The sequence below is a fragment of the Fundulus heteroclitus genome, chromosome 10 (assembly GCF_011125445.2).
Source record: "Fundulus heteroclitus isolate FHET01 chromosome 10, MU-UCD_Fhet_4.1, whole genome shotgun sequence".
Lineage (NCBI taxonomy): Eukaryota > Metazoa > Chordata > Actinopteri > Cyprinodontiformes > Fundulidae > Fundulus > Fundulus heteroclitus.
In genome coordinates, this window is record NC_046370.1 from 29,199,072 (window position 1) to 29,271,160 (window position 72,089).

At 40.7% G+C, this 72,089-nt stretch overlaps 2 protein-coding genes and 1 long non-coding RNA gene across 3 annotated transcripts in view; 1 reads left to right on the top strand and 2 right to left on the bottom strand.

The window, feature by feature from the left end:
* Nucleotides 1-9,690: 9,690 nt before the first annotated feature.
* On the bottom strand, nt 9,691-58,334 carry antxr1c (ANTXR cell adhesion molecule 1c). Its single transcript, XM_012869273.3, has 18 exons — nt 57,748-58,334; nt 36,342-36,413; nt 34,404-34,475; nt 32,855-32,936; nt 32,704-32,734; nt 32,541-32,614; nt 32,378-32,446; nt 31,120-31,200; nt 29,732-29,792; nt 28,281-28,379; nt 27,504-27,573; nt 21,875-21,953; nt 18,108-18,203; nt 17,915-17,953; nt 17,723-17,821; nt 17,461-17,628; nt 16,796-16,876; nt 9,691-10,076 (listed from the first exon to the last, which is right to left on the bottom strand). The coding sequence occupies exons 1-18, from the start codon at nt 57,891-57,893 to the stop codon at nt 9,813-9,815; spliced, it is 1,683 nt and encodes a 560-aa protein (XP_012724727.2). The 5' UTR covers nt 57,894-58,334; the 3' UTR covers nt 9,691-9,812.
* A 2,267-nt stretch (nt 58,335-60,601) lies between these two features.
* On the bottom strand, nt 60,602-63,852 carry rbp3 (retinol binding protein 3). Its single transcript, XM_012869277.3, has 4 exons — nt 62,298-63,852; nt 61,853-62,043; nt 61,503-61,645; nt 60,602-61,343 (listed from the first exon to the last, which is right to left on the bottom strand). Exons 1-4 carry the CDS (start codon nt 63,630-63,632, stop codon nt 61,018-61,020), a joined length of 1,995 nt encoding a protein of 664 aa, XP_012724731.3. The 5' UTR covers nt 63,633-63,852; the 3' UTR covers nt 60,602-61,017.
* A 6,243-nt stretch (nt 63,853-70,095) lies between these two features.
* Nucleotides 70,096-72,089, top strand: part of LOC118564403 — a 2,033-nt gene continuing 39 nt past the window's right edge. Inside the window, exons 1-2 of the long non-coding RNA XR_004931841.1 lie at nt 70,096-70,236; nt 71,982-72,089. The exon at nt 71,982-72,089 is cut by the window's right edge and continues 39 nt beyond it. This is a non-coding gene — a long non-coding RNA (uncharacterized LOC118564403). The remainder of the gene's footprint in view (nt 70,237-71,981) is intronic.

Consider the following 72,089-nt stretch of genomic DNA (forward strand, 5'->3'; position numbering starts at 1 on the left):
AGCCGGGTAAAACATTTCCTTTGGCCCATAATACCATTTTAGTGCTTGCTTATGACTTTTGTTCTGACATATACATAATAAGATGTTTAAGATTTGTTTTGTCCAAAGGTTATGATGATTGTTCCAACTAGAAGAAAAGTTAAAAAAAAGATTAAAACCATATACAGTTTTCCTTTCATTGGACAACATGAGGCAATGTGCCCATTACACAAAGCCTAAACCAAACCCTTTAAGTCAAAATATGTTTATGAACATATAGTTATTATTGTTCTGTGTAATTCAACCCCCTCCCTCCCATTCTTTTATTTCTAGGATTAGAATCAGTAAAGATGGTGACAGAAAACCAGCACTTTGCTCACAGGACAGCTGTTTCCAGACCGCTGCTTCCCCCACATGGTCACCAAGGATACGGGAGGCATCAAAATACAGACACAATGACAAATACCAACATCTGTGTATGTTTGTGTGTACGTATGTGTGTGTGTGTGTGTGTGTGTTTGATGGGTCAGTGAGGTTCAGTCTGGGCGGTAATGTGAGACCAAGATGAAACAGTCAGACATCAGCACATTCCTCTGGGCCTCGGTTTTCTTCTGGCTGGGGGAAAGACGAAAAGCCGGCAGAGAGGAAGGTTGAAGTGAAAAGTTATATAGCGACTGATTCGCTGTAAACATGTCAGCCAGCGAATGACACAGCTGTCCCCTGGGCTGTTTGGTCAACACCTCCTCCAGTTCTTATTAGAACTATGTATTCATTGTAGCAGCTGTAGATTCCTATAATGATATGTTTTGTGGAGGTTTTTGCGTGAATATGCCCACATTCTGGTCTGCCTCATGGCGGTGGTCACTGGGAGGAGTTTACTTTCCTCACATATTATCTGAAGATCTTCAGACCAGACCAGAAACAGAGCTATGGCATAAAATAATTGTTGCGGTGTGACTGTAAGACCATTAGGATGTAATTTTTTTATCCCAGGCTATTGTTTGTGAAAGCAAATTAGGATGTGTTAAAAAACAAAACAAATAACAGCTTTAGGTTGGCTGTTAGTTTGAAATGACTGTGGGGAGAGAAAAACCCAGATTCTTTAACTGAACCACAAAAGTTTAACAAGTTCATTTCTCCAGACTTGACACAGATGCTAAAAATTATAGTCATCATGAAAACCCACGTTAACCTTTCATTTTTGATTTAAGACCCTGCATGCTATTAAAACCCAACCCCACGGACCCCTGATGACCACTGTGTCATCTGCCTCGTTATACATCATAATGATGCTAAAACCTTACAGCTGACAGCCTTTCTGTACTCAGCCTCTAAAGGGATATTGAATTGAAATAAAAAATAAATAAATAACAGAAAGTACTTTTTTCCCTTCAATACCCCTTCGGGGGCTCTGTACTTCTGAGGACAAATGCATTGGATTTTATTTAAGGGGTTTCTTAGTTAAAAAAGAGACATGCTAAACTTTATAGATTTTGATTTGTAAATTTGAGAAAATCATCTACCATTTTTCTTCCAGTTAACAACAATCCACAATTTTGTATGCAAGAGGAATGAAAACTTTTGTAATGCCCTTTCATAAACAGAAACAACATTGAGGTTGACGAAAGATAGATCCAGTAAAGGGATGGTGAATTTGAAGGGAGCGAGGACGAATCCCAGCTGCTGTTATTCCTGCTCCTTTTTTCCCTTCTTTTTTGCTTAGTAAGCTCATTCCCTCCTGTCTGCTTGAAGGACAGACTGCTTCATTTTCTCCATTCTTTTCTTCATTATTCTGATTCAGCCAGCGCCTTTTAACATCCCACATCCTCTTATCCTCTGCGTGCAAAAGGGGTGGGGTGGGGGGGGGGGGGGGTGCAGACTACACAGTAATTATGTAGCTGGAAGTGCTCATGGTGGCTATTCTATGTCAAATTCATTACCAAAACGAGATAAGATTAGGAGTACTTCCAGGGCAGATCATGTGTTTTTACATAAAGTATTAGGAGAACCTGTTAGTTATTGGCCTTGGAGTGCCATCTTTGGAGGGAGTAATGTTCTTCTACACTTGAGCATCACAAAATTATCTCAATGCAAGTCATTAGGGAGTTATCTTACATGCTAAATCATCCAGACATATACCTTTACACTTACAAACAACTTCACTCAAAGGCTTTAAAGGAATATTTTTAAAAAGACTCCTGTGGAGTATTTTTAGTAATCAGTGTCTTACCTGTGTTAGCCGGAAATCTGACCGAGCAGGGAACAAGGAAAAGGTTGTAATAGCAAATCCCAAGCTAACTACTATTCAGACCTATCACATAATTTGAGGCCAAACTTAAAAAAACAATCCAACTTTTAAAAGAAAATGCAATAAAACAAACAATTGTAATTAAAAAACCTTCAACAACACAACACCTTTGTATTAGAAAGTTAATAAACATAAGAGCCTTTGTTAAATTATGGAGACACTGTACGTCTGTCTCACTGTTTCCCACCTTGACATGTATGCTAGAATTGTGATAAAGAAGTGTTACATGGTACTTAACAGGGGTGGCCAGCCCATAGTGGGCGACAGTGCACCACTCTCCCCAAGCCACATGAAAAAAAGAGAACGGGTTTATTTTGCTCGTCTGATGGTGCGTTCACGTCAAATGTCAACCAGGCAAATTTTACACTTGACATTTTGCCACCTGTCTCTCGCAAACAATCCGCACTCGACAACGCAGCCATTTCCCCCCAGCTCGCTTCCCCCCAGCCCGCTTCCCCACATCATCAAATAGGAGGAGCGTCTTTTCACTTGCTGAGTCTGTTTAACCCACGGAGAGGCGGAGATGGATTTTACTGAGCCAATGACGGTGCTGTATCTAATGAGGTAAGCCGAACACTGGCGTTGGCTCCTCTGGGTCCACCAGATCCTCCAGAGACGTTGGAGAGTAGCACCACCTGTAGCTGTTTGTAGATCAGGAAGGTTAGCCAAACTAAAAAATCATGTCATCAATTTAATTTTCAGTTTCAAACATACAACAACCCGAGGTGAATAAAATGTCTGCATAGTGTAGTGTTGGATTAAAGCTGCTCTAACATTTTTACCTTAATATATCCACTTATAAGTCCCTGTGCAGTTATTCTAAGTGTTTATGAGGCAATTGAGGGGTCTTCATCTCCATCTAGTGCAGCCCTGCCAGTATGGGGGGGCATTGGGGGGTGGAAGGGGGGGGGGGGGGTTGTGCCGGCCCGCAGAGCCAGCCTGACCTGCACTGAAATCTGGGTTTTGCCAACTTTTAATCAGTCCTATCTTGGATTTGTCAATCATACAGGTCAACCAATCAAATGAACGACGCAAACTTGCAAGCCAATTACAGCTAGGGAATGCCGGGTCACTGGGTCATACGTTTGTAGCCTACAGAGATGCCACTGCTTGAGTTGGCTGAACTCACCGTTGCTGGTGCAGCATGAATATTCTGACTTATTTCCAAACAAATACAAGATGTGATAATGGAGTAAATAAGAGTCAGCACTGGAGTACACATTCATGCTGCGAGGCTTAGCTACGGCAGCTAGGGAGCACAAGGAGCACGAGCAGCAGAACCGAGCAGATACTCAGACAAATGGGAGAAACGTGGGTTTCTTGGAGGAAGAAGGGAACGCTGCTTGGTTCTAATCCTTGTGCCCCCTAGCTGCTGTGGTTGCCTCCCCTAATATGACTTTTTACTTCAGTCAGTGACAGTGTTCAGCCTGACATCAATGCTTGTTTAATCAGCGCATCTGCTTATGCTTGGCTTTTGAGTTAATTGAATGGACACAGCACTTTCAGGTTTGCCAGATCTGACTGATAGTTTCCAGCCCAAACACCACGTAAAACCCGCTCAACTTAAGAAAAACAACAACGACAACAACAAAACAAAGAAACAGTCCAAATCTCAACCTCTAGAACTATTAAACACATAATAAAGAATACGCTATTAGCGCACAACAGCACTGAAGCAAAGACAAAAATGTTGCACATACAGATCCCAACAAAATGTGCAATCAAGCAACTCACACACAAGATCACGTTAACAATCCTGTTATAGCTACTGGAATAGATTTTTTTTAAATCAATTATCAATATAAAATTCATTGCTCTTACAGAGTATAGATCAATCTTAAAATGTCTCTTTCACCCACAGCCATAAAATATTTTTAAGTGAATCAGTAGAACTCAACACCATTTGGGGCGTTTATAACATTGTCCAATACAATTTCCTAGTGACACTTGATTAACCAGAGACTATTTATTGATAATGTCAGGTTTGACAGATTCTACTCATTTAAAAAATAAATTAGCTAGTAAAATGAGTTGAAAGAGATGCCATTTTATTAAAATTTTCAAGTTTTTAGTTTTCTGCAACACAATGGCATGTATTCTGATATGTTGTGTTATCAATTCTTTCTAAAACCCGCCAATTTTGGGAAGCTTGTGAGAAGCTTCCCAAACTTTTTACAACCTGCCCATAAGGTATTTGTTTCCAGCTCAATGTGCTCAACAGAAGCCCAATTGGGTGGAAACCCGCCCAATCTGGCAACACTGACTACACTATTGGTTCTTTTTGTTTGTTTATATAGATATTTGGGATTTTATTAAGATTTTTTTTTCTCAGCACAGTAGAAGTAGTCACAGAGCCACTGTTCAGCCTGAAGCATATAAAATGATATATAAATTTTTTTGAAAAAGCGTGCTCCCCTGAAGAAATGGAATGCAGCCCCAGCTCCCATGTCTTGCAACAACATTGAAATAAAAAACTTAGCTAGCAATAGTTTGACCTGTGTAAATACTAGTGGACTATCCATTCAGATTTACTATTTAATGGAACAGTGATAGCGTTTAAAGTGACAATGAAAATATTATGTGGCTTTAAATGGCTAAAATTCACTTAAAAATAGGCCTTAGTCTGACTTGCAAAATCTGATATTTTTATCTAAATAAATGGCAATTCTGAACATGCTCTAAAATAAGTACATTGGAAAAAACGGTCAGAAATCACACATTTTTCCAGGAGAAGCTTGGGAGCAAGACTTTATTGGTACTGTAAAAAAAAAAAAAAGTCAAGTCAGCCCACATTAGCAAATCAACATCATCTTTTATATGGCTTTGGGTACTGCTGTTTATACTGCTCACGTTGAAAAAAAAAAAACTACAAAAAAACAACAACAAAACACTGTAATAAAAGATTGGCAAAATTTCAACTGAATAAATCCATTTGTTTTTAATAAAGGTATAATTCAGGAAGATGTAAAAAAACATAACAAAAAAAAAACAAACAAACAAGAATCTTTGCCTGTTTTTTTTAATACACAATATAACATTGTTTTGGGAAGCCTTATTGGAAATTCTAGCTCCTGATGAACACTGATGTAGAATGCAACAGGTTTTACTCTTTAATGTAATCTGAACTAGTTTGTCAGTTAAAGCAAGATAAAGACAACGGCACAACTCAAAATATGAGGAATGTGAAAATGATGACAGACATACAGCTTACTCCCTCGTTTGTGAGCTAATTGGCATATTACAGAAATTGTGGGAATTTGCATGTTTCAATATAATACAGATCACAACTGGCAGATAAAATCCCAGAAGGCTTTAACAGGATTACTAGTGTGCCAAACCTCTCCTCCAGAGCCTTTCACAGCTCAGCGGGAGGAACTGAGAAAGTTTACATAACAAAAAAGTCTTTACCACAAGAATTTACATCACATATGTTATTAACCGGATTATTACACATTGAACTCTTCATAGACAACTGAACGTGCAAACACAGGATTGTTTGCAAAATGAATCACCAACAGAGTAACTTCTCTCATGGCTGTTTATCCCCAACATTAGAGCATAATCCTCTGGAAGACCAATATTCTAAATCCCAAAGTGAACGTGCTAATTTCAACAACTTCTGTGAAAGTAGGCAAACAGTTCTATAAGAAACTGATTTAGCCTTAGATTTAATGTATTAACTTACAGGCGATCTAAATAACAATTGTCTGAGTTCCTGTAGCGAGGAGCAATGCTGCGCTGCTACTGCTGGCTGGTTTTAGCCTCTGACCAAAAAAACAAATATTCTGCAAAATGACCCTTTCAGACAGGACGCACTTTTTGCTGCGCTTGCCATTGGGTTTAGTGCATTTGCACAGGGCTGCATTGGCGGTTCTAACCTAGTCATTTATTGGTTTGTTGTCAGCAGCAAAGTGCTAGCCCTAGACCCGCTAGTTAGAGGGAAATGCGCAGCAAGGAAGAATAGGCTGTGGGTGCATGAAAACCCTCAGCTCCAGAGAGCAGCTTGGGGAGTGCAGGTTGGTTAAAAAGCTCAGCTTTCACAGCAATACAATCTCAAACTTGTGTCTTCCAGTTCGGCGAATTAAGACACGCACAATATTGACTTCTCCCCCATTTTGCCACCTGTACCCCGTTTACACTACCCTTTTTTAACCGTGCCGAGACCAGTCCGAGCTCGGTAACTGAGATAACTATCAAGTGTAAATGGATCGCAAACTGAACTGAACCATGCTAGACACAACCAAACCATGCTAACTCTAGACCGGTTCGATAGTGTGGGCTCAGCCCGGTTCTTCAGTGGCACGGTTCTCTGATAACACAGAGCGCATGAGCAGACGCGTCATCTCCTTACAGTCAGCTGACTAATTTTGCGCTTTCAGACATTCATAATAATACTAGCTTCCTTACCGTGCCACCTGCCTCGTGAGACCATCCTGATCTCGCAAGCTTTCAAGGTTTCACTCGCAGATCAGTCTGACTACTCTCCGTTAAAGAAAATTTGGAGCCGTTCACCAAACGAACGTCCAATCAGCGTTGGCTTTGAGGCGGGTTGAGGTGTGACGCAACGAGAAGCGCGACCGTTCAGTCTAAAGACCATGGCGGCTTCAGCCGATGAAACTAGCGTTAGCGTGGCTATCGAGCAAGTTTTATCGGAATTACAGAGTATTTCTTCACTGAAAGAAGAGCAAAACACCGCTCTGGAGACTTTTCTCAGAGGAAAAGATGTTTTTGCTCTTCTCCCGACTGGTTACGGCAAGAGCTTGTGGTTGTGTTTTCGTCGTCGCTGTTAGTACGTCATATGCTTAGTTGATCTGATTGGTTTATTTGGCACGTCTATCACCAACATAGGCCAATCAGCTAACCAGTATTTTCGCCCCTTCCCAAAATTACTTCAACGGAAGGTTTCCAGATGGATATGCGGAGCAAATCCATCTGGCGGAGTCAGGTTACCATGCCACACGGTTTCCAGTGATGATTCTGCTTAGCAGTGTGATGAACCTCAACGTCTGTTGTTGTTTCCTGTGTCTGTAAATCCTTATTAGACGTTCGTTTGTCTTATCCACTTCCCAGAAGCTGTTTCTGTCAAGTAAATTTACCAAAAGTTGCCTTCTTCGCCTGACTCTCCGCAAACAACGAAATATCACAATTATAACAGAGCATTACTTCCATTTTGATTTGCTTGAGTCCCTCCTTCAATCCTAGAGAGCAGTAGTACCGTAGATCGTCACTAGGAGTCGAGGAACCGTGATAGCGTGATGTGTAAACGGTCGTCAGAACAAAGCTCGGCATGGTTAACTGATCCAAGCTCGGACCGAGCTCGGCATGGATCGGTTTAACAAGGGTAGTGTAAATGGGGCTATTGTCTCTGTGAGCTGGCCAAGTGGGGGCTCTTTGCTCTATGCAGCAATAGATCGCCATTGTGAGGTGCAAGCTATTGAAAATATTTGATTTCACAGCACAGTAGTGCATGCGTCACATCCTGTCTGAAAGGCCTTTAGCCTAGTACAGCACTAGCCAACATCAGGTTCTATGGAAATGTTCTAATTATAGTCCCTAGCTCCTGTTCCTGAATGCCAATGTTGCCACCGCCTACTGCTGTGGCATGGGTATGACAATATTTATGACTGAAATATTAGAAACTGTCCTGACATGATAAAAAAAATATCCAATTATATAGAGTAGTGTTGCTGGGGCCATATTTTACATTTTCTTTATCAGTGGTACTATTAAGATATTTTTTTTGTAACCTAATTCAATTAAAATAAAAAGATTTTCACTGTTATGTCAACAATAATGTTCCTGTGAAGTTTCCATATTTCTTGGTAAAGACAAATGTGGCAGTTGCCCACTTCCTGTGCTGATACCCTGAAAAGAATATACTCTTATTTTTCTTGCAGGCAAGAAGCCATATCAGATGTAAATGATATGAAATCTTACTAAACCTGCTTTGAGCGACGTGTTTTACAGTGCAGTTAAGGTGCCATGCAATGCTGACATGCCTAATATGATGTTTAAACAGATAGCTAATGTGTTTTTAAACGTACACAGTGTCACTGACAGCGATTGGACACCTTGTCAATTGTTTCAGTCCTCTCCAGCATTTCTGTCGGGGAGTAAAATAAATTAGATGCTCTTAGAACTGCCCTGCAGTTGCAATGTGACCGGCGATGATAAACCTGAACGCTGAACATACACATAACTCAGAAATGTGTTCGAAAAAAAAAACTGAAGAAACGACCTGAATATGATTTGTGGATTCTTGCAAAACAAAAAAAGCACGCTAGTTGCTCAACAGTCAATGCGTGCAGATACCAAAAAAACAAAAACAAAAAACAAATAGAAAGAACATAAGAAATTACAAATTCCCTCTCACCTTACTCCAAAATTCAAACCTCAAACATTTCTATGAACATAACATTTAAAACACACCTGAATCACATACCAAAAAAAAAAAACATATCCTCTCTTTAACCTTGTTGCCAAAGAAGTAAGAGCTAAACCACAAAGCTTAATAACTCCATATAATTCTGCCAATAAATCACTGCAATGTGCGGCTTTAAGGTGTCTTTGAGTAGCAATTAAAGTGGAAAACCTACACAGCAAAACCTTCAATTTACCAAACAGTGACAATGAAATAAGTCATTTGTCATTTAAAACTTACTCTTCACCTTATATCATTAGCCTAGCTGGTTCCAGGTCAGTGCTCTCTCTTCATGAACACCTGTTCTGAACTTACTTGATTCCCTTTTTTCCATTTTGTACCCATTAACAGATTATTACCTACTGATGTATCTAGACCATGTTATTTTTCCTTTAAAAAGACTTTAAGACTCCTGCTGTTGTAGATTTGTATTCATATTAACCAGAATCGTAAAATTTCCTTTCCTCTTAGTAAACTACGGGTTTCGTACCGTTTCGCTTCATGCTCGTACAAGACATCCTACTGCAGACCCAAAACAGTCGGGGATGAGACGACCAAAAATACAAATGTACGGAATGGAGAAGGAGCTAAAAAATATCCAGCAACCACGTAATTCAGTAGTCGATAAAGATAGAAAATTTAAATATCTTTCAATGCTCTTTGATGGAAACCCTTTTCGACTTTGCTTTGCTGTCCAGCAACAATCGTTCAAGATCGGACAAATGGCAATACGGGATCTGTGCGAGATAGAATGTCAAGTTAAACCACAGGTTAAATCTATGTTCTTTCCGATTGGTTTATGGAGCGTTTCACTTTGCTTTGGCATAATACGGTTACAAAAAGGATTTGACTCATGTTCTTCATCCATGTGGGGTGGGAGAACATGTCCCATGACTAAGTTTGTGAGCTTGCAGCTCAACTTGATACTCTATCCCACACAACAGAAGGAACACGCATGTCTGTTTTTTTTGGGGTTTTTTTTGTATAAGGTGGGAGCATAATTTGGCAGCAGGACCACCTCCTTTAAGATACATATGCTCAGAAGGGTAGTAATATCAATGTGATATCAAAGTGGATCTGGTGGAGGAAGTTTGTCCACGTGATTCAGGGCTGAAGGGTGGGTGGAGGGCGGGCCGGTGGAGGACAGGGTGGCCCTGGAGGTGTGCGGGATGGTGGTGGTCCTGGAGGCCCCTGGCCTGATGGTGGTGATCTGGTGGCCGGGCTGGAGGACGTAGGAGAAGAGGAGTTGGAGCGGGCGACGGGGCGGTAGTCTGGCGGAGGCGGCGAAGGCGCGTGGTTTGGAGTACGGGGTGGGGCCTTGGTTGCTGCTGAGTCATCTTTTACTCTTGTAAAGTTGATGCATCTACCCTGCACATAGAGAAAGAAATGGGCAACTTTAAACACATTCCACATTGATCTCATTACATGCGACTGAAAAAAATTTTTTTTTGGTTTAATCAAGGTTACTAAAATGAATGGAAGTCAATACAATGTCCTAATATAATAGAGATACAAAGTAGTGTGTGTGTGTGTGTGTGTGTGTGTGTGTGAGTGAGAGAGAGATTATTCTGTTTTTTATTAAATCTTTAGGATTTTTTTTCAATGTATCCCACCAGTGCCGGGGCCTTTTTGCGGTGAACTGCCATCTTTAAGGTTAAGGGATGGTTTAGTGTTACAGTGTTTATTAAGTTTAGGTTAAATAAAGGACGGTCTGTTCAAATCCTCAGTAGGGATAGAAAAACAAATATGGACCCTACGAGTGAAGTTGTGCATTTTCAAAAGCGTAAAACATAAATTTAAGCTATCAGATTTAAAAGAAAACGACTCTTGAGGTAGACATTAGAAAAAGCTCCAACTTGTGCAGGTTCACAAAGGTTTCTTTTAGCAATAAACCTCTGCTATCCATCCAGATCTGTGGGGTTTGTAGTCGGAGGACAGAGATGAAATGTTAATTTGTTAATAAGCGGTGTGAAGGACTTAAACTACAGGGGCATGCTCTTCTATAGTGGAAAATGATAGAGGGGTCACTTGTAAAGATGCAGAACATAAAGACGTCTAGGAAGATTTGGATTTCTTTTTTTGTAGTAGATGCCACAACACATGCTCTGCTTCTCTGCACTGACATGCCCTGACATCAGAAATGCAGGACTCTCTATTTTTCTGTTTCGTTTTCAAGAATGCAATTTTCCTAAATTTGTATGCTTGGAAATTTGCCTGTCTCCACAAACTTTGGCTGTTCTCTGTCTTTGCTGTTAACTTCTACCCTTTAGCCAGCTAACTGCCTGCCCACAGAGAGGACATGAGGGACTTAAACAGCAACTCAACCTTATTCTCTATGGTTTGGTGGCACACACCCTCACAATGGCTAACTTTATTCTTGTACCTATACGGGAGGATCCTCACTTTTCCTCTCGTGTACCTCCTCCGGTACACAAGAGGAGGTTTGGAATACATAGTCCTTTTATTGTCAGCTCATACAGAAGAATAGAGAAATGTTTTTTTTTTTTTTTCTTTTTTCATGAAACAAAGCAGAAGCTTGATGATCGAAGCACTTTGCCCTTGGCACTTTCTCAGGTGAAAAACCGCTGAGAGCACTCAACAAGATGGCATGCAGGATCATATTCAGTCATTTCTTTGGCAATCAACAAGTGAAAAATGAAACAAAAGATGTTTGTTTTTGTAGTTGTTTTGATCAGGGCTTTGAACCGATTTTTTCCCCCCAATCGGTTCGTTCCGAACAGAAACGGAATTATAACGTTTCCGTTTATGAGTTCCACCAATAAATTGACGTTCCCGAACCGGTTAGAACAAAAAAATACTGTTCCCGGAACGATTAATTTCGTTCCTGTCAGCTGTTTAATGCTATAGAATTATGTCACATCTTTCTCTTCCAGCTTAAACCAGCTATTGATATTGTGTTTGGAATGAGCGTTTTACTTAACGATGGATGGTAATTTACCTCTTATTTAAGATGTGTAGCTCTAGTGGAGACACCGCTCTCTCTCCATTCAGTCAGCGAATGTGTGATGTGATGTCACACAGGAAGTGAACCTCAGCCGTCATGGTAACGTGCGCAGGAAAATAATTACTTTTTTTTTTTTAGTTAATTAGGCAACGAAAACTTTGAGGAACGAAATAAACCGGTATTACCCGATACCATTATTTTTAAATAAGTGTTCCAGTTCCAGAACATAAAAAATAATAACGTTTCCGGTTTCGTTTCTGTTCCCTGTAAAATACAAAAAGTTCCTGGTTTTTGTTTTCGTTCCTTGAACCGGTTCAAAGCCCTGGTTTTGATTGATTGATTGTATCGTATGATTGATTAAGTCTGTTGTCTCACTACTGTTCCGACTCTTTTGCCTTGGAAGTAAATCACTGTAATACTCAAAACTTCCTGCTGGCCCAGAAGATGTTATTTTCTCTTGACTGAACAGAACAGAAGTGGAAATTTAGGGAGAAATCCAGGCTTAATACAAATAAAACCGTCTCCTTTGAAAGTCATGGATGCAGCAGAAATGTACTGAAGAGGTAAATTGATTTCAGATGTGTTTTGATGAAATCATAACCAGATCGTTTCTTTTGACTCAAAGAAAGTTGATCCATTCCTATTAACTAATTCTGTGACTTTTTTTGTTCATCTTGGTGTAGATGTCTCAATCAATACTTATTATGCAAGTTTTACCCATGTATAATAAACCGGAACCATATACTAACCAATATTGGAATCAACAACAAGTCATCTCAAAACAGGGTAAGCAGCTAGTTAGAAAACATCGTCGGCAGGAATGAGATGTAGATTTATTGCTATCTGCAGCTGGATCCGTCAAGTCAGGCATATTTTTTAGAAACCAGTGATAAACCTTTGCACGTTTAATGGGATGTTTTGTCGGAAAAATACAAAAGTTCCCTTCATTTAGCCAACCTTGTCTTTAAGCAGCATATTTAGATGGGTCTGTAGAAAGTCAGGTTGGGACAGGCTGTCTGTCATTGTCAAGAAAAGGCATCTGGAACATCACTGGTGAGCAAGTCAAGTGCTACACAGTCACAATCGAAAGTTATACGTTTTAGAGTGTTCTTTTACTACAAATTCATAGGATTGATGTTAAAAAAGAGTTTGACTTGAAGTCAATGTTGACAAATGTCTCATGTTAAAGGATTTGGATTGGTATGAAAGATGAAAAACAAAACCTGCGATGGATTGTAAAAGTAAAAGTACATTTTTGCACCAAACCAGCTTAGTCCTTTCTGTTCGACGTGGGTGTGTACCAACCAAGCGTTGTTTCAAACTTATACACATGCATTACTTTTATCTGCAGAGATGAAAGAACTCTAACGTTCTGGCATTTAGCTTTTAAAGAGATGCACATGAAGTGCATTGAAACGGCATGGACTACTGCTTTTATATACTGAAGCTTTTCAGTCAGCGGGCGCCAGATTGTTTGAGAGCCATTGTGTGAGCAGATGTCCAGCGTTCTTTGTCCGCCTTGCCAGTTTATGATCAAGTTCTTGTCTTCTGGATTCTCCTGCCTTGCTCTTGTCTGACACCTCATTGGCTTTTTATTTCTGGACAAATAGCAAATCTACGCCCCACGACTCACGCCTCTTGCTTTGGATTTGTCTGTTTGGTTCTGCCTTCATGTGTATGGCCCTCTCAAGACTCAGCTATTTTCCCAAGTGCTGAGATTAAAGCTGCATACTGTATCTACGACATAGCCTAGTGTGATATCATCACTCTCTTGCCTTGTCATTTTCTGGATCCCAACGGAGCTCAAAGGACCCCAGATCAGATCCATTAACTCCACCTGGACCCTCAGAAGGTTAGGGGCGTTATTTCTGAGCTTTTCATTTTTCATTGAACCCTCAGCAGCCCCTAACATTCGTCTCTCCCTCACAGTAGATCCTGATAGTGCTGCTGGAAGTTTCCAGTTTCCCACCAGAAGATTTATTCTAATAAACCTTTTGAAACACTCCCTGTGTCCGGCTGAATTTCCGAGTCCCCTGTCTTTAGCGTTACAGAAAACACAGACTTTAAATGCAATCTGTAAGTAACAGAAGTGCATTCCCTACATTTTTGCCAGCATATTTACGCCAGTTTTACACAGTTGTCCAGGACTTCTCCAAAGCTTTCGCCATTTCCCTCTTACTACAGGTGCTGATGCTACTCTGAATAAATGCACAAAGCATACAATGTGCAGAAAAGGGGTGGACAAAAGGATGTTTACAAAAGCAGAAAACAGAAAACATGGCAACACTTATTTGTGATTTTAACCCTGATTTTAACCCCTGATTTTAACCCTTCAAAAACGTAGAAAACCAGCACGTCACTACCGGGTGTGTAATGAACCTGGATTTGTGCGTACTGTCACACACCTAAAAACTGCTGAAAAGCAGTGACTCTAATATCCTAAATAAGACCGCCGTACATATCCCCCCTCCCCAAATCTAAATGTACCGAAAACGTTTCAGTCAGTGCCTTCAATACCGTGATGCTTGCTGAACAAATCTTCATAATGTAGAGCTATATTCTACATCTTCTCCCAGCACCGCTGCATTTAAAGCAGTCTATGGAGACCAGCAGAGCAGAAAAAGGATGAAAAATTTCAATCACTGGAACAACAGTAAAGTGGATGTTTTTAAAATCCCCCAGAGAACTTTGTTCTCCGAGTGTAAAGTCTTTCCTTTCGCCACATTCAGCCCCGGCTGTTATGTGGTGCCATATTTGATAGATGCTCTGGGCATTAAAACAGAGCCATGTGCTTCATCTGGTAAAGACGAGGGCTGAGCAAAAAAAAAGAAAAGAAAGAAGAAAGAAGCCCCCCCTGTCCAACTACAAGGATTTGAGCTGTGGTTCTGCTTTTTGTCTAATTTATGGCGTTTAATGCAAAGCAGGTGTGAGGGAGGAATGGGTTCAACAGCATGCCCTGAGCCAGCCGAGGTGTTAGCCAGCTCAGAAACACTGGGAGTGAATGAAGCCGAGGAAGGGAGGGCATAATGACTAACCATTACATACGACTGAAACATTTTAGAGCGCTGGATATATCTCAGGGGGACTGTTTAAACTGCCAGTGTGAGACAATGTTGTTGTTTTTTCACTCCAGTGAGCGTAACTGCATAGCTTAGAGACTTGAGAATAAATCTCCAGGAATCCATATGCACACCACGTTCAAACTTTTCCAAGAAAGTGTTTGCTAATCCTTCTGATATAGCTTAGGATTTCGCCACTCCATTGGTAAATCGTTCAAAACAGAGTAAAAAGTTTGACCTAACTCATATATACATTAAATCCAGGTGTCTAAAATAGTGATTTTTATCTCATCCCTGTCTTGATAGATGATAGATGCTGAAGAATGAGCACCTATAATGCTACCATCTCCAGAGTGTCTGTCAACCACTGTTTTCCCCCTTGTTCTACGAACTTATTGCCTTCAGTCCCTGATGTCACTACATCGAAGGTATGATAAACATTAACAGATGTTTTTTTCCTTCTTTTTCCAAATTACTGGTATTTAATAAAATCCCCTTTTGTAAAAACAAAACAAAAACAAAGTCCAACCTAGTCAGATATTTGAGCACGTCGCAGTAAAAGCAGGTCTGCAACTCTACCTTCTATATGGGTGTAATCAGAAGAACGCTGCTTTCCATCATGACTTGCTACCTAAAGATTGTCCAAAATGATATTTTAGTCTTGCATCTTCAGAAGGCATTGAAAAGTAAATTGAACGTTTCGTGAGAAGGCAGGCTGACAGCATAGCATAAAACCCGACATCTTACCAGCATTGAGCTAGTTTTGGCCGACAGACGGCCTGGCTGATTTCAAAGGGTTTTGATGAAAGATGTGAAATAAAGATTTGGACTGTAATCTGCAACTGGAGACTCCAAGGGATTCATCTAATTCATGAAAGCTGCCACAAATGTTACACGTGCTATTAGGTGGAGTAAGGGGAGAAGGAAAACCATTCAGCCAAGGGCCTAAATGGGGTCAAGGCATACCAAGGCTTTAAAAGCCATGAACTCTTTTGCCGTACCATACCTGTGGCTTAAAGAACTTTTCAGAAGATGTTATAGAAAGAGCCAGAGCTCACCCAGTAAAATTTTTTTCTTTTTGCAAAATAACTAAAGTAATCACCCACAAAGTAACAGGTAAATAGGATGGAGGATTAGGCAAGGCAAGGCAAGTTAATTTATAAAGCACTTTTTGCTAACAAGACGATTCAAAGTACTGTACATGTACAACAAAAAAAAAAAAAACATTACAGAGGAAATAAAACATTACAGAGACAGAGGGAAAGCATTACGCAGGCCAGCACATTGATTTGGAATAGTAGCAGCAGGTCAGGTACAGTATATGTTTGACTACAAACTTCCACATTGACATTTAAAGGCAACTCTAAACAACTCTGGGTTTTAGCACTTACAGTCTTCTGGGAGTTTGTTCCAGATAATTGGAGCATAGGAACTAAATGCTGCTTCTCCATGTTTGGTTCTGGTTCTAGGTATGCAGAGTAGGCTGGAGCCAGAAGACCTGAGTGGTCTGGATGGTTGATACATTGATAACAAGTCTGTGATGTATTTAGGTGCTAAGCCATTCAGTGATTTATAGACTAACAGAAATATTTTAAAGTCTATTCTCTGAGATACAGGGAGCCAGTGTAAGGACTTTAGAACTGGAGTTATGTGCTCTACTTTCTTAGTTTCTTACCGACTTGTAATTGTCTTTAGATGCTTCTAATGAAGTCGTGCACTAACATTTGATCGCTCATCTATTCGTGTAAAGAATATTAATTCAGTTTTGTTTTTATTAAACTGTAAAAATGTTTTTGCACATCCATGCACTGATTTCTTCTCAGCAATTACTCAACGCTTGAACGGGTTCAAACGTTGCACCGCATGATAGGTACGTTTTAGGCAGAAACTTTCCTTTTTTAAAACTTCCTTTTGAGAAATGTCATCTTAACCTCCCTCGTAAACTTGTTAAAAAATTGTCAATTTTACAAATCAATGTATGTATGTATGGCACCTGTATGTTACTGTCCATACAATGTGGCAGGGAGGGCGGGGGTGGAGCTCTTTATGTGTGAGAAACTTACATGATCACCAGGCTGGGGTCTCATCAGGGAAACCTGGTCATACCCACGGCGAAACAGAGCCCAGATGGCATCCAGCTTACCCTGAGCAAGAGAGAGTGGAGGCTTTAATGGCACATCATTGGTGCAAATATTACCCTGTAGGGAATGGGATGGCGGCGTCGCATGGGTAAGCTAGCCATAGCAGTCAGAGGAATATTCTTGATCCACGCATGGCATTTCCACATATCAAGAATAACGTGCCTTTCACTAGGCAGTGTACATAGAGTATTTACACTGTAATCAGTATGCATGTGGCAGGAGCGGGCTCTGGGGTACAGTGCTGCCTGTGTCTGAACGGCCAGGGAGGAGCTGCTGGCTCATTTATAAAGTCTGCAGAGACATGAAAACTTAAACCACCCCTGCTACTTTTAATGTCTTACCTTCAGTTCAGAGATTTTTAGCTTGTCTGTAAGGAAGGTTTCTGTTAATGTAATAATGTGAACTCTACAGGGTAAAAACGTAAAATCTCAGGCTGGTTTTGGGTTTTGTGTCTTTGTATCAGAGCAACAGGCATGGATTCCTGAGCTAAAAGCTAACATCTGAACGGGGAGTGACCAAATCTGTAGGTGTTCTTGTGGCCACAGGGTGCTCTCAGCGCTGACGTGGGAATCTGTGGCAGTGTTTACCCGGATAGGCGTGTACCACTTCCGGTTTTGAGGCGGCTTCTTGTTCTGAGACTTCTTGGGTTTGGGCTCGTAAGGTTCGTACTCCTGCTCCGGCATTTTCACCACCGCGTTCTTCGGCTTCTCCAGCTTGGCCCCCTCCTCTGTGGAGCCCTTCCCGCCCCATCGTACCTGCAGGCAGCGGGCAACGCAGGAACGGTCAGTGAACTGTGGGCTTTTTCATCGCAACCATCTGGTTAAACTGTTGCGAACGCGATCTCGTCACCTCCATCCTCTTGATTCCACCGATTCCTCTTCCTCCGTAATATGAAGCATCCACGGTGGGCCACTTCTTCTTTGGCAGGCCGTCGTCATCATCGGACTCCTAAGACACAAAAATGAAACTTCTTTCACTTTGCGACATTCCCAGTCAATATCATGGATTTATGTGTGTGTGTGTGTGACTGTTTGGACTCACAGGTTCAGGAGGAGGAGGAGGAGGAGGCTCCTTGATCACCTGTGGACAGGTGGGAGACAAGAAAGGGATTTTGACAACAAAACACATCCATGCTGCATCTGTCTGAGTAACTGGGTTTGTTTAAGGACTCATTGGGTGCTTCTTCAATCTGAGATAAATCAGACAGCCTCTGATATTAGAAAGAGTTTCTTACCACGGTGCAGCACAGAGGCCAGAACCACCACATGAAGAGGAGGGCCAGCAGCAGGAACAACACCAGCAATGTTATCAAGAGGATGGTGCCGTCGAACTGGACAACAGACACACAAAGCAGCCAGTTACAAACAGCTGATCCCGTCATAACAACCGAGTTAGCACCAGAACACGGCTTAGTAGGCAAGTAAAAGAGAAGGAAGGAAGTTAGTAAGTTAGTGATGAAGGGTGGAAGGGAGGAAGAGCGTTAGGAATGAAAGAAGGAAGGAAGGGGATTAATTGTGACAGAAGAATATCTTAAATTAAGGGAAAGGGAATTTGTTAGCATTTGTAAGGAAGAATAAAAAGATAAAAATATGGTGGACAGGAAGGATAGAAGGAAAGTATTATAGGAAAAAAAACATTTAGGGAGGAAGAACGGGATGTTGGAAGGAATCAGTGAGAGAGAAAAGCTTGGCAACAAATGATATAAGGAAGGAATAAATTAAGGAAGGTTGTAATACTAAAAGGGAATGAAAGAATTAGTAAAGAAAGGAAAGAATAAACAAACGACAAAAAGAATAATGGTGAAAAAGGAGGAAAGCAAATTAGGAAAGACGGCAAGAAACAAGCAGCAGTGGTACCAGGATCATTTATAGTTCCAAAGCTCTGACAGGAATGGAGGAACAGAGGAGGCCTACAGACGGAGATGCCTCCAGTCTCGTCACCACAGTGTCCCTGTTCTTTGTCTCATTGACTGCGGTCGATCGAAATCGCTTAAGTCCCTTAACACGACCATCTGTTAACATTTCTCTGTTTGCCTCTCGAGCCGGCCCTCGTGAGCCGAACATGGTTTTCATTACACACCACAGATGAGGATCACATGTGGTTAGACATTCCCCTATCTATCATTGGGGGGGGGGGTTGTAGAAGATTTATCTCAACTCAGCAGTGGGCACAACTGCAGACAGCTCATCACAGGAACCACATTTCTCTGAACATCCCCCCATATTAGCAAGCAGAGAGTACCTAGGATGACTTAATTACCAGTTTATAACACTTTATAGGGTCTTTTTTACAAGGTGACATCTGCATCTGTCCGTATTTGGTCCCACGGTACGGTAATACGTGGACTGGGCTGGTTACAGAAATTAAAAGGATTAAATTACACATCTAGTTGATGAATTTGGGAAGCTGTATATAGGATGTTACCCCTTTTCTCACCAGCTGAGTAGCAAACATTTCAACAGCAGTAAAAGCCAGACTGTCTCTGAGCTGTACCATTAGGAGCTCCACCACTGGGATGAACTGATTTATCAGTGGGGGCTGTTATGGGACATTTCCCTTTGACGTTTAAAAGAAAATGCGTCTCATGGTCTCGAACCCGCTTCTCTAAGCTTTTGTCTCGCCTTTGCTGGGGGGTCCAGAGGGTCTTTTTTGGATGGATCGTCGCTACTAACAACACTGAGGAGGGGAAGATGGAAAGAAATGGGTCGCTGCACAGAGCAAAACACCAGACTTCTAGGAAAGGAAAGGAGGTGGAAACCACATACACTGCTTTGCAGAAATGTTCATGCTGAACAATATTCACATTTCTGCACGTTGCGACCACAAACTGCAGTGTAGTTTATTATGATTGTGTGTGATGGACCAACACAAAGTAGCACAAGACAGATGATTTTTAAAATCTTCTTAGAAATGAAAAGACCCCTTCTTACTGAAACCCCCGAATAGAATCCAGCGCAGCTGGTTGCTTTCAGAAGTCACTTTTTTACCTACAGTAAACATGTAGGCTGCGTAAACTGCGGCTGGGTCTTATTTAATCTCAGTATAAATATAGCTGTTCTGCAAAGGCCTCACTGGTTTGTTGGGGAACATTCATGTAAGAGGGGCCAGAAGAAAGCCATTGTTGGACAGAATATGGGCCACACGCCATAGAGACATCTAAAAACCCTCTGGTCAAAAGTCACCAAAGCTTGACCTTTTGTACGTCAGGCAGATGTTTTTTTTTTTAATAATTATCTTTATTGTCATTGCGACACACTTTTCAATGAAGTTTGTTGCCTGCATTTAAGTCATCCCCTTGGGGAGCAGTTGACTGCCACTGTGCGGTGCTCAGGGTGCATTCTGGGACTCAGGGATCCAGAGAGGCAGTCGGACCCAGAACCTCCGGGGCACAAGCAAAATGCTCTAACCACCATCGTAATGCTGTACATCGCTCTTAACGCACCCTTCCCATTTCCAAGGTTCTTGGAAAATAAGGTATTCACCAACGTGGTACTTGATATAAACCATTGAGAACCATGGCTATGGACTAAGAACATGTTAATGTGTTAGAATGGTCCACTCCAGATCCAAACTTAAGGACTCTTTAGCCAAAGCGGAAGTGCGTCAGCAGTCGCCATGATAAGTGCTGTCTGAATAGTGCAGTCAATAAGGAAGGAGGTAGGAAAAGGAGCCTGTAAGCTTCCCCTCGCTGCTAGTTTAGCCTAGAAACCTTGCAACGTCCCTTACCAGTGCCAAGGGGCTAGGAATCCCACAATCTTTGGCGTGACATGATATATAAGCTCAACTCAGGGAAATGAATGAAAGTGTCCAGAGAGATGAGAGCGCACACTTTGTAATTCATTTTCAGAAGGCTGTAGGCCCTGATTTGACTCACATCTGTAACATTATGGCTTCTGTTCTGGTTTTATTTTTGAGTTTTATTTTCCTCTCCTGCTTTAGGTTCTCTGGTTGCTTTGAGTTTTGTCTTGTCTGGGTTTTTATTTACTGTTAGTTTATCCGGTTTTGTCATCTGTCTTAGTCTTAGCTTTATTTTCTGTTTTAGGTTTTTACTTTAGAGTGATTTTGTTTCTCAGTAAGTTTGGTGTAGTTTCTGTCCACTTGTCCTGTCAACTTTTTAGTTTTGGTTTCTGATTTATTTCTTGTTTTAAACCTCTGCACTGATGTCTGGTCTAATTACTTATTCTGCACACCTGCCTAACTCCACCCCTGCTGCAATCATCTCTCACCGGTTTCACCTGCTTCATCCTCCATATAAACTGTTGAGACCAGACATCAGTGCCAGGTCGTCTGTTTGAGTATGGGTGAGTCTCCTCCTGCAAGTTTCTGGTTATTGGTTTACGTTTGGATTTTTGACCCCTTGTCCCCAGAGATCTGAGCCACCCTGTTCCTGTCCTGCCTGCCTGCCCCATTAGTCTGTTAATTTTTGTGCCGTTTTTTGTATTGACGGTCCTTTTTTTTTTTTTTCCCTGTTTTGCTTTTTGTTAATAAAAGAAGATCTAACTGAACCTCTGCTGGTCTGGCTGAATTCTGGGTCCGCTTTCTCAGTTCATTACAACATCATCCATGTGGGTTTCCGTCATGCAATGACGTTGAAGTTAAAGGCTGTCCAAAATTGGCGCAGCAGGCCAAAGCGCCTTTCCTACCCATGATGGAGTTCTTACTGTTGATCCTGTGAGAGGTTACAGAACAGGAGCTAGGAGCTATTAAGGGTATTTGGAAGGAGCCACAAACCCTTTCAGGAATCATTCCAGCCTAAAAGTGGTTCACAAAGTACTGATTAAGAAGGGTAAAATATGACTTCATGCCACACTTTTCAGATTTTATTTCCACTTTTCAACCATTCACTATCTTATGTTGGCCTGTCAGATAAAATCCCCACTCTCAAGTTTGCTGTTTTAAGGTGGCAAAATCTTACACAAAATTATAGAGGAAATGCAAAAAATGGTTCTTAGGAATCCAACTGCATCAAAAGAAATGAAAGCTATTAAAGATGTTACTTACACACTCTGTGGTGGTGATGTGGACATTGCTGCCGATGAAGGACAGGCCATCATTCATGCTTACTTGGAGGAAAATCACCCTGAAACAGGATCAAATAAATACATAATGAACGAGCAAAGGCATCACTATGTGAATATCATAATATCATCCGCAAAAATGTGACAGGATCCGTTTCTTTTGAAAGAATGATGTCATTTGAACTTGAGTTCACAGCAAATAACGTCACCAAGCACCCCGCTATGAGGTGAGACTGTAATTGTTACCAGAGGGTTCCGACCACAAAACACAAGGGATAAATGAGCTGGGGGAGACAGACATTTAACTATAGAGCAAATTACAGTGACTAATCTGCTCACTCCAGAAGTTTCTTTTTCGTCTAGTCTCCAGAATATGTTGCTTTTGTCTCTATGCAGCTCCTAAAATGTAACCTTCCACAAGGTTATATTCTAAGGTTGTTCAACTAATGAGCAGCTTGACTTGTGTTGACAGGACCCATTTATCTCAGAATCGAACAGGTTTTAAAAAAAAAAACTAACCAAGTACCAAAATTTTCCTTTGTTTAAGAAACACGGAAGGAAAAAAAAAGTCCATCATGTTTGCGGTAACTGGGTGATCCAGTGCAGCAAGCACAAAGGCCACATACGTTTTACCAAAGTAAAATGGAAAAACCTGCCAGTGGAGGTTGCTCTTTGTTTCATTTGTTTTTTCCCTCGGGAATTACATCATCCAAACTCGACTTGCAATTATGCTGCTTCTTTCCAACAGACTCCCTTGTCAAAACAAGCTTCTGTCAATGCCCCACTTGTAACCTCATCTGTATCCAAAATCCCCCCATGATCACCCCCCCCCCCAGAGGTTGAAAACAATTCTGAGAACTGCCCCTAATCTGGGGCTTTTTGTGGTTTTGTTCCTAAAAACAGGGATAAAGGCAGGGATGCAATGGGGTCAAGCGGATAGAAAGAAGTCTTTTTGACGGATAAATCTATCTTCAATCTGTCTCCCAGGAGAATTGGGAGAAGGGTTTTAAAGAACGACAAGTTGACGAATGATCATTCCTGTGTGTGCCGGTGGACATCAAGACACAATGCCATTAACGGGAGCCCGGTCCGATTCTGCTGGCTAAAGCAAAGGCCGGTTGTCAGTCTGAAACACCGGAGGTCAACTACTGAATGGAAAATTTCAAAGAGAAGGAGCCGCAGCCAGAGAAAACTTAGAAGTCAGACCGAAAGCATGTGGAGGAAAGAAAAGACAACAACAAGGCGGGAGGAAGGAAATGTAGAGCATGGTCACAGACAGCTGTTCTGCGAGGAAGTGAAACAGACGGGTTCACCCAGTTCTACGTAGCAGCTGAACTAGGGCTTTTAGGTCATTTACCGCTAATTGTCGTGGACAGCTAAATCCAAACCATAACCCTAACCTTGATTTCACTCTTAACCCCCCCAACCAAGGCCTTACATTTTTTTTTTTCCAGATTGAACATGTTCACAGCACTTCTGGTAACGAAGTGTGAAAGAGCTTTAAATACAGGATTGTTTTACAAAGACAGTCTGGGGGGTCTTCGCTGAGAACACAGATCTAGAACGGCACGCATCTGTTGTCATCTAATGTGAAGAGTTTCGTGCAGACACAGTGAGCAAAACTATAATAGGCCTACAAAGAAGAGCGGTGGAAGCTGGAGAAGGGAATCAGAGACGCAGGTGCAAGCAGCACATAGAACATTATCCCAAAAACACTCCCAAGAGCACGTGGCATGGGGTTACATCTCTGGCTGGATACAAGGACAGTTTAAGTGACACCAGGACCACGGACAGAACCCTCCTGGACACTGAACCACTTTCTTCTCTTGCTTTGACCGAAGGGCCACAGTGACCCACTCTGAATCAGTGGAAACGGAGGTGGAGGAGCCTCAGGATTTAGCCAATATCTTGATCGCTACTAACCTTTGTTTTGTGTATTACTTACTATATTATTTTTGTACATGTGTCTGTCATATTCACACTGCTAAAAAGCTGTTAAATTGTTCTTCACTGTTCGAAATAGGTAAAAAAACAACAAAAAAAAACCCTTTTGTTGGATGTTGTTGCATAACCACCTTTTGGGTGAAGCACCAAATCTTCACCCATACCATTTCTTAAAGAGAGAGGGATCTTTGGTCATTCTTGTTTGCACAATGCAGGTAGAGGATCCACAGTCCTGGATGCCTTGTTCTTCTCAGCACACCCTGGATTTTCAATTTTAGTTGCAGCTTTCAGCTTAGAGCTCTTGATGACCATGTTTTAACAGCACCCATAGAAGAGGAAAAATTAGCCTACATGACATGAGGTGTTTATCCCCATTTTCTTCATTGTTATTTACGTTTTATCCTTTCGATGTGCCACACTTTATTATAAGTCGCATAAAATGCCACCTGGCCGTTCAGACTGAATTTGCTTTGAAAACATAAGACATGCATCCAGTTTAGGACCTCATGAGAAAGCATGGGACTGATTTGAAAAAAAAAAAAAAAAAAAAGCAACATGGGTCACACATGGGCAATAAAGTTGGGTCACTTTTCCCTGTGATGTGAACGTAGCATCACTCCCATCTGACCCAAGCACATGGTTCCAGTTAAAGAGTTTGGCATCACTCTCATAGAACTGGTTAACACGTAGAGAGCGTCGAATAGTGGTTATGGAGACTACTTTTAATCCAAAGTACCTCCCTGCTGAAATTCTCCAGTGTTTTACATCACTTTACATCCTGCTCACCAAGCCTGCTAATTAAATCAACTTCCAAAAGTAAATTATGAATAAAAAAAGGCTCCTTTGATGTTTACTGTGAATGCCAGGGGAAATAAAGAAACTGTGCCAGCCACCTGTGATTTTCCTCAACACATTTATTTCTTAAGGTGATGTTGTTCCCTGCTGGGCAAGTGAACTCGGCATTTTTATAAACCTGTCAGTGCAAGTTTAAACTACTACAACAAAAGCTGAATTTATTTTGAATTTCTTACATTCAAAATAATGCGAGAAATTATTTTGAATAATTCAAATAATCAGTGCAGAGGGATATGGAAATAGAGCTGGACTTACGTGATGATTATCTGTGTACGATAACACCTTTTCCTCCCATGATAGAACATTTCTATGGTATTAATTAAGGATGGGTTGGTGGTACATTCTTTACAAGTTATATAATCATATTAAATATAAAGTTAAGCACTTTCCCTATGCTGTCTTTAAAACATCATTAGCTTTAGTTTCTTTAAATATAAAAAAAACCTATCCTGAGTTTTTTTATTGTTAATTTACCCTGCAGCCCAGCCTACTGAGAAGCTTGCATGCTACAAACACACATATGGTCCCAGACATGAAAGACCTGGCTAGGTGCTACATGGCTTTGATCAGGCGGACCCAGACAAAGGAGACAGCTGAAAGAGAATAAAAAGACTGATGGGGAGCTGAAAAAAGGCGCATATGTAGCAGAGACCATAAAAAAAGACAGTCAAGAAAAAAAGGAGGATAGTCCAAAGCTACAAAATCCTCCAAAAAGGTGGTGAGATGGTGAACAACGTAAAAACACTGAAAGTCCAGCATAGAAACTCAGATTCTTCAAACCTTTCCCTTCTGTAGCTCAATTTGTGTCTGATTTCAAACCAATGGAAGCTCAAATGTCAGCTGTCAATTTATCCTATCTGTTGTGGGAGAATATATAGGACAAAACTGTAACAAAATGAAAGATTTAAATAAACTCTACAGGGTCAACAGAGTGTGTGGAGAGACTTCTCCCCTCCGCCTGGTCCTCCTCTGTGTTCATAAAGTCTTTAACACTATCCATCCAGCAACATGTTCTGTGGCCCTGAGCGCTTTTCTTCCCATAAAGACTTAGGTCAGAGAGATTTGCGGATAGCTGATGTTGGAACCCGGTTGGGCTCCAAATGAAAGTACAGAAATGCGAAGCAGGAGACAAATCCAGCCGCCGCAGGGGGCTCCAGTGCCTTGCGAATGCATTCTTTCCTGTTGAACATTTTCACATTTTTCTCACGTTGTAACCATAAACTTCAGTGCATCTTTAGGAGGTTTGTATGTGAAACAGCAACAAAAAGAAACACAGAACTGTGAAGAAGAAGGAAAACGATTAAGGGTGGCTTTCTACCAGCGTTGCACACGTAGAAACTAAAAATATCTGACTATTGTTCAATGTACAACAGATCAAGCTTGAACTGCAGTGTTCAAGTCTTGCCACAGTTGGGACCTTGTCTGGAATCTGACTCGGCCGTTAAACACACGACTATGCTTTGATCTGCACCGTCCCACGGCATGTTTTAGGTCAATGTGCTAGAAGGCGAACCTCCACCCAAGTCTTTTGCAGCCACAGGTTTTCCTCCATGGCCCTGTATTTAGCTCTATCCATCGTCCCTTCTTTGAATAATGCAGTTAAATTGTATTTATATAGCACCAATTCACAGCACATGTCATCTCAAGGCCCTTTACAAAGTCAAACTCATTCAAATCATGCAGACAATGCTCTTCTAGCCTGGACTCTGAGTTAATTGTTGACAACCAGGCCTTGGTAGCTTTGCAGGAGCACTAAACAAATTGAAGAGGGCTTTGTGAGATCTGCGTAGCTTGGGTTGTTATGCTATAACCTAACCCTGCTTTAAACATCACTCCGATAAATAGCCTGACCTGTCTGCTGTGTTCCTTGGTTTCTGTGATGCTGTTTGTTCTCTATTGTTCTCTAACCAACCACTGGGGCCTTCACAGAGCAGCTGCGGCTCTGTTTAGAAAACAGATGGCTTCTGAAGGCCAGGGGCCGCGCTGGATTTTATTTGGGGGATTCAAGCCAAACTTTCAGGTGTGTCGGTCTATCACAGAAAATCTCAATAGAATACACAGAAGTTGTGTTTGCGATTTGTTTCTGAATCAAAATGTTTTAGTCTCCAAGAGGGGTTAAAGAGGCCTTGTTCTCAGAAGCCAAAAATGCTGCAGAAATTCAGGCTTTGGGAAACCACGACCGTTTAAATATGGCGCCTCTGTTTTTCACGTTCTAGCTCCTAGAGGAAACGATTTCCTCTTCAGCTGTTAACTGTGCTCACAGACTTGTTCGCTTGCGCACTCATCCCCATGCAGCGTTTGTTTTACCCAGAAAACAGCAACTGCTGTGGCTGGAATTTTCAGTGACAACGGGGACTTTTTTCTGCCCGAGGAACTGGCGAGACGTCAGCCGAGACCTTTCATGAGCTTTGTAAGCTCGGTCGTCCTGAGCCACTGGTTTCTGTCAATGCCCACAAAAAGGAATCTGCTCTTGTTTTTACTGCTTTGCTTTAATTCGGGACAAAAAGTCGGAGGCTTCGCCCCTTTGTGAGCTGGCACCGCTGCAGAATCATTTAGATTTTCCTAGGACTGTGCTGCCAACCAGAAAATCGGCATATAGCCTCGGATTGTGATTGTAAAAAAAAAACCCGCTAATATGTGGCAGGTTTCTTGCTGTGCAGGCAGACATGCACATGAATACATCCACATGTTTCTTTGGCTTTACATAAAATGCTATATATAAGGTGTATGTATAAATCTCTTTGAAACAGGCCTCCTCAGATGCAATCCCTAAGAAGTCATAAAGCTATAAAAAAGGAGAAGGAGACACTTACTTTCCAACCTCATCGATGACAGGAGCCGGACACAGTAAGAACATGTCTTCTACTCCAGCAGGCTTTTCATCTAAATGGCAAAAACACAAGATCTATTTACAGTCCCATGGACAAACTACAAACCTACTGAACAAGAGCAAGCATGAAGCTGCCACCGACATGCTTTACGGTGGGAATTATGCGCTGAAGACGACGTGCAGGGTTAGTTTTTCTTTGCGGCACATGGTGTTACATACATATGAGCAAAAGAGGCTACTTCTTTCAACTATTTCTTTCTTCTTGGCCAGATTTGTGGAGTTTATGACTAATAGTTGTCTTGTGAACAGATTCTTCCACCTGAGCAGTGGATCTCTACAGCCTCTCTTACTATGGGGGCCAGGGCTGTTGCCATAGCTTGGTAGATTTGCACATGTGCTATACCATATTTTCTAAAAAGGGGACTTCTGAAGACAACTACTTGCACTTTATTGAGTGGTGTCTGAGTTAAAGGGGCTTTGGTTAATGTTTTTTGCTTTGGTCTAGCATAAAATCCTAATAAAACCCATTTAATCTTGTGGTTGTAATGTAACTAATGTAACGGTATTTTAAGAGACATGAACACTTTTCCTGTACTTTGCTTTCCCTGAAAGATGATAAGGTGGAGTTTTAGTTCTTTTAGTTTCAGTACTATGCCTTTGTCTAATTTCAAACACACTGAAATGGACACATTAATGGGAGACGACCGTTCGTTATTGCCCTGTTTGTATCAAAGACCAAGCCCAGAGTGGGTCTACTCACTGACTGTGACGGTATCGTTGATTTTGAAGCTGCAGAGCACCTGGTCGATGTTCCTTGCGTGGAGAAATCCGTTCCCTCTCACCACCACTTGAAATGTCTCTGGTTGCACAAATGACACCTTGTCATTTTCAGAGATGAAACTATTCACAAGATACTAAGGTTGGGACATTTCAAGAAACTGTGGAACAGTTGGTATATTTTTCATATCTGATCAGTCAACGTGTGGCACCAGCCCAGATCTCACTAATTCCAGGCAAAGCCAACATTCTTAGTTGTGATGTTTATAGTCATTTCTGTCACAAAGGATTTCACAGGATGGAGAAGAGGTTCGTAAGGATTGAAATTAAGGCCAGGAAATATGTGTTTGTTTTAATTGTAGGTAAGTGAACGTATTGATGTGAGCGATTGTGTCTACTGGCATTAATTCATCAATGTGTGTGCATGTGCATGGGTTTCTATGTGGCTGAGCAACAAAAAGTAGGGCATACACCTTAAAACATTTTGAGGATAACTTGTATGTAATAGGCTTACATTGTTAGAATAATAGATTTTTCAATACAATTGAAGTAAAAAAAAAGAATTTTGAGATTATTCCTTTGTACCAAAATTGATACGAGCCGAGTCATTTTATCTCCCTTGAAGATTAGAAAGCTTCACATCTAGCTCCTTGCTCCCCCGTAGAGGCTGATCTAAACGATCCTGGCTGACAATCAAAACACCAAGTTGCTGCTGGAAGTTTAAAACGTCTGGAAGTAACTGAATAAAGACAGAGGCAAGGACAGGAGGCACGTCTAAAACGGCCAAAATAAAAACTGCGCTTGAAAAAGAAGCAGAAATGACATGTGATACAGCATTGTACTGTTAAGGGAAGCTGACCTTAGCTGAAAGGGAACGGAAATAAATCCCCCTGTCTAGTTATTGAATGGTTCGGTAACTCCATGTTTTATGACATAAGAAACAGACGTAAATGTAAAAAACAGACGGCTCGTCTGCTTTTTACTCTTAAAACACTCATCAACCCTACTCTTCATCCCTTCACTTGTGCTTTTTATTATCCAAGTTCTTTTTCAATCATGGTTATGCGTTGGTATTGTGCTCAGGGACGTCTACGGTATATTTCATCTCCAGTTAATCTCCTGTAACTGCAGGCCCGTTCTCACAGTCCTTCCATTTAATGCGACCCGCCGGTGACATTACTCCCACCAAAGTATCCTGTCAAAGCAGATTTCTGCTAAGTGACCCATTCGGCTGCATGTGGTCATTTTTTTTGTAGTCTGGGATAGTCATAAAATAAAAGAATCCAAACCAAAGTACTTCCTAATGAAATGAACGCAGTTCACGAACCGTTTCAATGAGGGCGTTTGTGTCAAAGCCCCAGGAGAGAAACATTTATTGTGTGTGTGTGTGTGTGTGTGTGTGAGATTCTGAAAGCGATTTCCTGAGCTACCCACCTCCTGCACACACACTTGAAGGTTCTGCTGCCAAAATCTCAATGCAGGATTTCTTGATAATCTGAAAAACAAAAGGCAGCTGTAATGTAGCAACACTTCTTTTAATTCTTTTAATAAAGTGTACATACTTTTAATAAAGTGCTTGCAAAATGTAATGAGCGTTGTCGTCCATATTTAACTTTACTTTGGGGTTAATAAAATATTCTGGAATACAATTGAGTCGAATTCATTACATGAGGGCTCTTGAAAACCTTTTTGGCACTTGAGCAAAATCTGTCACATTGAAAGTCTCCAAAGCACACCTCCAGCGTCCACACCCAGGGGCCAAAGCCGAATCACCCCTAAATTGTTCCAGTCTCTCGTCAGATTCCAATGCTTCCTGAGAGGCGCTGAGGGTTTGCCTCTCCCAGAGACTGGGCCGTGCTCCTTAAGGCCAAGCAGAAGGCGTCGCCTCCATCAGTGACTGTTTCTGTAGACGGGCTAAAAGGCTTAACCTCCATCAGTGACTGAACCTGTGTTCACTGAAGCAGCTCAGGAGGGTTCACCACCACCAGAGATTATTTCTATGCTCCTTGAGGTGGGCCAGGAGGGTTATCATCCATTAGATACTGTTATTCTGCTTCTTAAGGCGACCCAGATGGATTCACCTCCACCAGATACCGTTCCTGTGCTGCTTGAGGCCACCCAGGAAGGTCTACTTCCTCAGGTTCGACTTCCTGTCTCTGACATGGGGCCTGGATTTGGTCCTCTTCTCCCAGTGATTGAGCCCAGAGACTTATTACGTGCACTTGCCAATCCAAGTGCCTGAGGAGGTCATAGATAACCCGACCCTGCCAGAGACAATTACCGCATGGTACAAGATGATCTACCCTCCAGTATCCCTGTGAGCAGTGGACAAGATCTTGACAGTCTAGATTACATCCACCAACTGCTCAAAAAGACCTGTGGCTACATCTTGTCGACACGTCAAAGAGCTACACCCAGCATAGCTACAGGCAAATGGCTCTCATTGAGTGGTCAACCTTGATGAAGCAACGGTTTATTAGATAATGTGGGTACTTTCATTTCTTGAGACATAATGCTTTAAACATACAAGATTTGTTCCTGACAGAGAAGCTTTCTTTGTTGTCAAAGGACATATTTAGGCTGAAGTGGCCTCTCATGCCTGTTCTGTGCTCTGAATGTGTGTTTTTTTATGATCAGATTACACACAAACCATCATGGTTCTGCCTGTTGTATGGTATGTGAAAGCGGGTAAAAGTAATTTTACTAATGCTGGGCAGATTTGCTCTGGATGTCTGAATTCCCTGTTTCAGAGCTGGACTTACAGTAGACCTTGTTTTCTTTTTTTTTCTTTTTTTTTAAAAAAAAGAGAGGAGTTAAGTTACCGAGTCGATGACCCCCCTAAGGGAATGGAACCCTCCTAGCACAGGAAACACATGCTCTATGGTGTCTGCAATGGTGGCCAGCTAAAATTGGAGAGGAAGAAAGACAAAAAATACAGAAGACAGCCATGAACAAATGAAGAAAAAAGATCTTTTAAAGCTTTGAAATTAATCCAGAAAAAAATTAAATAAACAGATACTCCCTCAGAAAATCCCACGTTACAAACCGTATCAGCTTTATTGTAATTATAACTTGGAATTTCTGACATTTATTAAAATGCCTCTGATAAAGTCCAACCTTCCCTGGGAACATGGATGCAGTATGTACACCTCTTCTCAGAAACACCAATCACCCACCATTTGCCAATTCAAGCCATTATGGCAACAGCATCAAAACCATTCAAAACCTTGCCTAAATTTCTCCATTATTTCTGCTTTAACACGATAAACCTTCTACTGATATTTTACCTCAAGGTTTAAGCCTTAATTGTGTGGCATAGGTGATCAAACCAGACCTCAGTGCCGAGATCCTGACATTAATTGCCAAACAAATCCCAAAAGGACAAATAAAATGGCATTTATGTGTGGATGAAAGGCATAACCGCATAAAACGTTGGATCTCTTTGGGCTATTGAAATGAATTTGTGCACATTTCTGCCTATGATACTGGGAAGTATTCTTGGAACTTGTGCTTTTGTTGCCAAACAGTGCTATTTAACATATTAGGCTCAGTGTGCTAATGAAAATTAACACATTTTCTCTCAAACCATTATCTGAGGCACAAAAATCCTAACTTGTACTAAACACAGATCCCACCTGAGAAGATTTAGAAATCTTTAGGATTTTTTTTAAATTATTGTTATCATTTTTGTTTCCATCTATTTCAGTCACCACTGCCAAACTACTAACACTAAATGGTTGCGGGTCCTATCAGTGTGAAACTGCATATTTTATTGGTCAGTGCAGGTTGACCACTGGGAGGTGAAAAAAGCACAAAGCCAAATGCCATTAACAGTTTTCTCCAAGGTTGCAAAACTCATTGTTACGCAGGAAGAAACTTTTAAACTCAAAATTACCTTTCCCCAGTAGTTTATGGAATTTGTTTTAATTGTTGTGATGTTCTGAGACTAGAACTGCTTACAGTTCGAGTTTTCTGTTTGAGTTTAATGGCCACATTGGATGAGGGAATCATGAACCTTGGAGCCTTTTAGACACACGTGGCGCGATCTAAGTGCTAAAGTGACATTTGCAACTTCATTACCTGTGTTTCATTAAAGTCTTTGACACCAACACAGTACACGATCGCTCCAAGACGTCGGGCTTCCTCTGCCTATTGGAAGACAGGAGCGAGAAGAAGCTAAGTAAAGTACGTCCTGTGAACACTTTAATGGCTGTGGATATCAGACAGAGTTAAGATTTCTTGCCTGTTGTTGTGCATTGTAGAGCTGCTGCTCTTGCAGGTCTCCATCTGTGAGAGCGATAATCACACTGGCTGTCCCTGGAAAACACACAAGCCAAAGCTGTAACGTCTACATGCAATGCAAACGGCAGAAAGGTATGACAACACTGGAGATGCTGGATGCTCACCAAAGTTCTCCTTGCGTATCTGGTCGTTTGCCTTCATGCACACAGACATGTTCATTGTTAGATCGAGAGATCTGAGCGGGCGATCATAATAGAACTTTATTCTGAATAACCACTTGTGCGGCTTAATGTTTGTGTTGCAATGTTTCCTTACACTCTTCAGGCCCAGGTCCATCAAAGTATCCCCGCCAGGTTTCTCTTTCCTCAGAGCATTCAGGCCCTTTTGGATGCTCACTCTGTAGAGCCGGAAAGCCAGTTGGTGTCAGACAGTTCACATGGCTTTAAAAGGTAAATAATATACTTCTTTGTGAAAAACTTTCACAGTGAATTAGTTAGATATGGTGTCTTTTTGCCTAGCAGCATTTTGTTATAGGCCATGGGCACACTAATAAGTCTTGGTTTCCTTTAAAAAAAAAAAAATGCTATTTTTTTTCAATCCAAAAAAGGTACAAAACAAAACAAAACAACTGGACTTCTATTCTGAAGGTGAAGACGTTTTGCCTCTGACCCGTAATGCAGTACTACTAAGTACTACTAAGTACTATTTAGACTGCAGGACTGTTTTCCTGATATGAATGATTACTTTAGCAGTGAAACAGGGTGTGTATTGATTGCTGCAGTATGTCTGTACCACGGGACCTGCTCTGTGCTCATTACTCTCCAGCAAGCCGAAGCATAAATAATCCAGGAGTTTTGCTGTAAAAGAATTACAACAAGATTTTTGACTGGGTTACCAGCTGGCTAGCTGTAATATTACTTCAGCCTCTTTGTGCAGTTCAACGTTTTAACAGCTTGGAGCAGTTTGCCACAAACACTATAAGGTTGAGGGATCAGAACAAACCGTCCGTAGCCCAGCTGCAGACGTGGACAATGAAGTAGTTTGGGAATGAAAACTATCATCAAGGACTTTTCTCTCAGTTTGGTGTCCTACAGCTTCACAAAGTGGAATTGTTTTTGACAGCTTCAAGCTGTAGCCCCTACCTTAAAACAGACAAAGTAGCAGAGGAAAAGAACGGTGGGGAAAATGGAAACCACCCCCTTTGTTGACCATCAGTCCAGTTCATAGCCTGCTTCCTGTTACTGCTGGTTACACTGGTTTCTGATCAGATGAAAATTATTTATACTGTCTCTCACTTGCAAATGTGTATTCACACAGTTCAATCTCTCAGGGACTGTCTGTTTAGATTTCCATGTAAGGTGCACAATTCTGTAACTACTTTTATTGCACAGTACAGTAGACTGCTAGCTGACTTTCTGACTTGAAAATGAGTCCATAAGCTGCCAAGGGGGGCTTAAGCCCCCCAGGGAGTGATGTGGTTGGCCAGTGTAATCAACTTACTTCAGAAAAAAAAGGAAGGTCTTGTTGTGTCTGCTTGCTATGTGTAACTATGTGCACTCTGAGCCAGTGTCTGCCTCACTAGAAATGTCCTCATGGTGACACTTAATGACAATACAGCTCCTTGATTCTTGTCCATCAAAGTGAGAGTTGAACTCATGCTTTTAAAAGAGGATTTGCTCCTTCTCTAGTATTTTGATGAAGGATCTCACAGATGTTGTATAAAAAGAGATGACCTCTCCACAAAAACACAACACAATCAGTTTTGATTTATTGTATATAACCACCAGTGTTAGTGTATCCCAATGAAGGAATTATAATTTAAAAAAGCTACTTTACCACTGCAGTCAGAGCCAAGGGAAATCACCTGTTTTCTGTCAGTTTCATGATGGTGGATGCTCTGGAACTGAATGTTATGAAGGACATCCTCAGCATGGGACTGGAACAGGGAAATGAGAAAAGAAAAAAAAATGAAATGGAGACACATCAAGCCTTTTGCAGCCCACTGGAGCAAAGCATATGAATAAATTCTGTATAATGTCCCATTACCAAAACTTTTTCCTTTTTGCTGTTTTATGTGATTGACTGACATAAATCTGTGATATAATTGTGGAGTGGGTGGTACGGGGGCAGAGGACAGTTATTTCTTTAATGATTGGCTCAAGGCTGGTCAGACCTATTAATAAAGAGCATCCTGTGGACATCCATTTCCAGTTGGATTAAGGTCTGGACTTATATGGGTCATTTTAAGTTTAATCTAAGCAATCCAATCATGGCCCAAACTTTTTGTTTAGGATTGTTGTCCTGTTGGAAGGTGAGCCTCCATCGAGTCTCAAGCCTTCTGCAGCCTCTAACAGCTTTGCTTCCAGGATTGGAAAAAAAAAAGCTGTTGGAGCTGTTAGGGCCATCCTCCCATCAGCTTTAGCTGGCTTCCCGGTCCCCTGGCGAAGAATGGTACCCCCGCAGTGTGATGCTGCCGCTATGTGGATACAATGTGTTCAGGGTGAGACAAATGGGACTTTTTATGGCTTTCTTTTATTAATGCCTGTCTTCTTGCTCCATTTTTATAAAGGCCAGAGTGGAAGAATGCACAGCTACAAGTTTTCCTGTCAGCAGACTCTCCCACCTGAGCTGTGAATCTCTGTGGTACAGTTAGCATGGGCCTTTTATCGGATTAATGTCCTCCTTTCCAGCTGGCCAGTTTGGGTGAAAGGCAACATCTGAGTATGGCTGTAGTTGTGAAAATATCGTGAACTGGGGATATTATCTTTTAAAACAATTTCACTTTAAGCTTCTGACCCATCTCTGACCATCCTCGTGTGTTGCTTGGTCTGTTTTAGTTCACTCATGTTCTCAATCAAACCCCTGCAGCTTTCACAGAACTGCAGGAATTAAAATTTGCATGTAGGCATCTTATTGCACTGTTTTTTTTTTATTTGATTGTATTAGATGATCGGGGTCCGAATAGAAAAAAACATTCCATTTTTACCTGTACATTTAATTGGGAAAGCCATGCATCCTTTTTCTTTAGGCATCCAGATTATGCACTACTAACACTGCAAATAACCCTCAGTGAAAGGACAAGGTGAAACATGGGAGCAGCATTTGTGAACAAATACAAAGTGGTTTATGAAAGATTTAAGTTCAAATGAGATGCATTCGTTGGAACCAGTCAACAGAATTTAGATCATAAAATCAATACTGATTAACTTTCTATTTCGACAAAGCTTACAGTTAGAGTGGCTCATGTTACTTTGAGCTACCTCTAAAGTTATGCTGCTACAGGCTTAGTCTGCTGGAGGACATCAGGGTCTATTTTTCTCACTCTGCTGATTCAACTGTTCTCTGTCACATTCTTTCCATAGTAGGTTCACCTGGTCTGGTGTTCTGTCAATTGTGACATCATCCATGGGAGTCAGATCATCCTCTTTTACCATAAACCATAGAAAGGATTACTGGATCAATGTCTGCTTCTGTGCTTTTTGGTCTCTCTTGTTGTGTCTCTGCTCTGTCTTCTCTAACCCCCAGTCGGTCGAGGCAGATGACCGTTCATACTGAGCCTGGTTCTCCTGGAGGTTTTTCATCCCTGTTTTCCTCTCCACTGTCGCTTCATGCATGCTCAGTATGAGGGATTGCTGCAAAGCCATCAACAATGCAGGCGTGTCCCTGTGGCTCTACACTCTTTCAGGAGGAGTGAATGCTGCTTGCCAAGATTTGATGCAACCTACTAGGTTTCCTTATATAGACCAATCTGTATGATTTGATTGAACTTGACTTTGTAAAGTGCCTTGAGATGACATCTCACCTTTTGAACTTCTCAGCTAAATTCTTCACAAATTGAAAGATTTCATCCCAGTGGCCAATCACACTGCCAGACCTGCAGGTAGGGAGAACACAACAAGAAATATCATTTAGCTTATATTGTAACTCAAGGTTGCATGTGAAGATAGCATGGCAGACAACATTATTTCCATATATTGCAACTACCTCATGACATTTCAGGAGTGGGTTACCAAAGCACCACTTGAAACCACGAAAATAGTTCACTTCAAGCTTTCGCACAGACATACTGAGCTCCGTATGGTGAAGTATTCAAACAGGAAAATTACAACTTGGCTGGCCAAGAGCAACTGGGGCTCAAAACATCCACAGGATAAAGTACAAGCTGGAAATATGCAAGGAGAAACACAATAGTTAAATCTTTTACTTTAAATTAAACATTTGTTATGCCTTGTTTCATTTTGTACCACATGGAATATTCAGGTTTCATGTCTGGAAATTCGACTAGAAGATGAAATACCGGCTTGAAAAATGTTGGAGGTTACAGGATGACCCTGACGTCAAATCAAATGCTATGTTCGTAAAAACGGAACAGAAGTTGCAGAAATGTTTGCTTGTATATTTCTAAATTTTTGCTGGACAGTTCTTTATGAAAGGGCGCTTTTAGTTTTTAAATGCTAAAAAATGTAAAAAAAAAAAAAATCAAACAAACAACAAAACAAACAGTTGTTTGACTTATTACTACAAATACTTTGCCAGGTCACTTCACGCAACAATTAGCAAATGTTTTCCGATTTGTAGCAGCAGTTGTTGATGGGGTGTTTTGCCAGTACCAGATCCAAGTTCTCACATGCATTAATGCGGGTAACAACAAATGCAATGATTTTTAGTTAATTGCTCAACCTTTGTTGGACCCAGCCATGGGAGAAAACAAGGCAAGGCAAAGTTATCTATATAGGACATTTCAGTACAAGTACAACGGCAATCGCTTCACAATTAAAACATTTGAAAATAAAAACAGAAGTAAAAACTAAATCTTTCCCATCTGATATCTGAAAGATCCTAAGTGAAATCTGTTCGTCTGTGGTGTGTTGTGCTTGCTGTCTGACCAGACATCACACATTATATGAGCAAACCTGTTATATGTACGATTTGTTATCGTTACGTGTGGTGTCTCAGGTTTTGAAAATAGTCTGACAATTTTAAAATCTTTAAACATACCTTTAAACATAAATATCCAAACTGAACTGTGATATCACTGCATCAATTTGTTGGCTATTAGCAATAAATGTGAATTTTTGCATACCGACTTCCGGTTTATGTATACAAACAGCTCTTTTGTACAAAGATCATTAGTGTGAACAGCCTTAGCAGCCAGTAAGCCGAGATAAAAGAGGCAACTGGTTGGATCTAAGATCTAAGTTTAGCGCCTTCCTTTTCCCGCAAAACGTGCCTGGAGGCTAGGTAAATAGGCCCTGGTCTCCCCAGGAAAGCTCCTATAAAACTGGCCTGTTATAAAGCTTCTCTCTGTGAGGCAACCTTCATTTCCTCTGTCCAGACCAACTCTGTGAGTTTGTAGCAGTTTCATTAGCTGAGAGCTTTATGGGAAGGGGCTTCAGCAGGCTACCCGTTTGCTATCTAACAAGGCAGAGAGATTAAAGTTGTGAAATGTGAAAAGGGAGAACTTTAGAGAAGAATGAAACATTAAGAAGGTGTTAGGCTGTGTACAGGGTAGCTTATATAACCACATTAGGCATAGTTTAGTTAAGCAGATCTACTTTGTTAAAAAGTAAAACCGTCCACACACCAACAGATAACACACCAGAATGTCCTCTATCACGTGATGTAAAGAAAGTCTTTTTGTGCGTGGAACAGAACTATCTATTTGGCATGCGTTTGTTAAATGTATTGCCTCAGTTTACAATTATAATCAAACAACTGGAATATTTCAGAGGGTACACGCTATGTCCACGCTACATTATGCTTCTCTTTATGCAGATGACTTTCTATTTCATAGCGCTATCTTTCTTTATCACCTGTGTTTCCATTACTTAACCACTTTTGTTACTTTTAAGGTTAAACAGTAAGTTTACACAATAGTGAAAATGTTTTCAACAAAAAAGCACTTAAAGGGGACTGTTTGATCACACCTTGTCAAACTGACAAAGAGCAGTTCAATCTGAAAAACTCACAGAGAAAGAAATGGCAATTAGAAGGATTTTATTGATACAATATTTTAAGTCTTTGGCGCTCAGACCTCGGCAGGAACATTAATGCTGAATTATACTTTAATATGCATAAGTAGATGTATGAGAACAGGTATGTTCCCCCAGGTCTGAAACTGGTGGTGGAGTGGAGATAGAAGAAGTTTGTTCAGTCCATATGGTGATCTGTTTAAGATAGATGTCCAACTTGATAAACACAGGTTTGCATGAACTGTCCATGATGAGCAAGCTTGAAGCGACTGTGGAGAGGAAAAACTCTCCCTTGGGAAGAAACCTCTGGCAGAACCGGGCCCGACATGGTGGTCTTCTGCCGGACCAATAACAGGCGATGGGGAGTGATGAAGACTGAAGGGAGAAAACGCTCTGATGGGTTGAGAATGGAGGAACGTCTTGGAAGCTAGATGAACTCAGCTATGATGGTGGAGAAGGGGTTGGGGGTGGGTTGAATCGGACATCTGATTCGAAATCCAACATGCAATCCGTTTGCGCTTGCTGGTTAGCAGGCTGAGACGTGGATTTGAAGTTGCTTTTAAGATGAGCGTGGGATGCTGATTGGCTTCATGGAGGTGCGGTTCGTAGCTGATTGGCTCACATCAGAGGCGTATCGGACTCTGATTGAATGGAGGCAGGCGATGAGTTTCTTCGATTGAACTTGCGCCTTCAGCTTCATTTTACGTACCTAAAATTATATATATATATATATATATATATATATATATACACACAAATATATATGTAAAAATATAACCCTCTCTTATCCATACTCCCCTGTTTGTACCTTTCCCCTTAAAAAGTTATATTTCTTTATTTTTTGTTATAGTTTGTAGTTTGCTGTTTTGCTAGTTAATTTTTTCCCATTATGCTAGCAACAAATTCCTTGTCGTACCTTGTTCGTACATCAAGACATGTGCTTCAGAAAAAGGTATACGTATGTATGTATGTATGTATTTATTTATTTTTGACATGTCATGCCAGAATCAATATTCAACCACGAGGAGTGAATGCAACTGACCAGTATAAATGTGGCATGGTGCAGGTGAAAACAATGAGACTGATTGGCATTCATAGGTGGATTGAATGAAACTGATTAAGGTGGCTGTGGCCATTGAAATAAACATGAATGGAGCTGAACAGAGATCCATCCATCCATCAATTTTCTTACTCGCTTTAACCCTCATGGGCTCGTTAAGGGTGCTGGTGCCTATCTCCAGCGTTCACTGGGCGAGAGGCGGGGTACACCCTGGACAGGTCGCCAGTCTGTCGCAGGGCAACACAGAGACAGAGCTGAACAGAGATGTAAGGACAGAATCTAACCAGGAATACAAATACAAATCTCTAAGTAAAAAATGACCCAAATAGCAAATAAAAACTACAGTATATGGCAATACTTATAGAACATAATGAATGGCAAGAAAAACATAAATCTAACAGACAACTATAACCAAACACTTAATGATTGTGACACAGACTTGGGGAATAAAGTGGATTCTGATGTGAAATCAAACTTGGAATAAAATATGTGAATTGTATATTAGCCCAGGTTTTGGGAAAGCTTGGATTTTTTTTCCACAATTCTTGATTCCTTCAAAACCTTTTATCCAGCTTTACATGAACCTCAGTTTATTTAATGCACTGTCCCACTTGCCTGTAAACAAAGAATTGGCTTGTTACCGGCATCACGATATACCATTGTAAAAGGTTACGCTTTCAAAACTGGTGCAGTTTCCCATCATACAGTTCCTGTGCTTTAAAATCCTTTAAACCACATATTTCTACTTTATAGAAGAGTAAAAGGAGATTGAAGTTTGTAGCAAGAAGATCTCCACAAGAACATATACTTCTTATGTAAGTTCCAGTTTGGTCACTCCTCAAATGGTTAGAAAATGCTATTTTGCACAAAAGAAAAATATTATGTGAGGGTTTTTTCTTTGTGTCACCACTTTCCTGATTACATGAGGTTCTCCCCCACATCAAAACCTACATTCCAATCAGGCTGACTGAGCAAAGACCCATGCCAAGACCTTACAAGCTTAACAAAATCCTCCCAAAATAATGATAAAAAAACACATGGGGTAAACGAGGAGGTTAAGATCAGCATAAAGAGATATATTCACAAAGGGATTGAAGACACTAGGAAGCTCTCTGAGGTGTAGTAACAGTAGGAGTCCCCACACCACCCAAAAAGTCTGCTGTAGACAACAGCTAATAAAGGAACTGAAGATTAGTTTCGAGTATTTATTTAACATGAGGTGAATCTGAGGACTCTTGCTGCTGGTTTTCTTCTGCTTATCTTTAATTCTGAGTTGCAGTGGCTGATGTTTGCGTTGGAACGGTTTGATTGTCTGAGGTGGCTCAGAGTCGTGGGACCGAGGCTTAGCTTGCAGTTTCACTCACCTGTCCAAACAATGTCGGGAGAGGAAGTGGCTCATTCTGTTATGTGAGTCTTGATAAAAACCGTAAAAATTCCCACCAAAATCCCTTGATCTAATTCTAATGGTTTGAGCTGAGCCCTAATGTGATGCGGTTTTGAAGGGCTGAATGCTGAAAGTAAGAGGTTTACAGAATCAGCAGTGTCCCAATTTGCCAACTAAAGAGTTCAAACTGAGAGCTGTGTGGGGTTATGTAGGAGCATGTCTTTGAAGACGGGTGACAGCGTGTTTTCGGCAGCAGCGCAATGAAAAACACGTGTCCGGTTAAGGACCCTTTGAGCTGAACAAAAAGAAATACAAAAACAAAGAGAAGATCAAGGAAGAGACGAAGAGTCTGAGGGTTAATGCTTGGGCAGCAGTAGGATAAAAGTTTTATATTTTTTGCTTTAAATCAACTATCCTATCAGCATTCTTTACAGCCAAAAGGAACTTCCCAGTGATTTACTGAACATTTGTCTGGTGAGGTTAAGGGTCTGGCCTGTGTCCGCTGCCTGCATTCAGTAGAATGGGCAAACAGGCTCATTAAAAAGGGGACAGCTGAATAAACAACTGTTTTACTAACAGAAATGTCCCAGCATCGCCAAACACAGCTCCTTGCAAAAGTATGCATTCCCATCAAACGTTTTCCCATTTTGTCGCGTTACAACCACAAGCTTCAATGTATTTTATGTGATAGACCAGTCTAAAGCAGTGCATAGATGTGAAGTGGAAGAAAAGGGCTGATTTTTCCAAGCCCCATAATAAATACCCAATAGAACCATCTATAGATGAATTTACAGCTACAGCTCTTATTGGATTTGTTTGGCACAGCTGGTGACCAGTTTTTTAGCATCTCAAAAGCAACAACAACTTCCCAGACTTGCCACATATTCTCATTTAGATTTAGGCCTCTGCTTTGACCGGACCATTGCAGTTGATGAATGTCAGGTTTTTGTCTTCCAGGATTGTTCAGCGTTTGTTTCGTTCCTCTTCCAATCAACCCTGGCAAACTTCCTCATCGCTACTGAAAACTCATATCCCCACAGCATAACACTCTCTGCAGCGTGTGGATGATGGTTCAGGATAACATGAAGAGTTGGTTTTCAGCCATATATCAAGATGCATAAAGTATCAAAAGTTCAATTTTTATCTCATCTGACCAAACCAACCTGTACATTTTTTTTGTATTTCCACATGGCTTGTAGCAAACGGGACTTCTTATGACTTTAAATTTTTTTTAAAATGTCTTTCTTTTTGTCACTCTTCCATAAATGCAATCATTGTGAGTGCACTTCTAAGATTTGTCCTGTAAACAGACTCTCCCACCTGAGCTGTGGATCTCTGCAGCTCCACAAGAGTTACTTTCGGCCTCTTGGCTGCTACTTTGATCAACGTTTCTCCACAAACCTTTAAAGCCTTAACATAAAAACTGCATTTAGAGATTAACTCACTTGTATTCAGAATCTATTTAATAATTGGGTGGCCTGTGCATCTTACCACGGCATTTTTTAAGTCCAGGATTAAGTCATCTTTCTAACAGCCACAGCTATCAAGAGGGTGCTGCCAGTAGTTTTAACCCCGCCGAAGGGGAATTATTACCTCAGTGTTTAAGTGGAAAACACCAAGAAGTTTTCAGGTTTCAAGAAAAGGTTAAGAGATTTAAACTCAGATTGCACAGCTGTGAAAAACAAATGTTATTAGTTATGCTTCGGCACAATCACGCTGCGTTTTGATGTTCTTGCTTTCAAGACTGAGCTCAGATATGCCTTCTGAAAAAGTCAACCATCAGATATATTATCAGTTTTTATCAACAGATCACCGGTCAGTGATGCTGAACAGGGTAAGTGAATGAGAAGACTCCTTCATGTCGAAATTCTCTCTTTTTTTCTGCAGATTAAGCGAAAATGGAATAGCTGAACCAGCAGAAAAAGATTCCAGCTTTGTGTGCTTCAGAGAAAGGGTATCCATTGGGATGATCACGAGGACCAGATAGAAAAGGGAGCTATAACCAGGTGTCTTATTCTCATTGCGTCACATAATCAGGATCATTAGCTGCACCTTCGTTCCTCCTGATGCAGCGCAGTCAGACTCACTCTGTTCACCTGCTTTCCTGCCTTTATATACAGGGTTTCCACAGTCAGTTGGTGCAGATTTTTGAAAGCCATCGTGACAGTAAATGTCCAGTGTCTCTTGCCCGCCTGCCAGTGTTTTGATCAAGTTCTGGTTCTTTGGCTTCCCCTCCTTTGCCTTGCCTTGCCCTTGTCGCACAACTCATAGGCCCATCTGCTTTGAAATGCAGCATCTGCCACTTCCTGTGTTTAAGCAGCACTTTTAACCATCTTGTTACTGAAAAGTGATTTATAAATAAACTTGCCTTGCCTTACTAAGGGTCTCTTTGTTTATTTTCTCATTAACACTCTCCCTCTCTGGCCTGTCAACTTAGGTGGAAAGCGATATGTTGGTCGTTTGGTTTGAGGTTCAGTCATATTCTTTCCAGTTTTACATGGCAAGCTGCATGTTTTGTAGGAGTTTCTAATGCCACATTGAAAACCGATACATAATTTCCATCACTCAAAATTCGCAGTGCCACAATCTCAATATCTTTCTAAGATTAGCTATTATGTACTGTATATAATACATTAATATCAACATTAGTCTTACAATCTTATAGAGATGTTTAAATTGAAATGGCAGCCCAGAGCAACAGGCTCCTGACGATAAATACTAAATATGACCTGATATGACTTGAATCTTCTCAAAGACACACAAAAATAAATACAAATGAAACGGGTCAACGATCATGCCCAAGAAAAGGAAGACGACAACATGAAGGAAGATCTAGCATTTCAATGATAGGCTAGCCAACCTGCTAGCGGACACACACCCGACACAGCTGGAGCTGAGCCATGATGCCATCCTGGGATTTATCCTGAAAGAGCTGTGAGAGCTTAGAAAATATTCCAACCAGAGACTGAATGACAAACAAGAAGACATCCGTAAGATTTATAAAAGAGTGGCAGAGTTGGAGAAGAGCACAGACATAGTTGAGACTTGAATATAGTTTACGGAGGAACTCCTAGCTAAACATCCTAATTTTTTAGTTGTTTGTGTTTGTCTCATTCTAAGGCTGAAAAAAACTCTGAAAAAGGTTTCATATATGCTTCAGCCTGTGTTGTAAAGAACATGTTCAGTGTAGAACTATGCAGTTTTAGTCTGATCTGTAACTACTTTGAATTCTAATCAAGAGATGATCCAATCCGCTCCAGACTTGTTTAAAAGCGATGAAATAGCCCTTTAATTTAGCGCCAACTGGAGGCTCCAAAGCAGCAGCTAACTTTAGCACTGTTAGCTTTTAACGATTAGCCTCTCACTGTGCTTACAAATCTGCCATGTGTGTCACCATGTTCTGCACGAATAGCCAAACTACTGCCAGGCTATAAAGCACTGGAGGCTTCCTTTATGCTTTTGTAAAAGAGTAGTGTCAGCCAGCCTGACACCTTATTCTTTTACCTTTTTTGGATCTTCATTATGAGCTATGGTGTCCAGGAAGTGCAAACCAAAATCTGAAACACCTTCACAAAGCTTGAAGCAAAATTCACATTTCAATAAACCATTTAACAACACACGAAAAACTTTTAGAAGTTCCGTAACAAATATAATTTGAAAGATTAATTTACATTTCATCAAACAAAGTAAAGACACACTGAACACTTTTACAAGTTACAAAACAAATCTACATTTCAGAAAACAAATGTAAAACATGCTAAACAAATTTACAACCAACAAAATCAACCGGAAAGGGAGGGACTGTGCCAACCCCAAGGCTAACCTGGACGTGATAGCGGTAGCGTTCACAGGGACCAGAGATGGACAGCAGCTGAGTGGTGTTTTGCCCATTTTGTGGCAAACGCGGTTTTGTTTTTTGTGTGGTCTGTCCTGCTATTACTTCCGGGTTAGCTTCAAAGTTGACACAGTCCCTCCCTTTCTAGCAGATTTTGTCATTTGTAAATTTGTTTTCGGGAGTTGTGCATCTGTTTTCTGAACTGTAATTTTGTTTTTCCAAAATTAAATTAGTTTCAGAACTTTTGAAAGTGTTTTGTGCATTGTTAAATTGTTTTCTGAAACATGAATTTGTCTCAAGCTTTGTAAAAGGGTTTCAGATTTTGTATGGTTGGTTTGCACTACCCGGCCACCGGATGAGTCAGTCTCTGTCAACACAACAGGGCACCTGAAGAACTACTTCCTTAGGTAGATATAGGAGGCTCGAACATGGAACACGATCTAATGATATTAAGCCAAACCAGTGTAGTTGATGCACATTTAAAGGACAAGCTCCCTTTTTTTAAGGTTACAGTTTATATTCAGACTTAGACACTCTGAACTACCTGTGAAATGCTTTGCTCAGATGTTAAACAGCTAATTTAAATTTCATTATATGTTAAAAAGGGCAAATTATGTCATTTTCCCCAAAGCTCACAAATATATGAAAATACTTCTTCTTCATTTTGAAGGCTGGAAATAAATAGCTTAACTATCCATGGGATTAGTTTAAACATTTCTCTGCATGTGTTTATGTTAGCCGCCCCCCACCCCCCCCAAATACTGAGGCAGGTCTTCTCTCCCACACTGAACCAGGCTGATGGCATGCAAGAAAATTCTCCACTGCTATGAAATCATAAGCCTTGGTGCCATCCTAATGGGTAAAGGCGTCAAGAAGAAAACACACCCCACCACCAGTGAGAGGGCAGTTTGCCACTCTAGCTGGGCCGGTACCCACACCACCCCAGGCTGCAGCCAATGGCCGCGCTCCACTCGAACTGAGTGGGCACAGATTTATTTGCTCAGAACCACTAACCGACTTTTACAGCAGTTGCACAAATCAAAGTGTTTAAGACATGATTGCTAAGCTAATGCCGGGCAACTCTTCCAAAAACCAAAAGAAATTGCTGAGTGAAAGCTGCTAGATACAAGCTGTTAGAGGCTTTGCAGACGGGGTTCAGTGGATCTTTATTTTTGCAGTCTTTCCAAGACTTGAATGTACACTCACTTCATGTGTAAGAGGAAACAAACAATTGGATTAAATACGAGACTTTGAAATCTACTTGTTTCTCGAACTCTCAGAGATTGAAACATGATATTTTACCACAAGCTGTAAACACAAAAACAACTTTTTGGAAAGGGCTCTCGGCAGGGCTGTCCTTCCACAGCAAGAGCGTATTCAGACATATCCAAAGTATTTACAGGCTGCAGCTGCACTTTGGGTTTTCCGCTGACTCGGCTCGATTCAGGCAGCATGATTCAAAGCCTCATCATTGAACTAACTTGTAGCTGCACTGAGAATAGTGTACGTTCATAATGTGGGTGCTTCAGTAAAAGCAGGTAAGACACTGGAGTGAAAATACTGAAGGAACTTTCAAAAGGTTCAAACTGATGAAGCACTGTGACATTTTTTTTTTCTAATTTTCACCCATTCAGCAACCCCAAGGAAAACTAAACTGAACATTAAATGAACATAGCTGGATCTCAGTGTTAGCCAGGAACACACCCAAAACCGTTCCTCCGGATGTCCCATACAAAACGGCAAATCCAGTCGTCCTGAATCACTGAATCAGCGAAGTTACATCATGCTGTGTCCATATGGAGATGAATAGAACAAATCAGAGCATTTAAAGCCTCGTGGTTTTATGATTTGAGAGTTCAACTGCATTTACAGTGCCTTGTGAAATTATGTTTTACATTTTCTTGCATTACAGCCACAAACCTTAATGTAATAGCTTTTATACCAACCAAAAGTTGCACATTGTTGTAAAATAGAATTAAAAGGATAAATGTTTCTCAAATTTGTTTAGAACTACAGCTCTAAAAAGTGTGCCACGTGCATGCTTGTAGTTTACTCTGATACCCCTAAAATGCAGGGGCACCAATGGCCTTTCAGTGGTCTTATGATCAGCAGGTAAAAGAATATCTCAAGTTTTCAAACATCTTACACAGTACCGCATTTTTCGCACTATAAGGCGCACCATTACGTGTCCACATATAAGACGCAGCGGATTATAAGGCACATTACATATTCTTCCCAAGTGTGTAATATTACTACACCCCCAGTAAAGTGACCCGATGTCCCCGATTTCCGGGGACAGACCCCGTTTTGATGACCTGTCCCCGGAAAAAGCTGTCTCCAGAAATTACCCAGATTTCAGTGCATCATGATGGAGTAAAAAAGTTCAGCGCAACAAGAGGTATTTACCCGTTCCTGCCGCTGTCCCAACGCAGTAGAGCTTTACCAAACGCACCTTCCCCACCCTCCGTCGGCATTACAGTTCAGACAAAACAAACCAACCCCCAGGCAGAGATTCTGGGTTTAACAAAATCAGAGACGTCCCCAGTTTTCATTAGAGGAATCAAATCTGGTCGCCTTAAGGAGGAAATACATGGCCGTGTAACGTAAGCGGCGCGGCTTACAGGCGTGTTTATAAAAGTGTAAATTTACACCAGATGCTGCAAAGTACACTACACTGTGTGATTCTGCAGAGAGAAGAACTTTTGTCATGGCTAAGTAATTAAAGAAAGACAAATTATCAGTAATATCTGGGTAAGGTAATAAATTATCAGTAATATATCCTATGTTTTGATCTCCTAAAAGTCTGTGTCTTAACCATATCTGATTAAAAAAAAAATCACATATTTTAGTGCCTTAGCTTGTCACAACTACATCATTCATGGCGCTTTATTTTCAACGACTCTTATTTTGGGATACTTCTGGAAGTGAATTTTGACACAGGATGTTGTTTTCCTGTTTATGCCCTGCCAAACAGGAGCGTATAAATGTGTGAAATTAGAACATCAATCTAATTTAGGCATGTTTCTGATGTACATTTACTAACTGATTAAAATGAAAAGCTAACCTAAACGTAGGACGTGCATATGCTGCTTTGCTGCGCATCTGGTGTGTTTCCTCCTGAACACAACTTTTATATTAACTTACTTGGTTTATTGTTGCTAGCGCGTACTCTGGGCGCAGGCTGCCTTACATGAATGCACTTCTAGTTTTCACCTTACAGTCAGGCAGTCTTGTAGACAGCTCAGGGGTCTGATCAGGTAGTGACACAGTGTACCGTAATGCTCCAAATGTCCATTCAGCCATTGAGCAGAGCGGCTTCATTGCTAATCCTATTTAGGCATTTTACCAGATTTTTGAGCGCATTGCACCACATGAAATCAGTCAGTAAGCACAACTTTAATCATATATAAGGCACATCGGATTATTAGGCGCATCATCAATTTTTGAGAAAGTTTAAGGATTTTAAGTGTGCCTTATAGTCTGAAAAATGCAGTACTGTTTAATCCAACAGTACAACACAGCTGCAAGATAAAGAAGACATGGCCGTCCAGCTAAAGTGACTGGCCAAGAAGGAGAAGCATCCAGGAGGACAATGGTGACCGGAACAAAAACGTTGCTGAAAGAAGAGGCTTCCTTGGTTTAAATGTATACTTGTGACACTATATGCAGCAGAAACACTGCACACCACCCTGAGCCCACCTTTCCCACGGTGAAACACGGTGAAGGTTTGTACGGCTAACAGTGCAAGGAACTTTGGATCAAACACTTTGAAAGTGGAAATGGGACCAGCAGTGAAAGTCAGTCATGTAGAAAAAAAAGACAGAGGTACTTGAGATAATAGCTCTTTCCAAAGACAGCTTTTTGCATTTCTGTTGCTAGATTTCAAAGACAGACACATACACACACACATCTGGTTACAGTCCAATCAGAAACCTACAGGTAGAGATCTCATAGTTCCACAAAGCAAAAAGGAAACATCAAAACAACAGTCTAATGCCTCTTTAACGCTGGCATTTTCCAGACCCACTGCCAGACGTCCCAGTTCCACACTGGCCACCACCGTGCCCTTTGCACGCCAGCCAGCCATTCAGCTGAACAAGCACAGCCCCAAATGCCTGAGCCATGATATGACTTCATTTTCCCAAGTCTGCAGTAAATACATCTGGAGAACTCTTTCTGGCCAAAGCAACAGTACCTTCCCTCCACACAAACCCATGATCCTTTTTATCCATCTTCAACAACCATTCCTCTTTGTAACGCCACGCACATCCTCAGCGGTATGTTTTTTGCTGGTTCTAATTAGGAATACGCATGTTAACTTGCTGAGCCGACGAGCGTCCGGTGGAAGGGTCGTGAAAAAACAGATGTTAGAATGATCCTGTGCTAATTTAACCCTAATTGAGGACAACAATGTCCAGCATCCTCCCAAAATATTCATATTCCTCTAACACATTCCGTGACGAGAAAACCAGACTTCAATAAATTTAATTTAATGTGATTAGACCAAAACAAAAGAGCACATAATAGGGCAGTTGGTCATCAAGTGAATACCCAATAAAATATAAAAAAGGTTTGTGGTTGTAATGTGACAAACTGTGGAAAAGGCTTATGAACACTTTTGCAAGGCACTGTAGATAAATCAGGGTGCTGCTATCGGGCCGCGACCTATAAACTAGCTCAGACCTGACAGCGAGGATGTGCCATGGCACCAGGAAGGCAGAGACATGTTTCTAATGAGCTTCCCGTGTTTGAAGTCCAAAAACGATGTCTGTTTTGTCATCTTCCCCACCAGAGTGGGCAACATAGCACGAGAGTACCAATTATAGCATCTAACATTGTGTGGGAAAGAATCTGTTTTTCCGTATTTGCTGCATGTGTCAAGTGTTTACCTCACAGAGCAAGCTGTATGCAGCACTGCACATCTGTAGAGCAGTGCTTTTATTGCAGGTCCAATGGGACAATAGGACGGCTTATATGGCTTAGACCTTTTGAAAATGCACGTTGGACCACGCCAGCAGGTTGAGGTGCTGTAAATATCCCAGGCCATGCTAAGCTGTTCAAAATGTATTGTTTTTCATTTTGCTCAACCGTACAAAGGACGTCCGCAGCCGGGACTGTAGAGGTTCTGCGTGCAACATGTTCTTCCCCAAATTAAGACCAGATTTTCCATAAACATTGTTGCTTCCTGTGCACGCTTGTTTGTATCCACCCATCTGGCTTTGCTCCAGCAGTGTGAGTTAAATAAGGAGAGCTGACACAGGAATATAATTGAAATCCATGTAAAATAATCCGGTGGTAAAAAAAACAGATGGCTTTAGTGGAATCCACTGTGACCTAAATGCACAAATTAATAACAAAAAGATTAACCAGTAGAAACCTTAAAAGTATGTGTGTTTTACAAAAGAGAAATTTGAGAACTGTGGCATGCATTTATATTCAGACCCCCCCAGGTTGCCTCCTACAACCCCCCTCACTGCAGTGACAGCTGCAAGTCTTTCAGGTATAGCTCTACCAGCTTGGACCATATACAGACATTTTTTCCCACTTTTCTTCACATAATGGCTCAAGCTCAGACTGGACGGAGAGCTTTGAACATCAATTGTCAAAAATTGCCACAAATCCTCAACAGTTGTTTTTAATTCTGGACTCTGATTGATACCAGATTGATATGCTTGAATCTAAACCATTCCACTGTAGCTCTGGCTCCATATTTTGCTCTGCTGGAAGGTGAGCCTCCGCCTCAGTCTAAAGTCCTTTGTAGTCTCTGAGAGATTTTCTTCAACTATAATGAGCAACCTTGTCGCTGTTGAAGAAAAGTATGCCCATACCATAATGCTGCCATCACCGTTTTTAATTGTTTAATTGTTTTTTTGTCTTAAGGCTAAAAATGGCAACTTTTTGGTCCAGGGTGAAACATAGGAGTGCGCAATAGCAGTGTATCCATGACATGAGGCGCCAGGGCACCACTGCAAATGTTGGTGAAATTATAATATTATATAATTATATTATAATAATTCCACATTACTAACAAGAGAAACAACAGACACTCGTCTTGTTGAGATACACAGGTCTATTATCTTGGCCAAGGAGTTTAACTTGTTGTACAGAATATACAATCTCTCCCAGTTGAAGTACAGAGAATGTTTCAGTATTCATTGTCCACACTTCATCCAACATTTTCTCAAGGTTCATCTTTTCCCAGGGTCCGGGGTGAAAGTACATTCTACTCCTTCCTTCTCATAACAGTTGCAGAGAATCAGCGCCTCTGATTGCTTTGAAGGTCACGTTGTTCTGTGAGCTTATGAGTTACAGGTTTATACTAACTTCTGCTAATACACAGAGTAATAAAGCTTTACAGCTTTATGATTCCAAAGTATAAAAGTTCTTAACAATAACATTTTTCCAAAAGTAATTTGTTCTCGAGTGCCAATGTGATTGTGGTGGTAGCACTGTGCTAGCCTGACAATTGTCTAAGAGCAAAGCTGCACACTAATGCAGTTAGAAGGAGATGTCCTGCAATAAAACACATCGTGTGGTGCGATTGTGGATATAATAAAGTTTTTTTTAATAGAAAGGTCCTGGTTAATAAATGGTACAGAGCAGTGGTTCTCAACTGGCAAGGCTTCAGGGCCCACAATTACCCCGTATTTACAAGCCTACATCACCGTCTAAATAAATGTTCACTGTTAATCAGTCTTTTATTCATGCATTATTTATGAGGTCAACATAACAATCAGAGCAATCAGTAACAACTTTTTTTTTTCTTTTAGAGATTCTGCTGTTGTTTTCATGTAAAACATGGAATAAAACTAAATATAACTGCAACTACTGAGGAATATTTTTAAAACCTCCAACATACAGCTTTAACTGAGAATCCTTTTACTGAAACTATAACTGCCAATGTGCTAGAAAAAGTTTTTCTTTTGTTGCAGTTTTATTGATAAACTGAAAAAAAATGATAGAAGAAAAATAATGTATTCAAGTTAGCAAAATGAAGTTTACATCTAGCTATCCATTAGTAGCTAAATACGGAAAAACCAAAAAACCAAAAAAACAAACAAACTTTGAAAAACTTCAGCTGCACTAAGTTTAACCTTGGTTGTAACACTAGCATTATAAACCTGGATTTGCAGGACAAATGAGAGAACTGAGCATGTTTTACTCCTCATTGTCTGGAGTTATAGTAAGGAAAGCAACTCCGAGTTCAGTCTCAAGGTCCAGTCTGTTTCTGAGGTTTATCTTCAGCTGAAGATAAAACATAGAACGAGTGTCACAGAGACAGAACTAGCAGTCTCTGCAATACTCACAGAGACAGCTAGTTCTGAAGAATAGTTGTTTATCACAGATCAACACAAGAACTGAGAGAAGCTTACTTCTGCAAATATTTAGTGAGCAGTCAATGACAAACTCAACAGCTGACTCTGTGTTACTAAGTAATGGAAAAATTACCAGCTTGATTCTGCAGGGGTTGGAAAAGCTGTTGTTCTCCCTTTGTTTCTCAGGAAGTTCCACTATGCTAAGTTAGCATGTGTAAACAAATGTTGCATGGTTAGAAATGAAGGGCATCAACTGTGGTGGACACAGCAAACCGAAAAGAAAGCTTCGCAAAGTCATATTCTGCACAGAAAAATATTAGCTTTGCAGTTGTTAAACCGAAGATAAATAAGGAAATTTGAGGAAGCTAATGCTTGCTATTAAACGCTAACCACTTAGTTTGTGCCACACGTCTTCAGACAAAAGGTGCTTCACAGGGCACATGATGAACGTGTGCAGCACTGCATCTTTGAGGGGAGTGCTGTTTTAGTTCAGGATAAATGACTTTTAAAAATCAACTTTTACACGGCAGTGGAAGCTTATAAGAAGAACATTCTATCCCTCTGTGCCCAAACCGAAGCATTTAGAAAAAAACGTGTGTCATTTTGGAAGCTACTAACATGCAACAGTTGTGACAGAAACAAGCGACCAGCTATATTACCTCTATCTTATTTAAATTAACAAGCCCAAAGTTGCTGATAATAAACAGACCTGGCAACACTGGTGGAAGCCTGGAACACCGTGTTGAGCGTTTCTGGAGGTTCCTTTTCTCCTCTATCATCATTCTTTAACAAACATGAAATAAATCATGACGTTTAGGGTTACTTGTTGTTGTAACATCAGATCAACATCCTATATTTCATGTGCACTGTTTTTGACTACAAAAGCATAAATAAAGATTGACTTAATCATTGCTATGTAAAAGAAACATGTTTTCCTTATTAACACAGGCTGGTTAAATGTCCCTCAAGGATTGCCGTAGGACAGTAAGTTGCCCGGTGTTTTGTACAGAAGTGTAAAAAAACCAAACAAACACAAAAAATAGAGTCCTGCTGAACCATGCAGTGACCCAAAGTCACAGTTCTGAGTCCCGTCTCTTTCCACCTCATGCAGTGCTGATGACAAACCTTGGTTACACCACTAATTAAAGGGATTCGAGTCACACAGCGGTGCACTGTTTACGAATTGTGGATACCGGTATCTCTGTTTTTGAGCAATGGGATCCGAACATATAACAAGAAGAACGGTAAGATAAAAACAGCATAGCTTTTTCAAAATTAAAATTTTTTACGGAGCGGTGACTCTTATTTCTGTGGAAAAGTCTGTGTGGATGTGTATTGAGAGCCTGGAAGTGATGGATGAATATCTTTTTGCGAACATTATCACGGTTATGGTTATTGAAAACCAATTAAATGGACAATAACCAGTCTTCAAACAATTTCTAAACTTAGCTTGTATGATAATGCAATAAACAAAAACACATTATATATTTTCATACTGTCCCCACCAATGAGTAAATTAGCGCATTATCGTCATTTACTGTAAGGACTGTGAATAGAGGAGTCTCCACTAATTTATTTCTCCCTTTTTTGGCCTGACAGTGGTCCATGACCCACTGGAAACTTGTCTGTGACCCACTTTTGGGCTGGGACCCACCAGTTGACAAAGACTGGTGTGCATTGTGGAGTGCAGAGAAAACCCTGTTTAAATAAAATATGATCTTAGCAAGCTCATGATTGTATTTTCATTTTTGACAGTTTGAAGTAAGGAAGGAATTACTTTTTCAGTTATTGTCCAGTTGTAATGTGGATGTTGCCAATGAAGACTGTCTGTATTGCTAAGTTTCACAAGCACTGAAGAAGTCAGTTTTTGGGTCTAAAGTCATAACTTTTGTATGGCCTATAGAGTATATTTAGGTGTACAGTTGATGGAGTTCATTTGAGAGTTTTTCAGTTACTAAACTGACTAGAAAAGGGGTCGTAAAGTAGGTGCAAAATGATGAAAACCAGACACATGGAAAATAGCAAGCACTCCAAAGGTTTCTCTTGCATTTATATTCTCCTGAACTGCGTAAGTCTAGTCCTAAGATGTCACCTAGCCACAACTTTATTCCTACTCAGGCGTAGAGCATGGAAAGGAAAAGTGTGGTCAGTAATGGGGTCACTGAGTTAAAAATGAGACAGACCCTTTTGAAAAAAATTAAGATTATCTTTGCTTTTTCTCGGGATTTATATGACCTAATACTTTCTAACGATGGAGTTAAAGAGAAGGACTATGGAGGGCGAAAGGTACCAGCATCTAGTAAAAAGATCTTTGTAAACCTATTTATACATCTCAGAAATCTTTTAAATAGCATTTCAAATAAAGGCATTTTAATTAAGCGGCATACTCATTATCATATAAATGTGTGAAATTCATATTACTTGAATATAGGAAAAGGAAAATTCAAACATTCAAATGTATTACATCTAACAAAAGCATATTAAATTATAATTAATTAATATGGGGTACACCATAAAAACAACAGTCTCTGTAGCTTGTCATATGACTCTAACATCTTATTGGTTAACCTGCACAGCAGATAAAATATGATGTGCTCCAGTACTTCTTCATGTGACAATCAATTAAATAGCAAAGTTGCAGTATGTGGGTTCTGTAAATAATATACACATTTCTTAAATTATTATGAAATGATTATTTTCAAATTTTCATTATTAAACGAACAATTTAGGAACTGGTACATGATACTCCTCAAAGTGAAGTCTTTCAAAGCTATTCATATTTCAGACTCTTTTTTTTTAAGTTCTTGGATTGTTGGTTTGTCTGGTAGAGTCGGCTAAAAACAGACCTTGCATGCTTGACTGGCTGACCACATTATAACATCAATACAGAAGGAGCCCTCATCACCTTTAATTTTAGGTACTCCATTTAGAAAAATAAGTTTTGACAGAGTGGCAGACAAGTTACCAATGCTTTGCAAGGACTGTAAGATAACAGCAAACGGCTAACAATGCTAAAGTTAGCAACTGCACGTCCAATCCATCTTATTCCTGTAGGCGATGCTGCTGGAGGAGAACCTTATGACGTGATAGTGATAGCTATAGCAGAGCAGTTTGTTTTGCTCTGTAGTGAGAAGCTTAAACGGGACATATCATGTCTTTTAATGCCTTCCTTTTCACACTGTAATCATTCAGTTGTGGTCTATATAAAGTGGTACTGCCCTGCTTTGGTCTTAATTCCTCAATATCATTGCCCCACAGCTCCTCTTCTGCCCCTGTCCTGAGGTGTGTCTGAGAACAATTTGTTTTGGTACGGTCTCTTTAACCCTAAATGAGGCATTTCACACCTGCCCCCTCCCTGTTGTGGAGCGTTCAACCCTGTTCAGCCATTTTTGTAGTATGCTGGGGGACGGTGTAAAACATTGTGTGGGTTAACCCGGGGCTCACACTGACCACGGTGCGGGTTACGGTCCTGATCCAGTACTGGTTTGCCACAAACCTCCACGCACACTGCTTCTATAGAAACCGGGGCCAGCCACTTTCCCTCATAAATGATTAAAAAATAGCCATGTAGGATATTAATTTGCATAAATATCCTATATAATCCTCCAAAAGCCCATGTGTTTCCTCGTGTTTCTGTGTTGTTGTTCTGTTTCCACTAGTCAAGTTAGTGTTACTTGTTGGGGTGGTTTCATTCTGAAATTCACTGGAGCTTTACCCTGCCTAGCTTCCGATGTTTCCTGTTTAGCACGTGAAATTCAGGAGCTTGATCTGGGAACCCCGTGTGCCGCTTTGAGGTCTTGAATTGCACAAACAGAAGTTTGACAGCGGTCACATTTAATTAGTAGTATCAACGACCACGTAGAAAAAAAATCCGATTTCAGCAAAAAATCGGAATTGAGCTCCATGATCTGCAATGTGAACGTAGCCTTAGATGGTTGTTTACCACTGGATTGCTACTCACATGAAGCTTAACCTGTGGCCTCAGCTGGTGCCTCTTGAAGATTGATTATTCTTGTAATCAGTTGATTATTTTTCATCAATTACCTACAGATTAGGAACCAAGTTGAATGTGGCGGAATAATCTAAATTTAAAGCATCTGCTAAAAGTCCTCCACGTGCACTATTTTTACTTGTGTACTAAAGCACAGGGAGGATAAAATTCCTTACCCCATTTGTGCTTGGGATACTACTGACCTCCAGAGAAGAAATGTGATTGTGAAAAAAATTTGAAAACACCCAATCCATACTGAATGAGATCATGGAATATGGTGTATTGACACCGAAATAAGATTTCTTTAAAAATCTAAAGTATTGAAAGTGGTCTAACCATAACCTAATCATTCTACACTGAACAGAGACTCCTTAAAACACAGCTTGAGATTTATGAAACCTTCATTCTAAAAAAACGCAAAAAGTGACAATTTTCTAGCTTTAGTATTAGAACCACCCAAAATAACTGTTTTTCATAATTTGGCTGATCCTACGACTTCAGGTGCGACGCATATATGAAATTTAAATACTGACCAATATGAACCAAGGAGTAAACATTACTGTCTATAACCACAAGAGGGCTGTCTTTGCTTGTGAAAACTATGCTGCTTCTGTACCACTTAAAAATTAATTGAAACATACAGACAACAACGACTGAACACATGTTTGTTTCGCTGTTTCAGTATACCTTCATACAGCTGAGCGTTACGTGGTGCTGCTTGAATGGTGAGCCCAGACTACAGTATAACCACATTATTATGCTGTCCGTTAAGCGAAGAAGAGCTAGCGTTAGCTACTGTTGTCCGGCGGCCAGTTTACAACTTCATAGATGTATTTTAAGATGCATTACTGACCGCTATATGTTGCTCTCAAACATCCGTATCGTACTGTTAGCTTAGCACATAGCATCGTTATGCTTGCTGTCTAATTTTGACTATGGCCCGTTACGCTGAAATGCGCTGACATCTCTTTGAGTTGCTGGAATGTTATGCTAATTTAAACCCTTTCAACTTCCCAGGTATGCTCCATGTTATTCAGCATGTTGCGGATGCAATTGTGTAATTAAAGAAGTTTGCTTACCAGATTAAATGTCAGTTTTTGGTCTTGGATTTTGTGTAATATATTTCTAAATAAATACGACTTCTATTCTGGAGCGACTTATAGTCTGAAAAATATAGTGTTCAATATTTCCGTATTTGTATTGAATTTTGCCATTTTTGGACCTCCATATCAGATAGAGATAGACTGGTTTTCATGCTAACGCTGCTACTTTTCTCGTCATCATCACACACCACTCAGTTCGCCAGCGTCATTGCATGAGACTGGAGATACTCACTGACAATGGTGACCAAGTTATTTCACATAAGAAATGAAAGCTTTTATTTTTGTAAACTGAACTATTTGGTAAATTCAAGCTGGTTTGTCGCCGAATTGATAATAAAATATTTAGCATTATTCAGTTTGCCTTAGTTTTCTCCTCATGCTTAAATTTATGTCACTTTTTCCACATTAGAAGTATGAAACCCAAGTCCAAAGAAATAAAACTCAAAATGTCTCTGGGTGTTTGACAACTTTGCCACAACATTCTTCTCTTGTCTCGGTTGTACGACCTTTCAAATGGTGTCTTTCTGAACAGATCAGTTCCACTTACTTATCGAGCACAAAGTACAGGTCAAAGGCGCCGTGGCAGGAGCTCTCCTCCTCCTCTTCCTCCTCCACCTCCGGCAACTCCGGCTCCGCTCTTGCTGATGGACAAGAGAGGAGAAATAATCCAACTAGAACCAGAACCAGATGCATGTTCAGCACCGTTCTTTGTAATCTGGCTCCTGTGGGTAACGTTTACTCCTTTGTGGATTGCAGGGGGGGAAAAAAGCAGCGATGATTTTCTTTTCCGTAAGAGTTCTTTACATCAGTGTGTAAAAAGAGCAAGATTCAGTTCGGCAAAAAAGAGAAGCTTTTCTGTTTAAAGCTCAGCTAATACCCATGACCGTGCAAGCGACTGTCTCGGATGGAGAGATGCTCCTGCATCTAAGTTCTTAGATGCAGGAGAAATGTATTTTTTCCAAGACAAAACATCCAACACGCTGAAGAAATTATAAAAAAAAAAAAACAGAAGCTTTCTGTCAAAGTCTCGGTTTGGATGTAAAACTGCAGAGTAGGATCTGGGGTCTGTAGAGCAGTGTTTAGCGCTGGAAGAAGTGGGAGCCCATGGGACAGACTTGAATGAAGTGGCCCGGGTTTCATGTTTCATCCTGAGGAGGAGAGACAGATGGGGAAAAAAGGGCTACGGTGCTGTTTTGCACCTCCTTCATAGCTTACAGCGGCATTTTAACAAGGAACCAAAACAGTGCTGTTGCATCATTATTACCAACCTTTTACAGATTAGTCGAGCGTATGTCAATACCTTTATTTACAGTAAACTAAATCTAACTATTTTCATAGCTTAATATTAATATCCCTACTGGTGAAGTGATTACATAGGCATTCTGGGTAAAACAGCCAACCAATACCAGGCTCCAATAAAAGCTTTTTAAACATCTGAAATGGCACTTTTGCAGAAGAAATCATTGTTTAGTCACCACACAATTGATTTTTTGGCTTTTATCAAGAAATGTACACAAATGAGGAAATCCGTACATTTACATGTTACGTATCATCCACAGAGTTGTGTGAAGGTGTGTGTGTGAGTATCTTGTAGTTGCAGCTGAGTGAGAACGTATTTTTTATATCTTTCTACCAAAGTGAGGGAGTTGATGGAAAGTAAAGACCCTTTTTTGGTCCTCAATTTTTCTGGGCTAGGGGTTAGGTTTAGGACTAAGGTGAGAATTAGGTGTAGGTTAGGGTTAGGCATGTACTGGTAATGGTTAGGTTTAGGGTCAGGGTATGGGCATAGAATGGGCATATGTATGTCATTTATTCAGAGCACCTTTAACATTCTTCCTTTGCCTCCTACATGCTTCCTGGTTAAGTCTCTCATTACTGCTCTTCTTTCATATTCAGTTTTGGTGGATGGCCATGTCTTAGCACATTCACAGTTGTTCTGCACTCTTTCCATTTTTATAATAATGGATTGAACAGGCTCTGTGAGTTGTTCAAAGCATGGGGCGTTCTTTGACGACCCAACCCTGCTTTAAGCTTCTCCACCATGTTGTCCTTCATCTGTTAGCTATGTTACTGAGTCTTCATGTTGCTGCTTGTTCAGCAATGCTTTTAATATACCTTTGAGGCCTTCGCAGAACAGCTAAATAGATTTATGATCCTAACTAATGAGCTCAAGACAAGGCTATGTTCTTACCTTTATCTTTCTGTTTCTTTCTACCTTGTATCAAAGGAAAAGGCATCCGACATCCAGCAGGGTCATAGCGATCTCAAGAGGCAGGGTACATCCTGGTCAGTTTGCCAGTATGTTATGGCTCAACATAGAGAAATATGAGGACATCTCCAATAAACCTAACATGCACGTTCGTGGTCGTAGTTGCCATATACCCAAAGGAAAACAGAGAAAATATCAGTAGCTGCCTAAAGTCCTATAAAGACTGTTTATCAACGCTTTGTACCTTCTTTAACTCATCAGCTTAATCTTTACGGAACTCACACCCCTGATCTTAACTCAAAATTAATTCAACTTCTTTAACTTTTAAGGTGAAACTAATGTTTGTCTCACCAAAAAACACAATCAGTCAAATCAGGCTTCAAAGTACAGCTATGGTATATGTTTCTGACTGGTGTTGAGCTGATGTCTTGTGTTGCCAGGGACTGAAAACCAGTATGGCAGATGTTATTTTTCTGTCTGGTCTGATATCAAATAATTTTATTCTTCACATTTCTACATATTTGGATTTTCCTCCCAAAAGTAGCATTTTTTGAGGGACTGCATGTGGATATTGTGTTCTTTAAAAGGAACTTTATGTTTTAATTAAAGATAAGCTCATGATAGGTGAATATAACTTGGCTTCTTAAACAACAGGTTTAAAATGGCTTTTCTGGGATTTGTCAGGATATTTCTGTCTTATTTAGAAAATAACTTTTTATGGAGTGCTGGAAAACATCCTCTGTGGTAGATGTTTATTGGCTCTGCGTGCTGACAGTGCATCACAGTGCATCACAGTGTATATTTGTCCCTTGCTGACTCAGATCAAGTATTGGCTTAAAGGGGAAATATCATGCAAAATCTATTTTTTTAACCCTTAAATCCATTTATTTGTATATTTGGAGTCTCGAGGATTGCTGAAATTTTGAATCCTGTCTGTCCAGATTTTCTCAGTTCTCTCTACTCTCCATTACATCGTTTTGAACACTAAAGTCACAGTATTTGCTGCTACCTTGTGCAGAAGTGATGTACAAATAACGCTGCCTCACCTTTGTGCTACAGTTCTAAAGAGTTCATGAGATGTTCAACATTGCATGCTGATAGATATTGAAGTGAATTCACTCTTTAGCTAGCGTTTGGAAAAGGTTTTTCAACAACTTTTTGGATGCCTATCATACCAAAATCCAGCCAACACTTATGAACATTTTGTTTTATTGAGTCTCACCCCTGGAATTGATACAACCCAAGTGGGTCCACGTGAAGTAAAATTGACTGCCTTCAGGACAAACAGCATTTTACATGCACAGAGATGACTTCACAATTACAGCATAACAAAGGAATAGCAAATGTGGAAAGCATATTGCATGCATTTGCTTATACGTACATTAAGATTCACTTTTGCACAAGAATTACAATGGTTTTTCAGTACCATTCATTTTGAGAAAATAGCCAAAATAACCCTACGCACAACTGAACCTCTACATTAGGAACAACAAGGCTTTAGTATTTTGAGGATTAATAACAGAATACACTGAACCTAAATTTTTTTTCTCAGAAACAGGCCTCAAATTCCAAGCAAACGTGATATCAGAGCTCTCCGCTGCACATTGTTTACTGCTGGCCTCCAAGGTGTTTGTTGAAGATGCCCTTGGCCACCTCAAGGGCAGCGTCAGCTGCGGCAGGAATGTGGGGTGTGATACCAACTCCCTCCCAGGCCGGCCCAGTGGACGTGTCGGAGTGGACCGTGGGGATGCTGAGGAACACGTTGGTCTCGCCAACAGGGAACACCTTGGGTGGGTGGGAAGCCCCGGCAGTGGTCTCCCCAACTATCATAGCCCGGCCTAGCTTTTTCATGATGTAAACAAACTCCTCCGCAGCACCCGCTGTAGCTTTGCTGGTCAAGATGATGAGGCTTTTCTTGGAGCCATACCTCACACCTGGAGGAGAGGTTAAGATAGAGTTAGAAACCTCTTTGTCAATTTCCTTTAGAAAGGATCTTGTGGGTGGACAAAGTCATTGCTTGCATTGATGCTAATTTTACTGCTAAAATGGTTACCAACGTTCACTCTTACAAAAATCTCTTGTCATTTTATTACCAGTGAGCTCAGGCAGAGTCAGCAACTCGGTGGTCACTCCAGATGGTCGGTCATAGAGCTTGTCCAGAACGATCTGCTTGTCCCCATCAAAGAAGTAGGAGCAGAAACCCGCAATGGCTGTTGTTGGTCCCCCAAGGTTATTCCTGCAAGTCAAAGAAAAGACAAATTAAAAAAGAAGCATGTTTTTCGTGAACTTTTAACACAGCAGAGTAAGGATATGTCATACTTAAACTGTTGTGGAGAATAAGCTAAATTCAGTTAACTAAGGATTTATAGGCTTCGATGTCTATATACATCAACCATCACTTAATTTCAGCGTCAACTTGCTTTCGAAAAGTGAGAAAACACACCTGAGGTCAACGATCATAGCGTCTGTGTTCACAACCTTGTTCCAGACATGCTCCACGATTATCTGGGCAATGGGCTTGACTTCTTCGAAGTCTCCGAACATGTCAAATCGCAGGTAGCCGATGTTGTTTTCAAACACATCGGTGTGGAAGGAGATTTTGATCAGCTCAATGTACATCTCTGGAGAATATTCCTGCACAGTTAGCAACACACAGGCATCTTAAATGAAAATATGTCTTGAACATATCTGCTTAACGATACTTCAAGGTTGTACCATGTTTGTAAAACACAATGTACTCCATAAACTGCTGAGTTGTTCTAATTCTTTTTCAGCTGACCTGTATGGGGAAAATTACCCAAAAACTGTCTCAAAACTTGACCATTATCTTCAACAGCAGTTTTAAAATATTTCAGTAAAGCAAAAAAGAAAAAGAAAAAAACACTTACCATTGGTGGTAGGGCTGGGGTGTTGGTGGTGGTCTTCAGGCTCTTGTCACCGGAAAGGGTCTGGAGATCAGCTGATAGCTTTGTCTCCAGACCTTCTTTACAAACAACCGTGCTGAATTCCCCGTTTGCCTGGAGCTCTCTGAGCTTCTCTGCAACATCTGCCCCAATACTCTCAAAGGCATAATTGTTGGCAATCAAGCTGGCCGATTCCTCAATGATGGCCGGAACTTGAGCTCGGAGGTTGATGATCCTGATTGCTGTAGCAAGGGCATCCTCCGCATCAACTTCCACATCTGGACTCACACCTGTGAGCTCCCAGGTTGAGCCTGTAATGGGGTTGATGGACTTTGCGGTTGGGAGGGTAACGTAAAAGTCTGTATCGCCCACTTTGAATTTATCAATTTTCACTGAGCCCCCAGCGGTCTTCTCCCCAACAACGGTGGCTCTTTTCAGGTTCTGGAGGCAATAGGCGACATCCTCAGCAATGCCCTTTGTGTTTTTGCTTGTGAGGATAATCAGAGGCTTGCTTACACTGTATCTCTCCCCTAGCAGCGTTGACATAGACAGCAGCTTAGTGGTGGTGTTTGAGGGACGGTCATAAATGCTGTCAATGTGAATCACAGGCTCAGCTTCAGTGAAATAAGAGACTATGTAGGGGATGCCGGAGAGGTCCCCGCTGCTAGTGTAACGTAAGTCAAAGATCAGAGCTGAAGTTGGCAAGATTTTGTTCCAGACAAGGTCTACAAGCAACGGCCCAACCTTGTCCGCAACCTCCTCCCCAAGGATGTGATCAATTCTCATGTAGCCAATGTTACCCTCCAAAAGGTCCAGCTTGATGGATGTCTGGAGAACAGCAACAAGCTGCTCAGCGGGCAAGGGAGGCATTTCTGGATGAACCACGGGAACATAGTTTGGCTCATAGGAGACCTTCAGCCGTGGATCGCTCACTGTGGTTTGGACTCCGCTGCTTAGGATGTTGGCCAGTGATTCGCCGTCTGGGATGCTGAGGACCTCTGTGTTATTTGAAGCTGCCGCAATGTCCTCCTTCATACCAACCAGCTTCTCTGGTGAGCAGTAGTTGTCCATGACGATTTTTGCCATGTCCTCAATAAGGCTGGGTGGAAATGAAGCATGCAAAAAGGAAACATCTCCCAACAGCAGCAAAGATGTCACCAGAAAAAGAGTCTTTGCCATTCTTGTCTCAGAAAAAGTGAGTGTACAGGAAGTGGAGGTCTGTGTGCTGAGCCTCCTTCTCAACACTGGTCTTTTAACAAGTGGCACTGGTTTGGCTGTAAGGTTTCTGATAACACGTTTATAAGAGGATTCACTCCACATTAAACCCCTAATCGCATTATCCCCAGTGTTTGTGGAAGAGAATAGCAAACAACCAGTGTACGTGTAGTAACAAGAAGGTGTTGGCAGGGATCCTGGTCTTTGCACAATGTAGTCTGGACAGCTATTTAAAGCTGCCTGTGTCAGGTAATCACTGTTTTATAACTGAGAAATATCTAGAAGGGTGGTAAGAAAGCTAAAGCCAGTCATTGTTACTGGTTAAACCATGTTTGGCAAAATCCAACTTGAAAAAAATCTGTAAATTTGAGCCATTAATGCGTCAGACAAATTGCATGGTGGTCTATGGTATAGTTGAAAGCAGAAAAAAATACAAAAAACATAAAAAAAATAAACCAAATAGAGTTTGTGTGTCTTACTGAATGATTTTGATCTGGGGAGTAGTTAAGGTAAATAATTATGATACTTCAGAGACATGACATTTACTGTTTAATTCATTTTACACAGTGAAAGCAGTTCTGTGGGGGTGAGGGGAACAGCAGCCATCTAGGTTTGTTTGAGGAGCGCTCCCTCTGCTGGTAATTACATACAGGAAGGCGCTCACTGAACAGAAGTATAAAACATAACAAAAAAACTAAACTTAGAAAACCTCTTAATTTAGGAAATGACAGTTAGACGATCAGAAATCATAGGCCAGACCACAGGGTCTAATAATAATAATAATAATGATAATAATAATAATAATAATAATAATAATAATAATAAAGGAATTTTCATAACAAACAGTAAATGGATGAGCAAAAATACTAGGGAAAGTGTCCCAGAAAGCCCCCCAAACTAAAATAACAACCAGAGATTGAGAATATGCCATTGGGACTCAACTTTTACTATAATCAGTTGGTGAAAAGCTACTGAAATACTGTACATACTTATATACATGTATAATACATACTATTTCCCCTTGTGATGCAATAGTTTATATTATAACTGATGTTGAAAGACATATTCCTTTTGTAAAGCTGAGTTAGAAACTTTCATTCGTTTTGTTGTCTTGCCTTCTTTCCTTACATTTCCCAAATTGCATTTCCCAGTCTCCCAGATTTGATGGGCACATGTTTACATACATAGATCCAAATGTTTGTAATTTAATCAGTTTTTCAATCGTCAACAATTTATTAGGGGGACTGAAATCATTGATGAGAAACGTCTGAGCTAATCACCTTGCTGGGATGCTGGTCCCAGAGTTTTAAGCAGACTAGCTCTTCTTATACACGTTATAAGCTGTTGCTGGCAATTCATGCTCTTCTTGTCTTTTAATGTTTTTTTTTTAATGATTTCATTTATACATCCTCATGTTTGTATAATCTTATATACTTGCACACCAAGACAGGTCATTGTACTGTGCCATTGTTTCCCGTGCCACGTCTGATTTCTAATTAAATGTTACAATAAAGTTATATAAAAAATAGGCTTACCTAAACATGTAAATGGTTTAACATGACAGGACTGAACAAGTAATTCTCAATATTTGATATTTATGATGCAGCCAAGGAGAAAATGAAAAAATACTTAATATATGGGGTTTCAGGAGGCAATGTGGATGATTGTGAAAACATTGTCTGATGGATTATGGCTAGTTTAAACGTGTCGGGTTCATAATGCTTCCTTATGATGTCAGGACATAGCAAGCCAAAAGAGTGGATAGTAATCATCCTTTATAAGTCAATAATTTTAGCAATAACATCCACAATTATTTTATTATGTAAAGTGTTATCAGGTATTATAAATGTATATAATTCTGTTATCTACAGAAAAGGCTTCAAAAGTTTAAATTGACAGAAAAAGCAGTGATGTAATGATGTCTCCGCAACAAGCTTTTGGTATGAATTAAACATGGATACCTATTTAGTTTATCTGCTCTTTCTTCTTAAGCCTTGCTTCTATAATTCCCTGTGCTACTGAAAGAGCTTCATTAACATGGGCAGAAACATGTGGCTCCACTCCCAAAAAGCTCCACACTGTCCCAGTGGTGGCACTTAAAACAACCTGGTTGGGAATGGAAGTGTACAGTACACTATCCCTTATCTGATAGGTCCCACTGGACAAAGACCCTCCAGTTGTTGGCTCTCCAATAATTGTTGCTCGATTAAGGTCACTCATGGTGCGAGCAAATAATTCAGCTGGTGAACCCGTCATGTGACTTGTTAGAATGAAAACATCCTTGGAGGATCCATATCTTTGTCCCCATACGCGAGAAAATGTTGTGACTTTAGTCAAGGTGTTGGTTGTTCGGTCATAAATACTGTAGAGATGTTGTAGAGGTTCAGCATCAAAGAAATATGTGCAGAACAGGGGAACCGCTGTAGAGTGCCCACCCGTGTTGTACCTCATATCAATTATGAGGGCATCTGTGTTCACTATCTTCTTCCACACTGACTTTACGAGCTCAGGTCCATTTGCTTTTACCGCTTCAATGCTCAACATCATATCAAAGCGTAGGTAGCCAATGTTGCCTGGCAAAACCTCAGTTTTAAACAAAGCTTCAATTATGTATCCAAACTCTTCTCCTGAAGGCATCTTCGGGACATTGTGAGGCAACTCAGGTTCAACATCGCAATGGAAGACGTGAAGCCGGTGATCCCCCGAGGTCTCATAGAGATCTGTTGTCAGTTGGGATGCCAAAGATTCAAAGTCAACCACTGGTCGATACAGTCCCTCTGCCCATTTAGTAAACAACACCTGGCTGACGTTTATGGCGACTTCTTGAATTGCATAGTGTTTCTCCAACAGTTCCCCAACTCCAACAATAAGGGACCTGAGACTCTTGTGAAACTCCATGATTTCATAAGCACAGTCCAAAGCTTCCTCTGCCAGTACTATAGCATCAGGGACAACACCACCTCCCAGCCAGTACTCCCCATTGTTGTCTATAAAGTTTATAAAGGGGACACTTATGGCAATTTCTGTCCCTTCAATCTGAAAAGTCTTTGAGTGCATGAGGTTACCAGATGTAATTTCCCCGATGACTGTGCCGCAGGTTAAGGACTGTATTATGTACGCAAGCTCCTCCCCGATGCTTGCAGTGTGGTAGCTTGTTAGCACATAAACTCCGCGCTTGGAGTCGTAAGCTGGCCCTGTAATTTTCGACAGTGATTTGTGTTCTGTTGTTGTGTTCTGAATGCGGTCGTTTATGGTGAAGAAATTCTGTTTCTTCGTACAGTCATGGAGGTAAGACAGTACAAATGCCAAAGAATTACAAGATCCACGTGTGTTATAACGAAGATCAATAATCAAGTTACTAGTGTCCTTGAGGGGTTCCCATACTTTTTGAGACATGAGCTCTTCTAGTTTAGTCACTGCAGACGTTTCTGCTAACTCATCAAAACGAAGATACCCAGTGTTGTCTGGAAGAATTTCCACTTTGAACACACTGTCAATGTATGCCTTTAATGATTCAATATTATCCGGTATTGTATAAAGTTTATGGGGATCCTCTAGACTGCCGTCATCATCCTGCATGTATCTGATAATTAGTCGAGGATCTTCAGACACAGTCTGGAGGTTCTGGTTGAGTGTAATGGCTAAGTCCTTCTCTGATCCGACTGATAGGAAATCAATTGACTGCAGATGTTGTAAAAGTGTTGAAACTCTGTCACTGAAAGCGTATGTATCTCTAAGTATATTCGAGATAATTTGCACAACCTTTGGGATGGCATACCTTAGAGCCAGAAGGGATTTGGCCTTTGAGACAGCTTCCTTGGCGATTACATTGACTGTTGGCGAAACACCACTTACTTCCCAGCTCTGGCCTGTGATCGGATTAATGGATCTTGCAACAGGAACTGTTATGTAGAAGTCTGACTCAGCAATTCTGAACTTTTGGACTTTTACTGACCCACCAGCTGATCTTTCTCCCACTATAATAGCTCTCTTAAGTTTCGTCAGTGTGTATGCCACTGCCTCAGCTGCCCCCGTGGTGCGCCTGCTTGTCAAAATTATTACGTCCTTATTCTTACCATACCGTTTCCCTGGTATTGATGACATTGTCCACAACTCCTTTGTTGTATTTGAGGGCCTGTCATATACTGTGTCGATATGAATGAGAGGCTCAGGGTCATAAAAATAAGAGATTATGATGGGAACCCCAGACAGGTCTCCAGCTGTGCTGTACCTTAGATCACAGATTAGTGACGACGTCTGAGCCACTTTGTTCCAGACATTGTCCCACAGTTTAGAGCCAATCTTTGCTGACGTCTCTTCATCAATGATGTGATCTATACGTAAATAGCCAATGTTGTTTTCCAAAATATCCACTTTAAAAGAGTTTCTCACCAGCCGTTTCAGTTGTTCTTTGGAAGGCGACTGCAGTACTGGTGGCCCAACAGGAGCAGCTTTCGCCTCATACGACACAGTCAGTCGTGGATCATTCAGGGCTCCTTGAACACCAGCTGTGAGCAAGCTAGCAAGGGTCTTCTTGTCTGAAATCTGCAAGAGCTCTCCACTGCTGATAGCTTGTTGGATGGCTTCCTGCATTCCCAGAAGCTTCTCTGGAAGACAGTAGTTTTGCATCAGAATTTTTGCCATTTCTAACACCAGAGCTGACTGGAAAGATGAGGTAAAACGCAGTGCAGATAGAAGAAGTATCCATAGCAGTGGTGAGGTATGTTTTTCCGCCATCGCTAAAGTCTCACGAGGATGAATGATCTCAAGCGTCCTGTTAAGTGAGCTCTGTTAGTCTGAGTCCAGAGATGGATAAAGAAAGTGTCTTTTTTATGGTTGTTTTTTTTTTTTTTTGCGCAAAAAAAAAAAATCAGCATAAGAGGCTTTAGTCTCCCATAAACCCTTGATCGCATTATCTTTTGAGTTCCAGTCAGCACATAGATGACAGAACAGGAATTTTTAATATGGAAGTTATACACTCTAAAGAGTGAATGCAGCTCCAACTTAAATTAATTGATATATTTGGTAGTAATTAATTGAATTGAGTTTACACAGCTTAATTAATTTATGATAGTTTAACTTGACAACTTATAAAGTGAATAAATAAATATGGAGCTGCAGTCTCTTTTTAGAGTGTGGTTTACTGTATTTAATAAAATGGTTATTTAGGTTCCTGTCTCCCGGATCGAGCAGTTTACTGTTATTTACAATAATCTAAAAACACTGTCTGCATTATTTCTTATCAAGTTATATATTAGAATTACCCAAATTAACGTTTTAGATTCATTGCTTGTTGACAGATAATTCCAGTAAACTGATAAAAAACTACCTGGCTTTACCTTTATCTTCTGTCCTTTGCTCTCCTACATGCTACAAGTTCATGGCAATGTATTTTGGTGCTGCTGATGGCTTTATCGGTCATTATTGGGTCACTCTGTTGCTAACACAGTTTGTGAAAATGCAGCAAAACCTTCTTAAAACACATCCAGGATAAGATTTGGTCAGAAAAAATATCCCAAACCTGACATGACAGTTTATGTCAGAGCCAGACCCTGATCCAGGAAGATTTTCAGCTCAGATAAAATCCATCCACAGGTCACTTCTTTTCCAGCACTTGGTAACTGGTGCTCAGTTATTTTTATCGCCTTGAGGTTTAATACCTCTTCACACCTTACATAACACAACCCTGCCAAATGCCAACTCCCTGGATGCAAATCTTGACACTATTTGTGAAATTCTCTTATTTTGCAAGGACTTTAAGTTGTGCACATATTATCTGAACAGGTGAAAAAGCTATGTGGTGTTTGTTATAACAACATAGTTATAGCTGGACATTCCATGTAAATAAATCAACGTTCAAGACTAAAAACAATAAATAAAAATTCCAGTTTGCCATATTTATTTTTGCCTTTAATGCAGTTTTAATCCATTATTATTTGAAAAATAATCTATGCATTTTGGCTCAGAGATATACTTTATGTTATTTTGTTCCCCCATTGGAAAGATTTGTCTGAAAATAGAATGTATATTTGTACTTAATGAAGTCATTTAAGTATACTTAAAGTTTTTGGGATCGTTGTATGAACCAAAATAGTTTTCTGCCTCGTTGTCTTCTGATAATAGAATAGTTAATCAAATAAGTTTTAACTGACGTTAAAATAATTTTAAAAAACCCTGAAAATTGGCATGTGCATAAGTATCCACTCCGTTTGCTGTGAAGCCCCTAAAAATATCTGATGCAACTAGTTTGTTTCAAAAGTCCCATAATTAGTGAAATAAAGCCCGCCTGTGTGCACTTTAAGTGTCACATGACCTGTCAGTACAAACACGTGTTTTCTGAAAGGCCCCAGAGGCTGCAAGAGCAGCACACCATGAAGACCAAGGAGCTCTCCAAACAAGTCAGGGACACAGTTGTTGTACAAGTCAGGATGGGGTTATTAAAAATATCCAAATGTTTGATGTTCCCTCAGAGCTCCATCAAATCCATGCTCTTCAAACGGAAAGCACACGGTACCACAACAAACTTGCCATGAGAGGCACGCCCACCAGACCGGGCCAGGAGGGCATTAATCAGAGAAGCAGCACAGAGACCAAAGGTCACCCTGAAGGAGCTGCAGAGCTCCTCAGAGACTGGAGGATCTGTCCAGAGGACCACAATATGCGGTAAACTCCACAGAGCTGGGCTTTATGGAGGAGTGGCCAGAAAAAGGTAATTACTTAGTTCTGAGTTTTAAAAAGGTCACGTGAGCGACTCTGTTCAGATGAGACTAAAATTTAAACTTTTGGGCCACCAAGGAAAACACCATGTCTGACACAAACCCATCACATCCCATCACCTCAACAACACCGTCCCCACAGTGAAACATGGTGGTGGCAGCATAGGGACTGGGGAACTAGTCTAAGTTGAGGGAAAAATGGATGGTGCTGAATACAGTGATGTTCTGGAGTAGAACCTGTCAGTCTGTCTGTGGTTTGAGACTGGGAGGACGGTTCCCTCTTTATTTAGCAAGGCACTGTATGTGTTATTCAGGACATCATCACAGCCAGCAGTGTGTAGTACATCAAACCTATGTGTTTGTTTTTTGTATTCCCCGGTGAGTAAAAGCTGTGAATAGTTGGCATTAGCTGTTGCTATATATTGTATAAGTGTACAGCTCAGAATGAGAAATGTGATATTTGTGGGTTTGTTGATGATTCAATAATAACAAAGAGACTTGGCAAAAACAGCATCAATGGGGAGAGCTCCAAACCCACTGCTAAAAACAGAGAGGACAAAGGCCCTCCTCACATTTAAAAAAAACACATCACTTTATGAGCTCCGAGTCTTTGAAAATTATGTGTGGAATGATGCCATAAAAGGGGAAAAACAATCATTGTAAAAACATTTGTCGTATCATCTTGTTGTTGCTATAAAACTTTATTTCCATTAGAGTTTTATGGTCTCAAAAACAACATGAAAGCCATGACATGAAGAGTAGTAAAAAGCAATTTTGAAAAAAATTGATAGATTTAGGGGTACTTTTGTAGCAGCAACTATATGATTCTACTGACATAATCAACAAGGCAGATCAGAAACAAGCATTTATGTATACCAAAAAAACGCTCAGTTAAATGGCTGCAGTTCCTGACAGGCTATTGATAAAACATAAATTACTATTAAACATGGTTTAGTTTAACAGGTAATATACAGATGCATGGTCCTAATGATGCATAAAAAGCAGGTATTAAGTAGTTACATTTTTATCATAAGCTAATAATAAAAGGATTCTTGTTAGATTTTAAACACAACCTCAGATTTAAATCTAAAATGTAACATATTCATACCTCTTCAAAAACCTTCCAAATTTGGCCACAACAACAAATTTGAATGTATTTTATTGAGATTTCGTGTTCTAGACCGGCGGTTCCCAACCCTGGGCCGCAGGGACCCCTGCCCTGCATGTTTCAGGGGACTCTCTGTTCCAGCTCCCCTGATTCAGAGGATTGCATGACCTCCTCTGCAGCCATCGGATGCTGTAAAACCTTCTTAATCATCCATTCTTGTGGGCCAGGTGAGCGGCAGCAAGGAATCCACCACAAAGTTGCCCAAATTACAATGTTGACGCAAAACAACACATCTTAACACATCTAAAAAACAATCTGGAAGGCGTTGTGTGCATATTCAGTCCTCTGCACTTCGATGTCTCTCAATGATATCCAGTTCCCTCCTAATGCCCTTCAGAAGTGGGCTATTTAAGAAATACAGCCCATCGGTGTGTAACTTCATTACAGCATGAATCCAACTGTTTCGTAAAGACCTCCGAGGTCTTCTGGAGAGCATTAGTGACTAAACAGCATGGAGGCCAGGGAGCACAGCAGGCGGGTCAGGGAGGAAGAGGGGAGGTTTAAAACAGTGGTTTGGTTTCACAACAATCTCCTGAACTGTGAAAATTTCCAATCTGTCATCCGATACAGGAAGGAGTATAGCACCCCTGCAAACCTACCAAGACACAACGGCCCACCAAATGGTCCAGGCAGAGTGAGCCTTGATCAGAAATGGAGCCAAAATGGCCACGGTAGCTC

Coding starts and splice junctions, on each gene's coding strand:
- antxr1c (XM_012869273.3), bottom strand. CDS start 57,893: ATGCATCTGGTTCTGGTTCTAGTTGGATTATTTCTCCTCTCTTGTCCA. Junction 17,954..18,107: donor GGCCTCTGTGCTGCACCGTG/GTAAGAAACTCT, acceptor ACCTGTCCACAG/GTGATCAAGGAGCCTCCTCC. Junction 17,629..17,722: donor GTGGAATCAAGAGGATGGAG/GTGACGAGATCG, acceptor CGCTGCCTGCAG/GTACGATGGGGCGGGAAGGG.
- rbp3 (XM_012869277.3), bottom strand. CDS start 63,632: ATGTGGAGTGAATCCTCTTATAAACGTGTTATCAGAAACCTTACAGCC. Junction 62,044..62,297: donor CCCCAGCCCTACCACCAATG/GTAAGTGTTTTT, acceptor CTAACTGTGCAG/GAATATTCTCCAGAGATGTA. Junction 61,646..61,852: donor GCTATGATCGTTGACCTCAG/GTGTGTTTTCTC, acceptor TTTGACTTGCAG/GAATAACCTTGGGGGACCAA.